The sequence below is a fragment of the Chelonia mydas genome, chromosome 8, assembly GCF_015237465.2.
Source record: "Chelonia mydas isolate rCheMyd1 chromosome 8, rCheMyd1.pri.v2, whole genome shotgun sequence".
Lineage (NCBI taxonomy): Eukaryota > Metazoa > Chordata > Testudines > Cheloniidae > Chelonia > Chelonia mydas.
The window spans coordinates 76,756,018-76,828,106 of NC_057854.1; the positions used below are offsets into that span (position 1 = coordinate 76,756,018).

General features: G+C 42.3%; 2 protein-coding genes across 2 annotated transcripts; both read right to left on the reverse strand.

The window, feature by feature from the left end:
• Positions 1-256: 256 nt before the first annotated feature.
• On the reverse strand, positions 257-33,988 carry LOC102946491 (calcium-activated chloride channel regulator 1). The gene is made up of 14 exons (XM_037907940.2): positions 33,839-33,988; positions 32,491-32,631; positions 31,925-32,075; positions 28,412-28,529; positions 26,354-26,513; positions 24,714-24,941; positions 21,101-21,325; positions 18,376-18,553; positions 14,301-14,407; positions 8,410-8,640; positions 6,638-6,908; positions 4,787-4,951; positions 2,770-3,006; positions 257-663 (listed from the first exon to the last, which is right to left on the reverse strand). Exons 1-14 carry the CDS (start codon positions 33,986-33,988, stop codon positions 257-259), a joined length of 2,769 nt encoding a protein of 922 aa, XP_037763868.2.
• An 8,295-nt stretch (positions 33,989-42,283) lies between these two features.
• Positions 42,284-70,074, reverse strand: LOC102934730 (calcium-activated chloride channel regulator 2). The gene is made up of 14 exons (XM_007068778.4): positions 69,616-70,074; positions 68,147-68,284; positions 66,525-66,675; positions 64,094-64,202; positions 62,815-62,983; positions 61,736-61,963; positions 57,702-57,929; positions 56,486-56,663; positions 54,745-54,851; positions 51,288-51,512; positions 49,115-49,385; positions 46,605-46,775; positions 45,435-45,674; positions 42,284-44,458 (listed from the first exon to the last, which is right to left on the reverse strand). The coding sequence occupies exons 1-14, from the start codon at positions 69,784-69,786 to the stop codon at positions 44,046-44,048; spliced, it is 2,799 nt and encodes a 932-aa protein (XP_007068840.2). The 5' UTR covers positions 69,787-70,074; the 3' UTR covers positions 42,284-44,045.
• Positions 70,075-72,089: the final 2,015 nt, after the last annotated feature.

Below are 72,089 nucleotides of genomic sequence, written 5' to 3' on the forward strand. Positions count from 1 at the left end.
GAGTACATGCTTTTAAAATCAGTATTTTGTCTATATACATGTACTGTAACATAGCATAAACTCATTGAAAGCAGAACAGAAATACACATAAATGCACATCTATTTTAAAGTCAATTCACTTAATTTTCAAATGTATTAACAAATTATTTAAGTCTTCGCTTATGTATTTTAAAAATCACAAACAGAACAAATTAGGATAGATTCCTACTGAGCTTTCATCTTACAATTAGTTCTATTACATTCTGATCTCAGGGCCTCACTTTCTATTTTTCTTGTGCAAAATGCAAACAGCTGTACTTACAGCTATTAATACAGCTGCTACACACCCAGCTACTATTAACACTATGGTTAAAACATTAATACCTTCATTGATACCATCATCACCAGGAACACTAGAAGGCGAGGATTCCTTTGGAGGAAGAAACAGAGCTGCTTGTGCTATATTAGACACCTCTGAGGTCTGGGAAGCATTATCAATGGCACATATTGCAAAGTATATTATGGTGCCATTTTCTATTGTGAAATTTTCTGGTTTAAACTGAAATGATTCTTTGGTGCCTGCAGGGTTAGGTACCAGACTAGAGGTATTCACAGAAGTAGCATTCTCAAAGGTGTTTCTTAGGTCCAGAAGACTTTCACTCATTTTTATTATGTATCTTTCAGCTGGAAAAAGAAACATATTCAGGTAAGAATGTGTTAGTATGTGTATTACCCTATCTGTAAATGCAAGGATAGCACAGGATTTGTAGAACAATTTTGCATTTTTATTAAATACTCCTTGGGGGAATTCTGCACCAAAAAATTAAAAATTCTGCACTCAATATTTGAAAAGTCTGCAAAATTCTGCATATTTTATTTGTCAAAATAACACAATATAATCATGCCAGTTTCAATTATTTTGGTAATTTATTTTAAAATGTCTGTCAGCAAGTATGTCTGTAACAATACAGACCAAAAAAGAAAGATTCTGATAATTTTTTTTTGACAAATAGATTCCTTACTCAACATATTAATACAGAACGGTGTGTAATTCATTTAAATTACAATACAGAACTGTATTTCCTGCACCTGGCAGAAGCAGTGTAAAGGCTTGGGGGAGTCAGGGGCAACAGAGGAGCTGAGGGAAAGGGAAGACGCCTAGGAGTGAACGTGGAGGGAGTTGGGTGGGAGAAGTTTTTTTGGGGGGGTGGGGTCGGGGGGAGTAGGATTGCTAGAAAGTTGGAAAGCCTCCTCCATATAGTCCCTGGCTGACCCCAAGCCTCTCCCATTCAGTCAGGCTCATCTACCCCATTTCCGCACCCCCTCGCCCCATCCCCATGGGTCTCTGCAGCCCCCTTTCCCCCGCTGCAGTCCCAGCACTGTCACCCCACTAGCTCCTGAGCCCATGCCCAGGTCTGTCCCCCCCCACTAGCCATTCTGAACCCGTCTCTGACCCCCCACCCCCCAGCAGCCCTGTATGCCCCACTCTGTCCTAACCTGCCTCCATGGGCAGGGTGCTGTGATGAACTTCTACACCTGGGGGAATTCTGCAGCACTGGGCATAGAATTTTGTGTTTTCCTGCATAAAATACATTTTGCCTAAGAAGTGCTGCATTTCTTCCTTGTGCCCACTAGAGGCTGCTGTGGTGCCAGAACAGCCAGCATAAATGCAGCAGGCCGTTTTGGTGCCACAGTGGCCTCTAGTGGGCATAACATGGAACTGCAGCACTTCTTAGGCAAAATGACAGGTTTCAGAGTAGCAGCCATGTTAGTCTGTATCTGCAAAAAGAACAGGAGTACTTGTGGCACCTTAGAGACTAAGAGACTAAGCTTATGCTCTAATAAATTTGTTAGTCTCTAAGGTGCCACAAGTACTCCTGTTCTTCTTAGGCAAAATGTTTTTTATGTGGGAAAATACAAAAGTATGTGAGACAGAGGAATTCCATGCGTTCGCAGATGCACAGAATTCTCCCAGGAGTAATCCTTCTAACTGAGGTTATTCTTCCATTGCTGGCTACTCTAGCTATAAGGCTGTTTTGAGCCAGATGAGTAGTGCAAAGTAGCCACATATCAGAACCTAGGCCAGTGCTTTGGGGGTTTAATGGAGTTTTTGGTTTGTTCCCTGATGAGCTGGTTGTCAAAAGCTGTAGGCATATGTAAAAATGTTAATCTGAAGCTGCTCTCTGTGTGACTGTAGGTTGTCTATCTTAACCTCTCTATGGCTTGTGCTGATGTGCACACTGTAACATAACAGAATCACGGGACCTGGTTACAACATACTTAAAATGTGTATTATAGAGGAGACCTAGCTGTGTCCCATAAATGGACTAAAGCCTTGGACTGTCCATGGTATAACTGGGTCCCCTGATTTATGTATAGTGCAGTATAGACAGGGGCGAAGCCTTGGAAGAGTCGCTGGTGAGTGTGTTTTTTATTTAATTTGTTTGCCTTTTTAAGCTAGCATTGGCTGGTTGGTATAAAAGTTTTGCATTTCTGCTGTAAATGTCTCAGGGTTAGGGAATATTACATGTTTCTCAAATAGTTTTTGAAGGATTAAGGGGGACTAACGTGAAAAGCATATTGACCAGGTAATCTATTGGTTACCCTGAGGCCTGGTCTACACTAGGAAATCTAGAGAGAAAATCTAGTGGAGGCCAGGCCATAGTGATGGTGAAATTTTGCAGATGGCAAAGACGTAACTTTTGCCCTCTGCTTGGCATAGTATGTAATTTCAGATAACTGATAACAATGCATCACTTCCAGCTGACTAAAACAAAACTTCCAATTTACCTTGTCCCACATCAAAGTCATTCCCGGGAGCTGTCCAAGACAAGTGAATTTTATTTTCTTCATACTGAGCCTCCAGGTCAATAATTTTACAGGGTGGGAACACATCAGTAGTTCCTCCAAGAGGAACATCCTCCACTACAAAAGAACCTCCTGATGCAACTCTGTTGAAACTTCCTAGCTTCGCTTGAATTTCATCATCACTAACTTCAGGTCTCGGGGCATTCATTTTGATTTCACCTGCCCCAAAAGAAAAAAATTGCTAATGTTATTTGAACATTACAAAACTCTAAATCATAACACACTTTCTTTTTATCTAGCATTCCTTCTCTTATTCTTAATCTTAATCTCATTTTTAATCTACTTTTTTCTTTGTCTTATTCAAACATAGTGCAAATATTAGTGCAGCTCAGACAGAAAACAAAGTGAACGTCAGGAACCTGCATCCTTGCACAAAACTAAGGCAGACCCCAAAAGCAAAACAGATTTCAAGGGCAGTTGAAAGTAGAAACAGTGCCTATTATCAGGTAGGGTGTTTAAGGTATTGAGCAGGTGTCAGTGGGAAGTGATTGTGATAAGGTAGCTTCCACCCATCTCTTCCTACGCATTGCAGGCAGCTGCAGAATTACAACCTTGTAGGCATTTCCTTACTTGTCTGGGTCTAAGTTGGACACATTTTTATGCAGACTTTTTAAATTCAGTATATTCTAAGTTTCTAGAAATACAGAAAATTCTGTCTGTGTGTGTGTATGCAAGAAAGAGAGAGAGAGAGAGAGAAAGAGGATATGAAATGCAAAAACTAATATTAATCCACCATTAAGGTTGAGAAGTCAGGCACTCAAAAGTCAAGAAATTCCAAACCTGAAGTTTTCTATTACCACATTTTTTACAGTCATGTTGCACAATTTGTCTGAGTCTTTTTGGTACTGGCAAAATAACATGAAAGTTTATATTTAAAAAGGAAAACAGGAATAGGAAATACTACTTTGTGCAAGGTAGCCAAGTGAACAGTGAGGTACAAATCTTAACTGTTGGAACTTCCTGAGGTTTTTGGGTGCCTTACAGCTCAACCTTAGAGAGTGGTCCTTAAACAGTAGAGCTGCCACTCTATGTACCCAGAATCAGATTAAATGACAAAAAATCAGTTACTGTTTTCCCCCAAACCAAGTTCCATCTGCATGGCCAACTGTTTAACTATTCTCTTCAAAGTATGTCCCCAGTTACACCTGCACAATCCCACTGATGGCCACAGTGTTGTATAGATGTAAGTGAGCACGGCATTTGGCCTTCAGATTATGGGGACAATGCACAAACCAGAAAGAACACAACTTGATATTGATAGACTCACAACTAGGCTGAGTCTGCAGGGCCGGGAGTTAGAACAGCGTGTTGCCATCCTCTAACTAGCACAAATTTGTTCTGGAGTGATTGAGACAAAAGTGTAGAATTCGACAATACTAATTTTACAAAGACACTTCAGAATAAAGCTATATTTTAACGATGAATTAATTGTATTTTTTTCACTTAATTTCCCTGGGGATTTTAGGTCAAAACAGAAATGCAAAAATAAGGGAAAGAGGAAAAAATATACTAAGTCACACCACACTTGTAACAGACTCACTGTTAAAGTATCATTAACTGAGGCTTCATTGATTGATAAGGCTTAAGCAGTACAATCTTAATAGCAGCATTCATACCTTTGGTTTCTAGAACTGAGAAACTTTAGCACACACATGCCTAATGGAAAGAGTCCTGAACAATGTGTCCAGAAAACCCAACAGAAGAACAGAAAAAATGTGGATGCATTAAACTGATAACTTTAAACTTTCATAACTTTGAAACTGAAAGACGCATATAATAAATGTTATAGTTAAAAAAGCATTTTTGTGTAGCTAAATTATCTCCCGTTCACCTTTATTTTACACACACACAATCTCCCGTTCACCTTTATTTTACACACACACACACACACACACACACACACACACACGGTGTTTTCTACTTCATGAATGTTCCTTACCGTTTTCTATATAGCCTGGTATATACAAGGCTTGATTCTGCCTGCGGCCAAGTCTGACAGTCTTATCTTTCCCTTGGACATGCACTTTTAAGTTGTATCTACCATTTCCCTTGAAAGATGTAAAGTACTTTGAATAGATTCCATCATTCTTGGTAATATCAGCACCTTGACATACAAATATATCCAAACAAGGTATCTTTTGTTAAGCAAGGACATTTATTGCTGTCGAGCCTACTCTTGCTTCTGTTGAAGAGTTTTGATATGGACCTAGGTGAAAACAGGATCGGTCCCATTGTGATGACATAAGCTCATTAAATATTTAACTGGAGATAACAATGTAGCATTAAAACATGTAGCTGTGTATTTACTGTTATTTTCAATAATAGCCACTAGTGTACTAGTTCTAAACGACTTAGTAATTCTCTGTAGTTCTCTGGTCTGTGGAGCCCTTCTTGGTGATGGCAGACTAAAACTCTTTGAGATTGCAGCAATGGTGGAATGTAGGATTGTGGGGAGGAGAGAGCCTGCAGCCTGTACTACGTGGTTCAGAGAATGGAGAAGTTGGAGATTGATCACATCTCCTCTGTAGGCACAGTAGATTTGAAAAGGAGAATAATAATCTATGTAATTCATTCTTTTGAAGGAGAAGTTTTTAACAAAGCTCTACTGCCTATATAGCATGTGACAAGCTTTAGAAACAGACTCTCACTCTCCTGTTCTGCCTCCTGCATCCCCTCTGGAGGGCATACAAGTAAGTAAAATATACATAAGTTCAAACAGTGAGTATGGCTGAATCAGGCCCACAAGACCCCCTTCTGTCCCTGTGCTGGCTATTTGCATCAGGGGTAACAGCACAGGAAAGGAAGAAGGCTCTGCACAGCCACTACACACTCTCCTTCTTGGCACAGTTTCTCTCTCCTCCTTCCCAACACACCCAACAGTGTAGCTGTGCCAGCATGTCAGGGCACACATGCTGCACCACTTTAGACCCAGTGCAGTTTACTCCCATCCTGACCAGAGTCACAGTCTCCTCTCACTTGCTGCCCCTTAGTCTGTGCTCATGGCATAGCCATGTCTGAACCTTTAATGGTAAGCTTGGAAGTAGCATCCAGAGGCAGATTCTAAAACACATACCACAAAATGGGGATTGTAGAAATTTCTAGACAAAATGTAAGGAAACTGTGGTGAAGATGAGAAACCACCCAGCAGCATGGAAGGGTTAAAGAGAGCTCGCCCTGCCCTGTTTTACCTGCAGCCAATGTCAGGTCTGAAAGGGAGAGAAAAGGAGGGAGCCTGGCTCTGTTCGGGGCTGACTAGTGAAGAAACAGGAACTCACTGCCTCCTTACCTGAGGGAAGGGTCACTAGGCTGCCAGCTGAGGCAGCCACCAGGAGCCAAGTACTGTCTTCCTGGCCAAGGGAGCTGGAGAAAGAGGCCTAGGAGCACGGGGCCTAAGAGGAACTAAGGGGAACAAAGCTCAGACACCTTGTGGGGGTCCTGACCCCACTAAACTTATGTCTGCCCTGCCTAGAATGATCTGGGACTGCAGATCAGGGACTGCAGCAGGATGCTGCCCAGGGTCCACAAGAGGGTGCTACTAGAGACAAGCCACCACAGGAACTTGGACTAAAGGGGCCATGCCCCAAACTGAAGGGGGAGGAGAAGGAAGTAGCCCAGGGCTGTGGAGATAGACTTTGTGCTGGGATGTCCTCTACTCAGGGATTGACTTACAGAGGGCCGTGCCTTAAAGACTGAGGCACCTCAACCACAGAAGCAGGGGGCAGGAAGTCAAGTATTCCAACCAGCGCTCCAACCTCCAAACCCCTGGAACAGAAACCTGTAATAAGATTACCTGAACCATCATCAAGGAGTTTGAGCTCCACTGCAGATCCAGTCTGTGGTTCAACAGTGGCCATCACGGTTGCACCAAGAACAGGCAAAAATCCTTGACTAACTTCTGCATAAATCACCATTGGATGAGGGAAGTTGTTTGTATCCTTATTCATGTGGGCTTTCACAGTCACTGGAGGCACAGCCAAAGATGCTGCTCGAGACGTTACTATCATTGATATGACTTGAGAATGTGTGTGGTTATTTTGAATCGAGTAATACCAATCTCCCACCTGCAAATCAAATATATGAAGTATAAAAATATAAGACTTCATTAGTCTAAGGGCAGCTTTGTGTTTCCCTTAGCTAATTATTATCTTAGTTCAGGGGAGAGGCACAAAGGGCAGTTAGGGTATTGCTACAGGACCACAGCTAAGGTGATTTGGGTACCTTACTCATGATTCTTCGTGGTCTCAAATGTTTGGTTTCTTTTAAATTTAACCTATATCGGAATTTTCTCAGTTTTAGTGGTGGATGTTTGAGAATGATCACATTCTTGGAAGGATTTGAATCCTTATGTTGTTGATATGCACACTCTACTCCTGGGGGAATTCTGTGCCAAAAAAATAAAAATTCTGCACCCAATATTTGAAAATTCTGCAAAATTCTGAATATTTTTTCAAAATAACACAATAGAATCATGCCAGTTTCAATTATTTTGGTAATTTATTTTAAAATATCTGTCAGCAAGTATGCCTGTAACAATACAGACCAAAAAAGAAAGATTCTGGTAATTTTTTTTTTTTTTACAAATGGATTCCTTACTAGGCATATTAATACAGAACTTTGTGTAATTCATTTAAATTACAATACAGAACTGTATTTCCTGCACCTGTCAGAAGCAGTGCAAAGGCTTATGGCAGGGGCAACGGAGGAGCTAGCCTAGGAGTGAACGTGGAAGGAGTTGGGTCGGAGAAGTTTTTTTTGGGTGGGGTGGGGGGGGAATTGCTAGGTAATTGGGAAGCCACCCCCATGCAGACCCTGGCTGACCCCAAGCCTTTCCCATTCAGTCAGGCTCATCTGCCCCTGTTCCCGCACCCTCCCCCCCAATGGGTCTCTGCAGCCCCCTTCCCCCATCCTCAGGCTCAATGCTGTCACCCACTAGCTTGTGAGCCCATGCCCCAGTCTGTCCCCCCTCCCACTAGCCATTCTGATCCCCTGTCTGTGACCCCCAGCAGCCCTATATGCCCCACTCTGTCCTAACCTGGCTCCATGGGCAGGGTGCTGGGATGAACTTCTACTCCTGTGGGAATTCTGCAGCATTGGGCATAGAATTTTGTATTTTCCTGCATAAAATACATTTTGCCTAAGAAGTGCTGCCGTTCTTCCTTATGCCCACCAGAGGCCGCTGGTGGGAAAGAGGCAGAACTGCAGCTCATCTTAGGCAAAACGTTTTTTATGCAGAAAATTTCAGAAAATACAAAATTATGCAAGACAGAGGAATTCCGTGCATCCACAGATACACAGACTCCCCCCAGGAATAACCTTAACTTCACCTGAATTCAGTGTTTTGTTTGGGAATCTTGTATACTTGGGATGTGTATAGTGCATAATAATAAATTTGGAGGAGCACAAATGACAGTTTAGTTACCCAACTTCCATTGCAAGTCAATGAAGTTTCCCCAAGGATAATGGGTCCATTATGGAGTTGTGTTTAACTTCCAAAAAGAGAAGGTGTATTTTAATCTATGAAAGTGTTAACATGTTTGGATAATAAAAGAGTTTAGTCTTTACCTCTGCAGTGCCTGCTATATTCAGTCGAGCTGTTCGGAGGTTTAGAACACTAACTGTGAAGTCTGACGTTCTATATTCTTTTCCTTTGGGGTCTCTCAGTAAAATGTCTGGTGGAGATGTGATTCTATCCCATGTAACTACAAAGAAGGTATCATTTCCTACAGTGCTATCTACAGTCACTGTACCATGCATCCACTGCTTAACTGCGACACTCCGAGCTGTACTTTCAAGCTGTTAGACAAACAAAATATGTTTTATGGCTCGTTAGCAGATAAACACTTAAAATACCAGTAATTTCAGAGTGATTCATTTTCCTCTTAAAGGGAAGAACAAATCAATTTTTTGTCTATTCAGAGGGCACCTCGATTGGCTGGTGGACAACTGGCCCACTGCTGGAAGAGGGGATAGAGGAGCATTAATGCTGTCACAGGCCTGTTGGCACCCCCCTGAGCAGGTCTTTGCTATTCTGTGCAGAGCTGAGGGTTGTGCAAAGGAGACAGAAGCCTCCTGCCACTGTGCCTCCACACATGGGGAACTAGCAGGAGAGTGAGGGCCACGTGGATTAGCCATTGAAGGGAGTGGAATGATGAAGCCCTGAGCACATTTTCTTAATGCCCATTTGCAGAGTACAATTGCTTAAGAATGTGACAATATAGTAACCAAGCGTCTCCTTCCACTTCTATGTGTGGTCTATCCACCTCGCTATGAAATCACTTCTGTGCAGGAGATCAGTGCTACATTTCCTCTGCAGCTTGTCCGCCTGCTTCCAGAAAGACCGCACAATGAAAGAGCCATACAACCACAGGTAGAGACAACAGAAAAGCAATGAGAGAGACAGACAGAAATAATAAAACACAGCAAGGAGAGAAACAAGATTTCCTTTACCAACACTGATGTTGCACAGTGATTATGTGGGCCAGTAGAATTAACAGATGAGCTACCAATAGGAGTTTTATAGTGGCCCCCTGGAGTACCAGGCTGCAAGTAGATTTGCTCTCTCCTGTTTTATGAATTACAAAAACTACAATTAGAAAAGTACCTTTTAATAAAATATTTTTCTGTTTAGGATAAAAAATGGGAAACTAGATACTGGAATGCAATTGCAAAGGTCACTTGGGCAGACATTTGAGAGTCAGGTGCTAAGATGATACTATAGGGATGAGATTTGTATAAATGCTTAGGAAGTGTGGTAAAATCCCAGAAAATAAAGAAACATTTTGCTTTCTTTCTCTTGAATAGATGTGATAGTGGAGCTACAAAACAGAAAATCTAATAATAATGGGGATTTCAACTATCTCCATATGGACTGGAAACATGTCACCTCAGGATGGGATACAGATATAATTTCTAGACACCATTAATGACTGGTTTTTGGAGCACCTAGTCCAGGAACCCAGACGGGGAGATTCATTCCTTAATTTAGTCCTAACTGGCACACAGGATCTGGTCCAAGAGGTGAATACAGGTGAACCGCATGGTAATAGCACTAATAATGTAATTAAATTTAATATCCTAGTAGGGAGAAAGTACCAAAGAAACCCATCACAGCATCATTTAACTTCAAAAAGGGGAACTACAAAAAATGAGGAGGTTAGTTAAACGTAAATTAAAAGGAACAGTCACAAGAGTGAAATGCCTTCAAACCACATGGAAACTTTTAAAAAACACATAACAGAGGCTCAAACTATTTGTATACCCCCCCAATAAGAAAACAAAACAGGAAGAGGACCAAAACAATGCCACCATCATTAAACAGTAAAGCAGAGTAAATAGATGTGATTAGAGTCAAAAAGACAAGTTTTAAAAATTGGAAGTCAAATCCCACTAAGGAAAATAGAAAGGAACAAACTCTGGCAACTCAAGTATAAAAGTTTAATTAGGCCACGAAAGAATTTAAAGAACAACTAGCAAAAGAGACAAAAGATCCACTGGATGATCAAGGTGCTAAAGGAGCACTCAAGGATGACAAGGCTGTTGTGGTGAAGCTAAATGAATTCTTAGCATTGGTCTTCACTCACCGCAGTGGATGTGGGGGAGATTCCCACACCTGACTAATGCTTTTTAAGTGACAAATCTGAGGAACTGTCCCATATTGAGATGCCAATGGAGGAGGTTTTGGAACAAATAGATAAATTAAACAGTAATAACTCACCAGGACTAGATGGTATTCACCCAGGAATTCTGAAGTAACTCATACATAAAATTGCAGGACTACTAAGGGCATGTCTACACTTACCTCTGGAGAGATCGATCCAGTGGGGGTTGATTTATCGCATCTAGTGAAGACGCGATAAATCAACCGCTGAGCACTCTCCCGTCGACTCCAGTACTCCACTGGAGCAAGAAGTGTAGGCAGAGTCGACGGGGGAGCATCAGCAGTTGACCTACCGCAGTGAAGACACCATGGTAAGTAGATCTAAGTACGTCAACTTCAGCTACGTTATGCACGTAGCTGAAGTTGTGTAACTTAGCTCAATCCCTCCCCCCTCCCACCCCAAGTGTAGACCAGGCCTAACTGTGGTATGTAACTTATTGCTTAAATCAGTCTCTGTATCAGATGACTGGAGGATAGCTAATGTAAAGCCAATTTTTTTAAAAAGGCTCCAGAGGTGATCCTGGCAATTACAGGCCAGTAAGCCTAACTTCAGAACCAGGGAAACTGATTGAAACAATAATAAAGAACAGAATTATCAGACATACGGATGAACATGATACGTTGAGGAAGAGCCAAAATGGTTTTTGGAAAGAGAAATCCTTGCCTCACACATCTATTAGAATTCTTTGAGGGTGTCAGTAAGCATGTGGACAAGGGTGATTCAGTGGATATAGTTGTGATGAAGCAGAGAAACTGCCTGCTATCATGGAAGGGGTTAAAGAGATCATTTTGGGCCCAGCTAGCCTCACCCAATTATACTGACAGACACTACCAGGCCTGGAGGAAAGATAAAAGGAGGGAGCCTGGCTCTGTTCCGGCTGACTGGTGAAGAGGCAGGATCTAGCTGTCTCCCTACCTGAGGGGAAGGATCACCAGTCTGCAAGCCAGGGCAGCCACTACAAAACAAGCACGGTCTCCCTGGCCAAAGGAGACTGTGGAAGAGGCTTAGGAACACCCGGCCTACAAAATAACAGGTACCTTGTGGGAGCCTGATCCCACCAAACTTATGGTTCCCCTGCCTGGAGGGACCAGGGCTGCAATAGGATGCTGCCCAGGGACCATGAAAGGGCACTAACAGAGACAAGACACCACAGGAACTTGGACTATAGGGGTCACACCCCAAACTGAAGGGGAAGCGGTAGGAAGTAGCCCAGGGCAGTGGATGTAGACTCCTTGCTGGGAGATCCCCTTCTCAGGGGTTGACATACACAGAGCCCTGAACTGGGATCCCATGGAGTGGGAGAGCTTGGGTCTCCCTACCCCTCCCTCCCTGTTTTAAAGACTGAGGCACCTCAACCAAGCAGGGACCAGAAGTCAAGCACTCCAATCATTAGGCTGCTTGGCCCTCCAAGCCCCCTGTTACAATAGTGTACATGGACTTTTAGAAAGCCTTTGACAACAGGTGGTTCTGAAACACTTTTTATAGTAGGGGTGCTGAAAGCCAGCAAAACTGTAAAGCAGTGCCCCCCAAACTTTTTACCTCGTCTGGCACCCCGCCCCCCTCAATCCTAGAGCTGGGGCCGGGAGCAGGGCCGTGGCTCTGGGAGGGAGGGACTTGCACAGGGTAAGGGGGCCAAGGCTGGGGCCACAGCTTGGGGCAGGTGTGGAGCTCCAGGTGTGGGGCTGGCAGCTGGGACCCTGGGTGCAGGTCTGGGAGCTGAGCCCCATGTAAAACCTGTGGGTGCTGTAGCACCCCCCGCACCCTTAATTCCTGTGCCTATGTTTGACAAGGTTCCTCACCAAAGGCTCTTAAGCAAAGTAAACAGTCAAGAGATAAGAGGGAAGCTCGGCTGCACAGGATCAGGAGGGGCCTGTACAAAGCCCAGTAGCTGAGAGCAATGGGGGGAAGTGGCTGCAGAGAAGTAGTCTGCAGTCACTCCCTGGGTGAAGGGAGGTGTGTTTGGGACTATAGAGTGTAATCTACAGTTACTCCCTGGGAGGAGGGAGCTTGAGCTGGCAAACCCAGAGAACAGGAGGTGGAGCCAGAAAGGTAAGAAAGGCTCAGGGGAAAAGCAACAAGGTATAGGATAGAGCAGACCTCGGCTGCTGACCAGAGGGTCTCTGAGTTGGAACCAGGAGTAGCGGATGGGACTGAGGAACCCCTACCAGCCACTGGGGAAGTGACACAGACCCAGCAGTGGATAGCAGAGTGCCTGGGACGGTTTGCCCTGAAAGACTTTGATACCCTGGAAAAGGAGCATAGTGACCTGGCTGGAGGGCCAACTCACAAAGAGGAATCTGCAGCTCCTGGAGTGAAAGGGGCCTCAGGGTGAGAGAGGATGATGGGTGGAGAGATGGCCAGAGGAGGGCACAGCACCTGGAAGGAGCTAATCCCCAGAATGGCCAGGAGGAGGTGTCCCTTGTGGTAAGAGGACCCATCACAGTGCGTAGTAAGTGTATAAGGATGTGTTAGTTACCCCTTCAGATAACACAAGAACCAGGTGTCACCAAATGAAATTAATATTCAGCAGCATATTTAAAACAAACCTAAGGAAGTACTTCTTCACACAACATACAGTCAGCCTGTGGAACCTGTTGCCAGGGAATGTGGTGAAGGCCAAAATTATAAGTAGGTGCCAAAAAAAATTAGGGTTCAGAGTAACAGCCATGTTAGTCTGTATTCGCAAAAAGAAAAGGAGTACTAGTGGCACCTTAGAGACTAACCAATTTATTTGAGCATAAGCTGTCGTGAGCTACAGCTTCCGATGAAGTGAGCTGTAGCTCACGAAAGCTTATGCTCAAATAAATTGGTTAGTCTCTAAGGTGCCACAAGTACTCCTTTTCTTTTTGCAAAAAGAATTAGATAAATTCATGGAGAATAGGTCCATCAATGGCTACTTGCCAAGATTGGCAGGGATGCAACTCCATGCTGAGGATATCACTGATCCTCTGACTGCCAGAAGCTGGGCCTGGACAACAGGGGATGGATCAGTTCATAAATTGCCCTGTTGTATTCATTCCCTCTGAAGCATCTGGGGCTGGCCGCTGTTGGAAGACAGGATAGTGGGCTAGATGGACCATTGGTCTGACCCAGTATGGCCGTTCTTATGTTCTTAACAAGACCAGTATACAATTGCAGACAAGCTAAGTAGTCCATGACCAATTCTATGTTAGCTGCTGCGAATGATTCAGATAAAGTGCAAAACTGGGTCCATAGGTAAGTATTAACAAAGTGAAGGCTGAGTTGTTAAGTTATAAATAGCACAACCCAAGAGCTCTGGTAGAAATAGGAGGAGGAGAAAACTCAGTACTACTAGCCGCAATTATTTTGAAGAAATTGTTGCTGAGTTGAGATAGATCATGAAAAGTGCCAGAAAAGCTGGGAATCAAAATGCTATCTATTGTTTAGAAGAGAAGTAATTGGGGTATTTTCCTCTTTATTGATAATAGTATTAAGTAAGATGCTCTGGAAGACAAAAATGACTTGTTTACAGCATTCCATTCAGGAGTGGCTAAATGTTCTGCAGTATTTCTGCCTACCTCTGTCTATAAGTCCTTTTGCATTAGCTAATCGTGAGAAATTTTAGTTTTCTTTGTTTCACTGGCTGTTTCATTTCATTGCAAATAAAACAGACCATAGAAATTCCCACAGCCATTTCCAAATATCAGTTTATACTTCAATTTTAAGATCAGTCACTGGCAGTGCAATAGTTAAGATTACTGACTACTAAAATTACTCTAATTGATCAGTAACTGATTAATAATGTGAAAAAAACCAAAGGTTTGAATCTCAGACCTGAATAGACTGTTCAGAAATATTTCCACTTCCTGATGAAATTCCACTGAATGCATCAATTAGGCCATTGGAATCAACGGTATCTGTGGCATAAAACTTTAAGCCTCCTGAAATGTGATGGTTAAAATAATCAGAATAGTCATTTACTGTAAAACAGTAGGTCTTTGTTATGTGCCTTATGGTAGTTGGCTGTTGCTATAAGCACAGTGTTCGTTTGATAAATTAAATCTTGTTCCTTTATTATCCTTTATTCATGGGGAAGTGCAGGGAGGAACCACTGGGTGATGGGGAATCAATTAATACAAACACCTAAAACAGTTCCTGCAAAAAGCTAGTCTGACCTGGGAAATGATCCCATCTGTTCACATTTTAACTCCACCTAGCTTGGTCACATCTAGCACTTCATCCAGCACACCGTGCTGACTCACTTAAAGACTGTTCTTGGTAAGTCTGGACTTTGAGCCATGCAGTACCTGTAAAGTGTAATTCCATTTTGAAAGACGCCTCTGTAAAAATAACACTGTAGCATTCCATAATTATTGCTTCTCAATGACTCAGATCAAATCTGCTTAGTTTACCAGTATAACGTTTGGGCCTCTTTCATATGTGCTGAGCACCCATAACTCCAATGGGAATTTCTGGTGCTCAGTGTCTTTGGAAATCTGGCATTTGTTTCAAACAGGTGAGCCCTGCCTGCTGAGATTGGGCTCTGAAAGACTATCTGGGTTCTTTCTGGCTCACACATCAATCACTAGCACTGAAGATTCTGTGAAAAGCTTGTTCTCTCACAGCCATGTTGGCTGTACAGTGCTAACAAGAGTAAAAAGCAGTACAATCTTATTTAAGTCCCTGAAGCAAGCAGATGTGATTCTGAATACACAAAAGGAGCATCTCTGACTAAGAAGGTGCAATTTATACATAGTCACTATTTTGAGTAAACTTACACTGTAAATCAACACATGGAATTCCCATTGGTAGGTGCCCTGTACTGCAGCATCACCCAGCGCTCATCTGGCTTTCCTTAAAATGGCTGAAGTTAAAAGTAACAGTGCAGCTTCCACTCAAAGCAGAGCTGACTGAGTCTCCTGATCACTAGTGTAGTGACAGTGGTTACAGACTCTTCAGCTAGAGCCCTCCAGCTGTGATGATTTGTGAGGGGGTAATTATTTCACTATTAAGTTTACACCACTGCCAAATAAACATCAGAAATACAATGTTAATCATTTCAACACTGAGCTTATCTTTTTATTTAGAAAAACATCCTGCAGTAATATCATTATCAAACCTTGCTATGCCACTAATGATAACCTATAAGTAATGTAGACTAGACAACTAGTAGTGTACTAGACAGCCTGGACCCAACCTTCTTGGGCCCACTATAGTGGGAAGTCTGGAACACTAATTGGAATAGGTGTGGTATGCCTGTACAAGAGAAGGTGCAGGGCACTATACCACACAAGGGGCAGTGGGACAGATGGATCATCGACACCTTCCACCTTGATGCCTGGCCCTATCAGGAAGTGTCGCCATATGTCCTATGCTTTTCCAGGGATACCTGGGCAGGAGGATTCCCAAAAGAAAAAGAAAGGGGTGGAGTGTTAGAATATAGATATTCAGGCCTGTCTGCAAAGGCCTATACTTTAAGAACTTAGGTGTATTTTTATCACTTAGCTAGTTATAGAGGTACAAAATCAAAGAATCAAAATCACAAGTCCGCCTGTGTATGGGCCTTCTCTCACTAGGATAGTCTGAGGCCTGGTTCTTAAGCTAAGGCCTTTGTCTAAGCAGCAGGGGCAGCCATAAACTGGGACGCGAACGGTCACATCCTCACATCCCAAACCAGTCACGCTGAAATAAGGTGGTATTGGGTTGTTAGGAAGACTATCCTGACCTGATAGTTCCCATCACCACCAGATAGAGAAACAGATCTTAAGATGGTTAAAGAAAACTTAGTTTGCTAGCATCCTGTCTGGCAATAAATCACTTATTAATGGTTGTGGTTGTGAAACCCTCATTTCTGTATTGTTTTATCTTGATGGCCCCCACTTTTTTTTATTGTTAATCTGTCTGGTTCTCTAATTGTTTCTGTCTGTATAATGAATTTTGCTAGGTGTAAGTTAAAGAGGGTAGTGGGATATAATTGGTGAGACAGTTATGTTACAATATGTTAGGATTGGTTAGTTAAATTTCAGTAAAATGATTGGTTAAGGTATAGCTGTGAATATTCCTATATAAACTGGGGTCAAACAGGAAGTGGAAGGGAAATTGTAATCATGCTTGCTAAGGCAAGGGGAATGGGAACAGGGAATGGGGAACAGGGACACAGGCAAGGCTCTGTGGCATCAGAACTGGGAAGGGGGACACTGGGGAACAGACTCTATTGACATGTAAGCAGTGTTAGGATGAGCTCCACCCTGACATCTGGTGGTGAGGTGTGGCAAGTTGTGGAAAAAAACTTCAGGGGCTGATCTCATTTGCATAGGCACACCCACCCCGCCTAGACTGAGGCCATAGTTGCCCAAATGGTCACTTTGGCTGCTGTGGGATCCCCAGTGTCTCTGTTACTGGGGCAGGAAGAATAAATTGTTATTACCCTGATTATGGGAACTGTGCTTGGAACTGTACTTGGCCTTTTGTTATGATGGAGGGACTCACCATCAACTAAGTAGCACTCGCTAGGTAAGGGTCATGGGTTCCAAAACTCTGTGAATTGAGAGAGGTTGGGGACAAGTATTGACATTTGGTGGTATGGGCCCCTTGGTGAGGGCCTTACATGCTAATTGCACTTCCTTCTCTCTCCACTGTGGAATATCAGAGCTAATTTTGATTTCATTAGGAGTCTAGTTACAAGCTGCTGGACTCACTTTGGGCTAATGGTGCACCAGCACTGAGGCTCCCCTACTACAAGCTGAAATCACTGAGCGTTGTGTTAAGTAGTGGGGGAGCCTGAAGATATATTGTGGAGCAGTTTGCGGGACGGCTGGAGTGCCTTGTGGACAGGCTGGTGGAGCAGTTCATAGGACGGCGGGAGCTGCTGGTGGGACGCGGAGCAGTTTGTGGACCGGCTGGTGGAGCAGTTCGTGGGACGGTGGGAGCTGCTGGCGGGCCGCTGAGCTGAGTGAAGGAGTTCGTGGGGTGGCTGGCGGAGCGGAGCGGAGCTGTGGGGCGGTCAGCTTCAGATCATGTAAGGTGCCTCTTACCCCTGTCCCATCTCCACCCAGGTTGGGAGGTAAAGCTCTGCAGATAAACTTTCGAACTCTGGGGCTGCCATGACCAGGGACAGAGACTTTTGGGTCATTGGACTTTTGGTGATTTGGGATTGCTGGACTCAAGAACCAAAGGGAAAGGGGCATGCCCCAATTTGCTTGGGGTGGGGGTTTTTTTTTGCTCATGGGTTGTGTTATGAATCCTGTTGGTGGTGTTTCCCCAACATAATGCCACATTGTTTCTCTCTGTTGTTAAAAGGCTTTGCTACACTCAGACTATGTGCTTGCGAGAGGGGAAGTATTGCCTCTTGGAGGCGCCCAGCGGGGGTGGTATATATTTGTCCCAGGTCACTGGGTGGGGGCTCGAGCCGGTTTGCATTGTGTTATTGGAATGGATCCCCTAGCTATTGAACCCGGCCCTTGTTGCTGCCAACTCTGACAGGCAGAAGGGTTACAGGCATATAGAGATAAGCCTGACTGGTGTGAAGGGCTTCAAAATATGCTTGCTTGTAAACTAACCCCAATAAACATCACATTGTCTGCACTTCAGACTTCTGGTCTTTTGCTGCTTGCTGTCTGTGTGACAAGAACCAGGGAAGTGGGAGGGAGAAGGGAAAGCACGCTAACACTATTTAGCAGGGTGTTACCAGGTTACAGTTTTTTTTAAAGCAAGGACAGGTAAACATGAACAATTGCTCCCAATATTGTTGTGTTTACTTAGGTGAAAATAAGCATTCTGTAAATACGACTGGAATTAGGTGACTAAGTTTACTTTCTTTTCATATTACAAGTTGTAAACCACTCTATTTTTACATTTCATGCTTCATGTATGCAAGCCAAAAAAAGGGTTAGTTTACAAAGTTACTCACCTGTCACGTCTGAAAATTGTTCTAGTTCTGGAGCAGCATTTGGTCCCAAAGCAATGGTGTGAATGATTGAGCCACTGTTTTCTACCTCCGTAAGGCAATTGCTCATACATGTATCCTCTCCATCTGTCAGCAGTACAATTTCAGAACCATAGAGATTAGCGTATTTTTGTTTAATCACCTGAATTGAAAAGAGAATTTCAGGTGTTAGCAATAGGACTTTGTTGTAAATCAGAGGTGGGCAAACTACAGCCCGCGGGCCCGTCCTGCCCGGCTCCTGAGCTCCCAGCCGGGGAGGCTAGCCCCGGCCCCTCCCCTGCTATCCCCTCTCCCCCGCAGCGCTCTGGGTGGCGGGGCTGTGCGCTGATGCAGGGCAGCACAGCAGTGTGTCTGGCTCTGGCCGGGCGACGCGGCTGCCAGACATGCTGCTCTGAGGGGCATGGTAAGGGGGCCGGGACGGGATGTTCCAGGGATCAGTCAGGGGACAGGGAACAGGGGGCGGCTGGATAGGTGTGGGAGTCCTGGGGGGCCCGTCAGGGGGCAGTTGAATGGGGCAGAGGTTCTGTGGGGGGGGGGTGGTCAGGGGACGGGGAACAAGGGTATTGGAAAGGTGTGGGAGTCCCAGGGGGCCAGTCATGGGGCAGGGGTGTGGATAGGGGTCGGGGCAGTCAGGGGACAGGGAGCAGGGGGGTTGGATGGGTGGGGAGCTCTGAGGGGACAGAAAGTGGGAGGGGGCGGATAGGGGACAGGCTGTTTGGGGAGGCATAGCCTTCCCTACCCAGCCCTCCATACAGTTTTGCAACCCCGATGTGGCCCTTGGGCCAAAAAGTTTGCCCACCCCTGTTGTAAATGTTAGCTGCCCTAGCACATCTAGTGTCTACGTCAAGGGAAATGGTTATCAGTTGTAAGGCAAAATCCTTTCCTTACAAGTGTGAATTGTGCTGCAAGTGGAGATTGTGTTATGTGGCAATGGCTGAATTGAAAGTGTCTGAATTATCCTGCCTGTACAGAGCAGGATGGTTTGTTCAGGGGAGAGGTGTCTAAGGGTAGCATATTCCTTACATCTCTTCCAAGAAGTTGTAATGTGTGCCCTCACTCCAGGTCCTGCTGCTAATGACAGCATATCCACAGTGCATTTTCCAGAAGCCCTGAACATGTCCCTTAAGGCTATGGAAAGCTACCTTGAACACAGTTCTGTTCTGGTTAGTGACTTGAGAAATCACAGCATAAGATGGTTCCATTTTTATTTAACCACATTTCAGAATGAAACCATGCTGAAACCATAGAATGATAGAAGATTAGGGTTGGAAGAGACCTCATGAAGTCATCTAGTCCAATCCCCTGCTCAAAGCTGGACCAACTCAAACTAAATCATCCCAGTCAGGGCTTTGTCAAGCTGGGTCTTAAAAACCTATAAGGATGGAGATTCTACCACCTCTCTAGGTAACCCATTCCAGTGTTTCACCACTCTCCTAGTGAAATAGTTTTTCCTAATATCCAGCCTAGAATTCCCCCACTGCAACTTGAGACCATTGCTTCTTGTTCTGTCATCTGCCACCACTGAGAACAGCCTAGCTCCATCCTCTTTGGAACCCCCCTTCCGGTAGTTGAAGGCTGCTATCAAATCTCCCCTCACTCTTGTCTTCTGCAGACTAAATAAGCCCAGTTCCCTCAGCCTCTCCTCGTAAGTGATGTGTCCCAGCCCCCTAATCATTTTCATTGCACTCCGCTGCACTCTCTCCAATTTGTCCACAACCCTTCTGTAGTGGTGGGACCAAAATTGGACGCAATACTCCAGGTGTGGCCTCACCAGTGCCGAATAGAGGGGAATAATCACATCCCTCGATCTGCTGGCAATGCTCCTACTAACACAGGCCAATATGCCATTGGCCTTCTTGGCAACAAGGGCACACTGCTGACTCATATCCAGCTTCTCGTCCACTATAATCTCCAGGTCCTTTTCTGCAGAACTGCTGGTAAGCCAGTCGGTCCCCAGCCTGTAGCAGTTCAAAGGATTCTTCCTTCCTAAGTGCAGGACTCTGCACTTGTCCTTGGTGAACCTCATCAGATTTCTTTTGGCCCAATCCTCCAATTTGCCTAGGTCACTCTGGGCCCTATCCCTACCCTCCACTGTATCTACCTCTTTCCCCCCAGCTTAGTGTCATCCGTGAACTAACCAATGCTAAAATAAACAAAATGTGGAATTTCTTGTAAGACTTTATATGATTTTGATCTTCTGCAAGATGCCTTGAGATTCCTGCAAAGCACTCTTGTAAGATTGTTTCAATGCAGTCTTAATGTTTTTGTAGTATAAACATGGCAGGGCCTTGTTAATTTCTTAGGCCCTGATGTTGCTTTTGTTGAACTGAATAGATTGAGCTTCCTAAGTCTCTCACTATAAAGCACATTTTCTAAACCTTTAGTTGTTCTTGTGGCTCCCTTCTGAACCCCTTCCAGTTTCCCTACATCCTTTCTGAAGTGTGGACACCAGAACCAGTCCCAGTATTCCAGTAATGGTGTCAGTACTGCTGTACACAGAGGTGAAATCACCTCCCTACTTCTACTCACTATTCTCCTCCTTATACATCCTAGGAATGGGTCACATTAGCTCTCTTGGCTATATCACTGCACTCAAAGCTTATGTTCAGCTGGATATCCACCATGATCCCTAATTCCATTTCAGTGTCACTGCATTCCAGGACACATTCCCCCTAATGTTCTCCTTCACCTCAAATCCTTTGCGTACTCCTTCGCAGATGTTAGTTCCTCCATCAGCTGATGTAGGCAGGTATTTGATAAGATTCTGGCGTACATTCTCACTAACTATTTGTTGTAGATTAATTTTAATTTGTGCTGTGGACTGGAATGTGATCATTCCAACCCAGGAACCCATTTCAACAATCTGTAGCAGGAATATCTCCGCAGATTGGTAGAGACGATTAATGCGGTTATTCTGCAGGTGAAGAAAGGACGTTCTTAGAATGGTCAAGGCTTTTCAGAAGAGACAGCAAAAAGCAAGAATACAGCAATTACTAATATTGTTCAGTTTGTACAAATAAATTGAAATGAACCTGACATGGAGTAGATGAGAGATTTGGATGGAAAATATGGGTAGTTTTCTAATTTTCCAATATCTGAGTACCCCAAAGTACCCCATATATCACCCCGGCATATTCTTTCCAAACCAATGGAGATGTGTGCCATGTCTGGCTATCATGAAAGAGTATCTGCATACTGAAAAGGAGTACTTGTGGCACCTTAGAGACTAACCAATTTATTTGAGCATAGGCTTTCGTGAGCTACAGCTCACTTCATCAGATGTAGCTCACCAAAGTTTATGCTCAAATAAATTGGTTAGTCTCTAAGGTGCCACAAGGACTCCTTTTCTTTTTGCGAATACAGACTAACACGGCTGTTACTCTGAAACCTATCTGCATACTGAAACCTCCAGGAGATATATAACAGTGTGAGCCAAACAGCTTTCTAATAATGTGATCGCATGGTCACAAATCAGATTGTGTCACATAATTTGTTTAGGTAAAATGGCTGCAGCCTCAGAGAACAGCACTCAACCTACCTATGCATTAGGATAGCCCCTCTATTTCACAGGCACCTGGCACTTGGAAAATTTGTTAATTTTAGTGAAAGAATTTATTTTAAATGTAAATATTTGAACAGATTGCTGAAAACCAGCTGAGAAAGTTTACCCTTGGAAGATTTTCTTTCTCTATTAAAACTAGCTGTCATTATTCTTGATCTTTTTAAGGATTCTCATCCTTTCCTATATTAAGGTTAGGAGATGGACAATTGCTGTATTTTTATCTCCGGAAATCTAGGTGCACATCTTAGTTAACGAGTTTGCCTCTTAATAGCTTTGGGGTGAATTTGATGCTAATGAGAGTAAAATACTCATAGCGCCAGTTTACAAAAGCTTTTCCAGACTGCTCCTTTACTGCACCTCCACAGCTGCTATTCCAATCTGAAATCTCTCCAGAGGAAGGAATGCCAGCTGTGTCAAAAATATTGATTGTGTGATGAGGACGGGTAATCATTAGAGAACACCACACTCATTTCACTTGTGATCCAGATTTTGCAGTATTATCTCTAGGTTGGTACATTTACATCCTGGGCCTCTCAGTCCCCAGTTGGGTGATTTCATAGCATGTGTCATGCATGACAGACATTTATTACATCATAACATCACTAGATAATTTGTGGAAACTGTCAATCTTTGCTAAAGATCAGTCCCAGAAATAGAATTGTACTGGTATGGCATGTTAGGAAGAGCAATATAGGGGAAGCGTACACAGGGTATATCTGCACTGTACATGTTTTCAGCCAGTGTTTAGTGCTTTACTTTCAAGAGCACTGAATTCCATGCTGCTCAACTGTAGTTCATCACAAGATGCACCACTTACTTGCTATCCATATCTTTCTTTGTCATAAATTAAATGAAGTCCTTATCTGATATTGACAAATACTGAACCACAAAACTTAAATCATATAAAACATTATATAGTACCCTGTAGGCCAAAGAAGTAGCCAGATGCTATTTTAATCACCCTTCTGTACAATTTGGTTGAATTCATTATTATAGATCTTCATCAAATATATTAAGAGACCTTTTCAATCTGCGTTAGCTTCATAAATTATCTTTCTGAGAGAGAATATAAATCCCATGCACCATCCTTGGCAAATTCCATACCATATGCCAAGGATTTTTCTAATAGACTTTATCAAAACATCATCATTTGACTCCTCAGTGGAGTTGTGTTGATTGTTGAACTGAAGACCCAAAAAATTTTTTTAAATAAAGCTATATTAATACACTTATACTTTATAATAATATATGTGGAATTCATGTTAGTATAGTACAGTTTTAACCTGCATGAGTTGGGAGTACTAATGTTATTCCTTTTTGGTGAAATTTTGAGTGACTAGGCAGGTCATTCCAAAGAAGCGTTGATAAAACCTTTCTACCACATGAAAATATATTCAGTATAACAGGAAAAAGTATTCTTGAATGTTTTAGAGAGGTTTCATTTTTTTTTATATTGAGACTATTTTTTACCCCTGCACCTGTAAAGCCAGGTGCCTTTGTTATCATTATTCAATCCATACAGGGCTCATAAAGACTTCTAAAAATTACATTTTTTCCAGATATAAATATACTACAATTTTAAAGCAAGATATCTGGGGCCTCCCTAGGGCATAAAAGGGTGTTGTGCTCCCCACAGGGATGCTGAGGACCTTCTCTTCCCAGAGATATACTGGTGGGAAGATCCTATTTCCAGCCCTGAAAGTCTGTGAGATAACACACTTCAAAGTTGTAACGTTTTTGAGAATAGACGTTGTCACTGGCTCAGGATTCAATGTTTGAAACTAACAAATTAGGGATGAAGAAATTCTGTATATTGGGGAAAGAATACAACATAGGTTGATATAAAAATAGCTCTTGGAAGCTGGGGAGTGGTTTGGAATGTAAGAATAAAACCTGGGGAGATGGATTTATGGGCAGAAGACAGCTGAAGCTTGTAAAGGTACAGGATAAATAAACTGCAAAAATGTGACAAACTTATCACATGACTCTCACTTCTACTGTTATATGATATTTATACATATGAACACATAGCTTATTCAGGGAGGTTATATTGGATTTACTGTAAGAATGATAAATTTGAGGCCCAAAACAGATTAAGAGTCTCTTTAAGGGCTCATGTCACCTACAGGGACCCCTCCAAGATGATAATTAGGCTAAATAGCACAAGTTTTAATTAAAAAAAAAAGTCTCACTCTGGTTAATCCAGCATCACCTTATGACAACCCAAATTCTTGACTCATTAGGATGAATGATTGAGGGAAAGTATTTCATTTTTATTTTGCTATACACAGTGACTTTCATATTTATTTTGAAAATAATTTGTGAGTCACATAGCACAAAACTTCCATGTCTGATATATTTTCTGTTTTGGGGAACTACAGTAGTTCTGACATTCTGGAGCTGAAGTTAAAAAAAGAGCAGTAGTTATATTTTGTAAGGAAAGAGAGACCAAGTCTGGCATATCATTTTTAGCAATTTGAGTTTCCTTTTAGCAATCCCTAAATATGTATAATGGAAAAATAATGGCATCAAATTTTCTAAAATAATAAACATGCTTTCTGAAATATTGACTAAAGAAAATATTTGTGTGGGGGTGTGTGTGTGTGTGTGTGTATATATATATATATATATATATATATATAAACACATACATACACACACCACATTGTTTTATAATTGCCTAACTGTTTCTAAGCAGTTCTGCTAAAAAAGAAAGAAACTTATATATGTTTGTTCTTACTTGAGCCATACTCCCAGAAACATCCAGTACAAGACAGATTACTCTGTCTTTGGTCTGCAGCAATGTGAAGGAGGTCTCATATGGAGGGCTTGTGCTATTTATTGGAGAGGTGTTACTGAAGTCAGGAGAGTTCTTAATTATTTCCCAGGTGCTGTGGTAGTTACACATTTTGTTCTGCATATTTGTAGCCTTTTCATTATGAGTACTTTGATCACAGAACTCAACCACCTTAAAATAAAGCCAAGTGGAAGAGAAGAAAAATTATTGAAAAAAGCAAGTATACACATGTAGTAGCAAATCCCAGTATACTATTGTTCCATTGCTCATGACAACCACAAATACAGAAATTCTCTGCCCACTCTAAAGGCTACAGAGAATATAATCTTTCTATGTCCTGTACCCTGGACGAAGTCAAAGAAGCATGTTCCCAAAGAACCTGTCTCAGGGTTTACACTGTCCATAGAACTGCAGCTCAAGTGGACATACCCACATTAGCTTTAGTCCAGCTAGTGCGGCTACAGATAGCAGGGAAGATTTGGCTGCATGGGCTTCAGCATGTCTGTACAAGCTCACCCAGAACCCTGGATATATACTCAGATTGCTAGCCTGCAGGGTGTCCATGCCATTATGTCTTCGCTGCTATTTTTAGCCGCACAAGCTATATTAAAGTTAGCACAGAGATGCCTACCTGAGCTTCAGTCATACTTCCGATTGCGGTGTAGACACACGGTGTGTCTACTTACCCAGTGTTGTGAGGATGCCCAGGCAGTGCAAACCTCATCAATAAAGTTCACAGATATGTAGTTACTATGGTGTCCCAGTACTTTGATACATAAGGATCTCAACTCATCTGGGACACAACACACTCTGCTAATGGAAAATCATGCAGGAATGGAAAAGTTTTTTCAAAACAAAAACTCTCTGATCTTCTTGACTGTCAGGAGTACTTTTAAAGAGGATGAACAGCTCACTGCCCCCTTACTAGTCTTAGCAGAGCAAAATTTATGTCACATAATATTTTCAAAGCTCCAGAAGTAAGGTGCTGACTGCTTCTAGCAAGTTGCTGAGCACACTCAGTTTCCATTTATTTTAGTGGCGTTGAAAATGCTTAGCCCTTCGCAGGAGGCTTGTCACAATGTTATAACAGAAAATGCCTCCTGTCTGGGTAACTTTTTATTTTTACCTGATCCAAAAAGGAGCAAAATTAGCTACAATCTCTGGGTATTTCCATATACCTGTGATGGGACAGATAAGTCCCACGCTGGCAATGAAAGGGTTAGTGAGAGCCTGTGGACCCAGTTGGCCCCACCCCACTACACCAACCGTAAATATCAGGCAAGGAGAGGGAAGCTAAAATAAACTTAGGTAAACTCAGGGCTCCCCAGGAAGGAAAGCAGAGGGGAAGTTTTTTGGACAGAGTGATACGTGGAAAGAGGCTTGGATCTGTGAGTAAAGAAAATACCCCTTATTTGATTCCTGCTATCTTCAGAGTAACAGGACATTGTGTATATTGTTTGTAAAGAAACAGGAAACATCAAAGAAATACTTTATTACATATCAGCTTCTCCTAATGGAAACAACATACAAGACCCCAAATATTGGCTACCCAACTGGGTCAAAAAAGCAGTAACAATACTTACAGAAGGGAGGCTTTGCATGTACATTATAGATGCTGGGGCATTTTGTATTTTATTTGGTACAAATTTACATCCAGCTTCATACAGCTTTGTCTGCTCATCATATTTGCATTCTTTTGTCGTGCTTTGGACTATGTATTTACCTGTGACACTAGCTGAACACCTAAAGGGGAGGTAAGATAGTAAGAGACTTCGCTAACAAGCCACATATAATCAAAATAATAATCTAAATAATAATCTGTTATTTATTATTTGAATCATGTAAGGCCCAAAGCCTCCAGTCATCATTGGGATTGTATTGTACTAGCCATTGCTCAAACACAAATTTAGACACTATCTCTGCTCCCAAAGAGTTTACAATCTAATTTAGAAATGGTCAGAATAATAAAATACTGGTAGACTTTTTTTTCCAGAGGCATCCTCAAGTAACTATGTATAGGTTGTGAATCAAACACCATCTACGTGAGGAGAAACAATATGAGTGATGAGTGCCTCCACTATTCCATCAATATACCTCAATCCAGACTTGAAGAACGTGCTCCAGAGGTGAACTGCTACTACATTCTCCATGCCCATTCAATCATTGTCTCTGTGACAGAGATCTAGGAGCCTAGAGCTAACCCAACACTGGTCACTAAGTTACTAGCTATTCCCCGCCTGGAGTGGACTTAACTGAGGGCAAGTCTACACTACAGCACTATACTGGAGCAGCTGCACCACTGTAGCTGCACTGCTGTGGCACGTCTGGTGAAGATGGGCTATGCTAAGGGAGAGCGCTCTCCCATCAGTATAATTACTCTCACCTCAGTGAGAAGTGGAAGGTATGTAAGCAGGAGAGCATCTCCTGTCAACATAGCACCAGTGAGGAGAGCACGAGGCTTGCATCGCTTGTTGGGAGGGGGGCTTTCTTGACTTAGGCTGTAGTGTAGACCTGTCCTGAGAGATGGGTGCTTAATGTTCTAATTAGGCATGGGGCTGATGTGCTAATGAGAGCAATCAACCCATCAGCTGGGAGCAGTTAAGAGGCAGGAAGGAAGTGCAAGAGGTAAGATGCCAGGAGATACAGGGGCACATGATGAGGAGATCTTTCCCTCTGCCACCCCAGCGAGTGGGCTGTGGGGAAGTTTACGTACACTGGTATGTTACTGCCCAAGGCTGTACTGATGAACTGGTGGAGGGACCTAATAAATAACACTCTCATGCTTATAAACCTGGAAAGTGTCCAGCCAGTTTGTGGTGGTCCAAAGGTCGGAGCAGGGAACCCTGTTGCAGTCTCCTTCAGTGGTAACTGCCAATTAGAGTGCTAATTGCAGCAGAGGAGTTTTGTGATGTTGATACTTGTCCATTAGGAATTGGACAGAAAACACTAATTCATTTCACAATGGCCAACAAGTGACTAGCAAACGGTAATGAGTTTTAGGCCCTACCAAACTGGATCAAGTTCAGACCAGAGCCATTCCAACCCTCTGAGATATCCAGTCTCACTCTGTTTTTTGTTTTTCATTGACAGAGTTCTACGCTTTAAAAAAACCCCTTAGATATGAAGACTCTAGAGAACATTATCATAAGAGAGTAACCGCTTTAAAGCAGATCAATAATGGGGTGTGTACCTTGACCATGTCCCTTTTTAATATTAAAAAAACCCCTAAACATGAAGTGGTAAGAATGGTTTGGAACTTTAAGGATCACGCCCCAGGGGAACTTAAGAAACCATTCTTATTTAATACATGCTAACCGCTATTTGATAAAGCTATTGTAAATCAAAAAGTAGAAAACAGTAACTCAAATCTGCAATTGCACCCAAATTAAAAGCTCATTTAGTATAAAAAATGTGTTGGATTATAAAATTATAGTGACTGCAATTCAATGAGACTGCTCTGTGGGCAGTAATATTGTTAAACATTGTCCTATCGTTTCTTTTTTAATCCTATGAACAACAACTCGCCAAGACTCTTTGCATGGGGCTCAAAGTACAGACTGAAAACAGACAAGTATGTGCCAAATGTCATTGAACTATTTAAAATGTCATCAGCTGAATTCAAAATATAAAAACACTGGTACCTTGTTGCTTCAACACTTGCTTTTCCGGAGTTTATGGACACATAGAAAGGTGCATCATTATTGTATTCATCAAACACCCCCCAACGAAGATGGGCCCATTCATGGACAAAAACCTTGGCTACAGAAGAGCAGGAGCATGTGTGAATTCTAAATGCAACACTTTAAAGTTGATTTTATATTTCAGTATGTCGTTTAAACAAATTTAGGGTCCAATCCTGCAATGAGCTCTGCTTGGATGGACCCCTGTACTCACACAGGACTCATTGCGGGATCCAGGCCTTAAACCCAAACAGATCACTGTGTTCAGATTAACCCTTCCAGAGTATTAACAGACCTGGGTAAAGATCTGACACCTCTGTTTGCAGACAGTAGCTTCTGTCTATTCCTGGCATCAAGCAAGGTGTTTCATGTTACCCATGTCTTCTAAAATAATTCTTGGCTCTTATATAACACAAAGGAAAAGGTGTACTGTACATTAGAAAACCATAGAGAAGTTAGTTTAATTTCAGTTTAAGGTAAAACTAAGGATTACTTAAATAGTTGAAGGCAGATAAAGTGTAAAAGGTTAGACAACCAGAATACTTTCCCAGAAAACCATAATATCACATCAAGACAAACTAACCCCTTTCTTGCAGGTGTTGGTAAAGCCATTGACATGGAGAATGTATATAATGTTGTCTAACTAAAGCTTTTAACTAGAGATGGGCCAAGGAAGCAGAGCTCATATCTGGTTAAATTTAAGTCAGAATTCAAGGTTTGAGTTCAATGCTTCACCCAGGTTAGTATTTGACTTTACTGGATTCCAATGAATTGTTTTAAGGAGATTTTTGTCCCAAAATGCCAGAAATCTGATGAGACCACAAACCTATACATTTTTATCTAATCGAATGCAGGTTTGTCTTGGATTTGAATCCAAATAACTTTGCACATTTACCAGGGTTCAGACTCAAGGGACTGCTTTTGACCTAGTTCTATTTTAAAAGAAACACATCAATTATTGATTCTAATTTGTGTATGGAAACGGATTAATAAATTGGACACTATATTGGTTAAATGGGCATAGGAGAAAGTCATTTTAATGACAGCAGATTACACTGCACAAAACTGAGGGGTTTTTATTGGGGCTTATTTATTTGCTTGTTAATGGCCTCACATGGGCAATGTGAAATCAAAATGGGAATATTGTTCATTCCTTGTGAATGTACACTTACAAGAAGGGTAGTTGGGCAAATGTGACTTTCAGAAGTTCCAATAAAAACCTTCAAGTCCCCAGATCAGGATCCGCTCAGGAGGGTTTGTTCTATTCTAGGATCCACTGGGACTGGTTTTACCTGCATGTTCACCAGGTTACACCCACTGCAACTCTCAGACTAGCTTACTGCACTGTAACGTTAGGATATAGATTATTTCCAAGTCAAAGCAATGATTTAAGAGGAAAAACAACCCACATTTACTGTAAAAATATTAGCCAGAATTTTCTAAAGAGATTGGTCATTTTAGGTTCCCCCTTTTCTGAGTGTCCAACTTAGGACTCCTTAAAGGAGCCTGTTAGGGGGCTCATTCCTTCACCCACTTACTTCCCTGGTCCTTCTCACATGAACAGAGAGCAACAATACCCAAAGTCCAAAGGTGCAAACAATTCGATGTTTATTGGGGTGAACTTCCAGCAAGCATGATTCCAGTTTCCTTCCTTAGTGTCCCCCTTCCCAGCTCTGACACCACAGAGCCTTACACCCGTGTCCCTGTTCCCATTCCTGCCCTTAGCCAAACATGATTCCAGTTTCCCCACCCCCATTCCCTGTTCCCATTTCCGCCTTTAGCAAAACATGATTCCAATTTCCCCACCCATGCACTTCCTGACTGACTGCAGACTATATAGTAAAACTTGAGTTCTGCTTAGCTATACCTTAACCAATCATTTTACTGAAATTTAACTAACCAATCCTAACATATTGTAACATGATTATGTAACCAATTATATCCCACCACCTTGATTAGTTTACACCCAGCAAAATTAATTATACAGCAGACAGGAACAATCACAGAACCAGACAGAGATTATACAGATAAACAATGGGGAAATGGGGACTACAGTGATAGAACAAACACAGAAATGAGGATTTCACAACCCAGCTATTGATAAGTGAGTTCTTGCCAGACAGGATGCTATCAAACTAAGTTTCCTTTTACATCTTCTAGGCACTTCCCTTTCTCTGGAGGCGATAGGCATTATCAGAACAGGATAGTATTCCTAACAGCCCAATAGCACCTTATTTCAATGTGACTAGTTTGGAATGTGAGGATGTGACCAGTTGCTTCCCAGCTTATGGCTGTGTCATAAATATAAAGGAAAGGGTAAACACCTTTAAAATTCCTCCTGGCCAGAGGAAAAATCCTTTCACCTGTAAAGGGTTAAGAAGCTAGGATAACCTCGCTGGCACCTGACCAAAATGACCAATGAGGAGACAAGATGCTTTCAAAAGCTGGGGGGGAGGGAGAAAACAAAGCTCTCTCTCTGTCTGTCTGTGTGATGCTTTTGCCAGGGACAGAACAGGAATGGAGTCTTAGAACTTAGTAAGTAATCTAGCTAGATATGTGTTAGATTATGATTTCTTTAAATGGCTGAGAAAATAAGCTGTGCTGAATAGAATGGATATTCCTGTCTGTGTGTCTGTTTGTAACTTAAGGTTTTGCCTAGAGGGATTCTCTGTGTTTTGAATCTAATTACCCTGTAAGGTATTTACCATCCTGATTTTACAGAGGTGATTCTTTTTATTGTTACTTCTATTAAAATTCCTCTTTTCAAGAACTGAATGCTTTTTTTCCATTGTTCTTAAGATCCAAGAGTTTGGGTCTGTGGTCACCTATGCAAATTGGTGAGGATTTTTATCAAACCTTCCCCAGGAAGTGGGGTGTAAGGGTTGGGAGGCTTTTGGGGGGAAAGACGTTTCCAAACGGGCTCTTTCCTAATAAAATAAATCCGGTCAGACGTTTGGTGATGGCAGTGGAAGTCGTAGGGCAAAGGGTAAAATAGTTTGTACCTTGGGGAAGTTTTAACTTCAGCTGGTAAAAGTAAGCTTCGGAGGTATTCATGCAGGTCCCCACATCTGTACCCTAGAGTTCAGCGTGGAGAAGGAACCTTGACAGGCTGCCTCTGTTGCTTAGCCAAAGATCTTCGCCTAAGCACAGGGCCTCAGACTGTCACAGTAAGAGAAGGACCTTACACTGGCAGACAGTGATTTTGATTCTTTCTTTTATACCTCTATCACTAGCTAAGTGATAAGAATACACCTAAATTCTTAGAGTATAGGCCTTTACAGACAGGCCTGAATATCTATATCCTAACAGAGCCTGATGTTCAACACTTTGTGAAAACCAGGTTCTTTTAACGTGTCGCAGGTTGGGCAACCAAAAACTGAGGCACCCCAAATCACGAGTCACTTTGGAAAATCTTGGCCATTGCATATTTATAACAACAAAAGCAGAAAATTAAGGTCCAATAGATGGTGCTACCTCGTGATCCATAGATGTTATACAAATTGTCATTTAACAGGAAGTCGGGAGTGAAATGAATGTATCGTCCCTTTTCCCCACATCTTCCATATTGCAGAGTGTAGGGATCGTCTCCGTACTTCAAGAAAGGATTAGCCACGATAACATCTGCCTAAAAATAAAATGGTCCTTGTTTAAAGAGCAGCAGAAAAGGGACGGTGACGAATGATTTTACTCACTCCCATTGATTGTTCCCTTGGGTAATGACTGCAGGACTGGGAACTAGAGGGCAATACAAATTCTAAAAAGAGCAATTTATGTTTCCACATTATTGAAAAACTTAGGGCTTGTCTATACAGTGGGGTAACATGCACTACAGGGGGGTGATTTCAAAAGTGCAGGACTACGTTAAAGTGCATCAGGGAACATTTAATACACAAGGATCAATTAATGAGCAATACGTTAGTGTGTTTTAGAAATCACACCCCCATAGTGTGAATTATTCCACCTAATATACAAGACCCTATGTCTTATGCTTATGAACAGAACAAATACTTTTCATTTGTGAAAAGCGCTCTAAGTCTTACCTTATCATATGACTCTGTCTTTATGCTTAAATACTCAGGTTTTGGCAGCCAATGCAGAGGAATTATAATTTTTACAGCTTTGAAGAAAAATCTCTGTTTTGTAGCATTGAACAAATAAGAAGAAGCCTCTTTGACCATGTCCTGGTAGGGAAAGAAAATAAAAGATTTATGAATTAAAAATTGAACAGGAGCAATTTAGACTTGCTAGGAAAGAAGAGTACATAAAGTAACACTAAATGTCTGAAGGCATAGAAAGAAACCAACCTTGGCCAAGAGAAGGGCTGGGACAGATTATTTCCCTCATGGAGCAAGGAGAGACCAAATTGTAACTCTGAAAGACTCTGGATTGCTCCTAGGGCAGTACAACTATATACTGCCCCTTACTCAGGGATTATGATAAAAAACACAATCTAGCCCATAAAATAAAACCTGACAGAGATCCTTCCAAACATGAAATTTCCTCAAAAAAGTTACATGGACCTGAGGTGAAGGATAGGCGTGGTTCGGTTCTGGTCTTTTTCATTGATCTGTAAAATGTACAGTACTTTGATGAATAAAATAAAATGATAAATAGTAAGTAAGTAATAACCTTTTTCTTGTCTCTGGGATTCCTCATTTCTCTGCTCCACTTCTATAGAGTTGTACTTTTTTCCTGCCTCTACAGTGGGCACTACTTTGTCATTATTTTCCTGTTTCCCTCCTCCTTGCTCCTTCCCCACCTCTCCTCAGTAGTTTGGAGGTCACTAGTTAATGGCTATGCCCTCCTCTGTTTATTGTTCTCTTTACAGCAACTGAATGCTGCAATGACCAAATCATTATGAACATGGAGAAAAGATCTACACGGTGACACTGAGAAACGAAAGAATAAAAACAGAAATCACTATATATATACTAAGGGTTTTTAAGAACACAGTGAATATCTGCAAGGCCAGGGAGAAAGGAGGGATAAAAGCAAATGGAAAACATTGTAATGGAGGTACAGTAAATGGTAATTAAATATCCATGTTCTAGAGATTCTCTAGTCTAAGGTAGACATATTTTGGAAAGAAGAAATAAAAAGGTGATACATAGAATCAGCCTGCCCCTGAGCCATGGTATTCCTGTTAAACTTCAAGAGATGAGTACATTCATTTCATTAACAGCAACACTTGAATAAAAATTCAAGCTAAGAACAAATTTAGTAATCATAGAATTGATCTAGCTCCCATGAAAATCAAAAGAGAAAACCTCACATTGACATTAATGGGGGCTGGAACTGGTCTTTTTAAGATTACGGCTAATTTAGAGGTAGAACTAACCAAGACGTCTGAATGTCACAGAAGGACATTACATATACCAAAGTTCTTACCTTTATGTTTCTAATGATATTGTCATTTTCTGGTAATCCAGGGTTAATTGCTATAACAATATCCTCATAGCCACCATTTTTCAGCTGTACCATAGAACCTCTCACTACAGGTAGCAGAAATAAAAGAACCAAGCTCTTGAACACCCTCATTGTCCTTTCTCCACAACTTTTGTTATAAATATGGAGGCACAGCAGTGCTATTTATACAGTTGTATATGAGCAGTTTGTTTGTACATTTTGTATATTTTATGGCAAATATATATGGATCTGCTGTGTAAATTAAGTTTGCATAACTGTGCTCAATGTGATGATGTAGGTTACATATTAATACACTGGGGAAATTCCTAAAGACTGTAATAAGCTAAGTCTGAGCTGTATTTCCTTATCCGTGCACATATTCAGTGCAAAATACAGTGAACAGTTATCACGAGGCAGATATTGCTCAGCAGCCTCCAGCTTCATCACTGGCCATCTCCATCTCCCTTTCAGCCTTCACATACATATTGCACTGGCGTTCTGTAGCTACTCAGCGTATCCATAGTGGTCTGGGAGCAAAATTTCCCTTTTTCATTGTAGAAAAGAGGCCTTACTTTCCAAAGAGTCTGGCATCATGTACCTTTCCAGACCACCCTTCATCAATATTGATGCTTCTGCTGCAGTGATCAACAAATCTTTGGAGGACTTCTGATGATGAACTCTGAGGCCTGGTGTGGTGGGCAAAGCATACATTGGTCCCATCAGTGGCCCCAATACAGTCTGGGAACCCCAGCCATGCAAAACCATTGGTAATCTTCTGTGCAGTGCCCTAGCCTTTATGACCCGTGGCAGCAGCATCCTGTTAATAGCTGCTCACACCTCCATGACAACAGCCTTGACAGTTGACCTATAAACATCAAACTGGTTATCTAGTGAGAGAGAGCAATCCAGGGGGGTGAGCTGTCAGATAACGATGTACATATGCTTCTGCAGGCTGAGGGGAACTCTTGGTTGGTTGCTGCAGCTCCAAGGTGAGCTCCGCTCTGTTTGGCTTAAATGACCTTTTGAACTTTACCATGTACTCTCATACTAGTTTACTTCTAGCCCTCCTGGATTTCCTTCTGAGCAGAGGTTTGCATGCCTCTGAGACTCCACTGATTCCCCAAGTAGCATCCATGCACAGCCTACACCTATGTTCCACAGTTTTACTTCCGCCCTTTATACAGTTCACCAAGTAGCATTCCAACCATGGGCATGCCCCCACCCACAAATAGATTAAAGCTCTACCCTAAACTTAAGAACATCATCCAGCCCTAGGTAGAAAGTAATTTTATTGCAGCATAGCACATAAAGCCAACTGTACAATTTTACAATACAATTCTATTTTCCATTACAGTGGAAGAAGGAAATATGGCTCTGCACAGATTTCAATTGTGAATGCCTGCACGCAAAAAGGCTTATATTGCTCTTATAAAAACAGATTTAGCTACATCTTATCAGTAATGTAACTGCACTATAGAAAGAACGTAAATGCTTTTACAAAGCCATTTTAGAGACAAACTGAAATAAACAGGGCCAACCATAAGCATGCATGTGACTTTAGCAAATATGGTAAAAAAATAAAAGATTTCTAAGCTTAAAATGGTGTGGCTTTCTTTTCCATTCCCCACTTTTCATCTTCCATTCTTTCACCCCACCTCCCCCTTAATTGTTCCATTCTTTCACCTCACCTCCTCCCTTATAATCAATTCTGTGTTTTTGTATCTTTCCCTTCTTTCCTCTGGAACCCATCTTCTGGTGTCTCTAGTATTCCCCCCATCTCTCCCCTACCCAACAGAATCAGACTGGCTCACAGCAATAGTATGAAATCATATGGGAGGCACTTGACCCCAGCCTGGCAAAGCTATTAAAATAATTCTCCTTATTGTGTTTAACGGCGCTTGTCTCTTTAAATCATGCACACAAAAGCTTCAGCCCTCCCAGGTGTTCATTGGAGATGCCTTTCTGTCTGGAAACCAGCAGCTACTGTCTCCATGATGGTGTTTGCACCAAGAAAAGAAGGAAGCTTAGCACAACTAGTCCCACCTCCACCCCAGTGTGGTGGAGGCAGGTTGACTTAGGTGCAGGAAGGAAAAGCTGTGTGGAAGCACTGCTTAACCAAGCCATGGAGTGAAAGGGAAGTTTTCCTGGGTGTCCCATCCCAAAGCTGGGGAGCATGATGACTGGGGGAAAGTACCCAGTCTCTGTGGCTTGGTGTGTGTTGTAGGGGGATGTTGAAGGGTAGGTGCCAGGATGAAAACAGCTCCCTCAGGCCTTTGCATTTCTCTCTCTTCCGAGTCTCCCCTCATTTTGACCCCTCCCCATTTCTTTTCTTAACTGCTTTCTCTTTTCCCTCCTACCTATTTCCCGCTCCTCCTTCAGAGTTACCCAGAATCTCATTTTTTTCTCTTCTTCCCCACTCATCCTACCTGCAGGCACAGTAAAAGTTGGGCAATTCTTAAAGCCATCCTGAGCTAGGCTTGGATTCCCAGTTGTTCAAAGTGTCAGCCTTCTCTTGACCTACAATTCTATGGAGAACAGTTCTTCAGAGGCACCAGCCCCTCCTCTGGCTGCCCCATGTCCTTCATGCTCCTGAGTTTCTTTCTCCCCATTACAGCTGAACTCTTTTATTCCAGACTCCTCCTCTGCCCTTGTCCATTTAATTTTTTTCCACTCATTTCTCCACTCGTTTTCTTTCCTTCCCATCACCTCCTTTCAGGTCCCTTTTCCACCCCTGCTGCTCCTCTGCCCCTCTTCCCATCTGCATTAGCCCAAAAGTGTTCAAAGCACCAAATGAAACTCCCTCTTTTAGACTCATAGAGTGCAAAGCCAGAAGAGACCATTGCCTTACCATGAGGCGAACTGAGGCGGCCGCCTCAGGTACCACACTGTGGTGAGGGCGCCACTAGGACCCAGAGTGTAGAAAATTGTGTCTGCTGCTGGTGCATATATATTCTCTCTGCTCTAGATGCACAGAGATGGTGGAGTGCGGTGCTGGAGGAAGGAGGGCACAAGAGACATAACAGGCAGGCAGGAGAAAAGGTGAGGGGGAATAACAGAAAACAGCAGGAGCTCCAGGGAGAGAGAGGAGGAGGAGCCTGGACTAATTAACACCAGCTTCTCAGGGAGCTTCCTGTTTCCTGCTGCTTCCCTGAACCCACTTGAGGAGAACAGGCAGTCAACTGAAGTAGTAGGAGCCAGTTAGGCCCTTAAGACGCTGATATCTTCCCTCATTCAGGCCCTGCTACCAGCCTGCTTATTTGTCCCCTTCAATTGAGTGTTGAGAGCCACTATAGCTGGCACAGAACAGCAGTCATGAGTGAAAGAAGAAAATGCCCCTCTGGGGCAGCATTCAGAAAAAGAAAGAAAGCAAAGGAAGCTTTTCTATATAAGCAGGAAGGAGGTCTCCTGAGACACACAGACAGAAATTTTAGAGTGGTAGCTGTGTTAGTCTGTATCACAGAAAGAACGAGGAGTACTTGTGGCACCTTAGAGACTAACAAATGTATCTGAGCATAAGCTTTCGTGGGCTAAAGCCCACTTCATCAGATGCATGTAGTGGAAAATACAGTAGGAAGATTATATATATATATATATATATACACACACACACATACACATACATACATACAGAGAACATGAAAAAATGGGGGTTGCCATACCAGCTCTAACGAGACCAATCAATTAAGGTGGGCTATTATCAGCAGGAGAAAAAAAAACTTTTGTAGTGATAATTAGGATGGCCCATTTCAAATAGCTGACAAGAAGGTGTGAGTAACAATACGGGGAAAATTAGTATGGGGAAATAGTTTTTAGTTAGTGTAATGACTCATCCACTCCCAGTCTTTATTCAAGCCTAATTTAATGGTGTCCAGTTTGCAGATTAATTCCAGTTCTGCTGTTTCTCGTTGGAGTCTGTTTTTGAAGTTTTTTTGTTGAATAATTGCGAGTTTTAGGTCTGTAATTGAGTGTCCAGGGAGGTTGAAGTGTTCTCCAACTGGTTTTTGAATGTTATAATTCTTGACGTCAGATTTGTGTCCATTTATTCTTTTACGTAGAGACTGTCCGGTTTGGCCAGTGTACATGGCAGAGGGGCATTGCTGGCACATGACGGCATATATCACATTGGTAGATATGCAGGTGAACGAGCCTCTGATAGTGTGGTTGATGTGATGTGGTTTAGGTCCTATGATGGTGTCCCTTTGTTGGAGATCCCAGGGCATGGCCACTAGTTAAGTCGAGGGGATGGAAGGCCATAAGGGTCGAGGAGGTCTCCCTGCTGAAGGCCTAAGGGCTTCTTCTTAACCCCCCTTAATAGAATTCAGGCCTGGCTGGTTTGAGTAAGCTCTTTTGCTCTTAAAACAATGTTGCAGCAGCAGATAATGTCTTATAGTGTAAGGTTTGCTGACGCCAAGTTAAAGATAATAGGAGAGAAACAACTACAAGGCCAAACCGAATGTGCCAGGTTGTTTAAGTTGCTAGGAATACTTGTTAGAGGTTGCAGGAAATAAACATTGTTGTAACCCATATAAGGAAGGCAGAGTATTTGTGCAAAGTTTTAACTGGCTGATGTGTAGTGCAGTAGCATTAAGGAATATAAAAGTGTGTGTAATGACCTGCTCTGGTGTGCAGGATTTGAGATTCTATTCTCCCTGTACCTTGTTTGCAGCTGCAAATAAACTTTTCTGCTTCTCCACCCCGTTGTGATTATTGAGTGAAACACACTGGGTAACGAACCCCTGCTGTTGTTTTGCCTCTCGGCACTGGGTGCCGGCAACACCTTGAATAGATACGTGGACAGAGTTTGCAACGGGCTTTGTCGCAAGGATAGGTTCCTGGATTAGTGTTTTTGTTGTGTGGTGTGTGATTACTGGTGAGTATTTGCTTCAGGTTGGAGGGCTGTCTGTAAGCGAGGACTGGCCTGTCTTCCAAGATCTGAGTGAGAGTGAGGGACTGTCCTTCAGGATAGGTTGTAGATCCTTGATGATGCATTGGAGAGGTTTTAGTTGGGGGCTCAAGGTGACAGCTAGTGGCGTTCTGTTACTTTCTTTGTTGGGCCTGTCCTGTAGTAGGTGACTTCTGGGTACTCTTCTGGCTCTGTCAATTTGTTTCTTCACTTCAGCAGGTGGGTATTGTAGTTGTAAGAACGCTTGATAGAGATCTTGTAGCTGTAAATCTCTGTCTGAGGGTTTGGAGCAAATGCGGTTGTATCTTAAAGCTTGGCTGTAGACAATGGATCATGTGGTGTGGTCCCCAATGGTGACAAAGTGGAGAGGCCATGGCTTATGTACTCAAAAACCCAGAATGCTGCATACTGTTTTTGTTGCAAACTCTTCCAGTCTAATGTTCCAGCCAAATTGGGTTCTACAGGAACAAAGGACTGGAAAAATCTGGCTAGAAATCTGGCATGCCATGAGAAGGCAGCAAATCACCAGAGAGCATTCCATAGGTGGAAAGAGCTTGAGATGAGACTAAGGTTAAAGGCCACCACTGATGATCAGCATCAAGAGAAGATTGCATCAGAGTCTCTTTATTGGCAAAATGTTCTGAAAGGGCTCATTGCCATTGTGAGAGTGCTTGCTACCCAAAACCTAGCACTGCGTGGCACTTCAGATCCGCTGTATGTGCCAAACAGTGGAAACTTCCTTAAAATTGTGGAGCTGATGGCTGAGTTTGATGCTGTACTGCAGGAGCATCTCAGAAGAGTCACCACCCAAGAAATGTACACACACCACTACCTTGGAAAAAAATTCAAAATGAGATCATAGTTACTGACAACAAAAGTCAAACAGAAGACTGTGGCAGATCTGAAGTCAGCAAGATATTACTCTGTTATTCTGGACTGCACACCTGACATCAGCCATACGGAACAAATGACTATAAAACAAATGGTGCGTTTTGTAACAACAGAACCTAGTGAAAATGTGCCTGCAATGGTGACTGTCAGAGAGCATTTTCTAGAATTTATTGACATTGATGATACAACAGGAGCTGGTATGACAAATGTGCTTCTTAAAAAGCTGGAAGATACAGGAATTGCGATAGCTGACATGAGAGGTCAGGGGTACAATAATGGTGCCAACATGAGAGGAAAGAACAGAGTAGTGCAGACATGAATCTGAGAGTTAAACCTCGAGCTTTTTTTGTCCTGTGTAGTTCTCATTCATTGAACTTGGTGGTCAGTGATGCAGCATCAGCTTCTAGTGAGGCTGCTGAAGTTTGAAATGTAATTCAAAGCATCTATGTATTTTTCTCTGCATCAACTCATCGATAGCAAATTTTGAAGCAACATCTGGGAACATCCTCTCTGATACTGAAACCACTGAGTGCCACAGGATGGGAAAGTCAAGTGGAGGCGATAAAGCCTATCAAACACCAAACTGGGAAGATAGATGATGCTATTGATCATCAACATGATACATGTTAATGCTATGAGAGGAACTGTTCATGGGAGAACAGTGGCAGAGGGAAATGGAATCACCAGAAACGTACATAACTTCAAATTTCTGTGTGGCTTAGTGTTGTGGCAGACATACTGTTTGAAATAAATGTTGTAAGCAAGAGACTCCAAGGTGTTGACCTTGATATATCTGGAGCAATGGAACAACTGGACAAAGCAAAGTCATACCTACAGTCTTACCGGTCAGATGAGGGATTTCAAAACATTCTGAAGAGTACACAGAAGTTGGCAGAGGAACTTCACACTGAAGCTATTTTCCCACCCATTCAAGAATACAAAAGTCACCAAAGAAGAAGACATTTTGATTACGAGGCATGGGATGATCCCATAAGAGACCCCAAACAACAATTCAAAGTTGAATTCTTTAACCAGGTGCTAGATTGTGCAATGCAGGCAGCTGAAGAACGTTTCATGCAGCTCAAGGAACACAGCAGTATATTTGGGATGTTGTATCATATTCCAAAACACCTCACTATACCTGAAGAAGACCTACACCAGCAATGCAGGGCACTAGAGACAGTGTTGACACATGATGACATGCGCGATATTGATGCAAGTGATTTAGGTGAAGAACTGAAAGCCCTTTCAAGATACATTTCAGCAGGATCAATTCCAAAGGCTGTTCTGGAATATATGTGAACAAATAAGATGACCACCCTCTTTCCACCCTCCAGGAAGAAGGCAGAATTGAGACCTTTCAAAGTTTTGGACCAACTAAGGGGGCATGTGGGCGTCATTTGAGCTTCCCGCCTCAAGTACCAAAATGTTGTGGGCCGGCCCTGACCATCATGATCATCTAGTCTGATCTCCTGTACATTGTAGGCCACAGGACCTTACCCACCCACTCCTGTAATAGACCCATAACCTCTGGCTAAGTTACTGAAGTCCTCAAATCAAGGTTTAAAGACTTCAAGTTACAGAGAATTCACCATTTACACTAGTTTAGACCTGCCCATACCCCCTGCTGCAAAGGATGGCAGAGACCCTGTGGGGTGAGGGGGTTCATCTATCTGCCCTGAGGGGAAATTCCTTCCTGACCCCAATTATGGTGATCAGTTGGACTAGGGGTGATGGATTCTGCCTGGGGGGGCGGGGAGGGAATAAGGCCTGGCCCTCTTTGTGACCCACCCCTCCTCTTCCCCCTGAGGCACCACCCCTGGCCAAGATGGAGCCAGCGTGGACAAGCCCGAGAGCAGGCCCTAGCTTCTGTCCTTGCCCCCTGAGCTACCCACCCAGGGCAGGTGGAGGGTCTGTGGCTCCCCACAGCTGCCCATGCAGCTCTTACCCTGACACAGCTCCGGCTTTCAGCCTGGCAGTTGGGCCTTGGGGGACAAAGAGTCAGAACCGGGCCATGGTAAGAGCTGCCCAGGCAGCTATGGGAAGCTGTGGACCCTCCACCTGCCCTGGGTGGGGGGCCCAGGGACATGGGCTGGGGGCTGCTCTTAACCCCTGCCCCCAGGCCAGTGGAGGGTCCAAGGCTCCCCATAGCTGCCCGGGCTCAAGGGACCAGGGGCAAGAGGAGGGGCAAGGGGCTGAGCCCATGGCAAAAAGTGGATGGGCTATGGCCCCTTGGCCCCCGCTATTCCAGCGTCCCTGAGTTGGACCCTGAATATTTGGAAGACCTACCAACTAGACACCCCTGGGAAAGAATTCTCTGTAGTAATTCACAGCCCTCCCCATCTAGTGTCCCATCACCAGGGATAGTTACTGCTAGCAGTCACAGATCGGCTACCATCCCCTCCATAAACTTATCAAGCTCAGTTTTGAAGCCAATTAGGTTCCCCCCCCTTCCCATGAAAGGCTGTTCCAAAACTTCACTCCTCCGATGGTCAGAAATCTTTGTCTAATTTCAAACCTAAAACTTATTGGACAGTTTACATCCATTTGTTCCTTTACCCACATTGGTGCTTAACTTAAATAACTCCTCTCACGAACTGGTATTTATCCCTCTGATGTATTTATAGAGAGCAATCATATCTCCCCTCAGCCTTCTTCTGCTTCGGCTAAACGAGACAAGCATTTTTAGTGCTTTTCAATGCAGTTCAGACACGGCTTATCAGCAAAGAGCCAGTCTACTCCCATTTCAACAAAACAAGGAACAAAAGTAAAAACTCTGTGGGAGAACAGTATCTGCCACCTCTGATTTACATGCTGAATCAGTTCTGCCTCTGCAAACATCTGACTCTGAGGGTGGGTCTTCCCTGACAAAAAAAAAAGGGTATGGTTTAAAACAGGATAACTAATGTGTGTTAGCTAGTTAGTGGAAGCAAAGCTGTTTAGTTTTACTGTGGGGTAAACTAGGTGAGTTACTTTACTCACAGGTGGGATAAAGTGCTTACCTTGTGGTAAATACTATAGGATATGTCAGAGAGAGAACTCTCCCATATTTGTTATCTCCCCATAAAAACCAAAATTTTAAAGGTGCAGCAGCTAGAAAACAAAACCACATTAGTGGCATAGCAACATACACCAGGCTTTGGAGCCACTGAGTAATCAAATGGCTAACAACAATGGAGTTTCACTAGATTTGAATTTGGCCAATTGTTTTCAGTTGTAGTAGCATGAGAGGTAGATTTGGCTTAGTATGTGAAAGGCTACATTCTTTACATTTGTTTGATGTTTGAGGATGCCAAGAACAAGCAGACCAATATATTGTAACATTTACGTTTTTTGAAAACATTTTAAAATCTTCTCCAAATTGACACCCTCAAATTTTATGCATGCACAAAGCCCAGGTTTCTTTATGAACAGTGGGCAGAAAAAGGATTCACAAGCACATTCACTTTTTATACGTGCAACAGTTTCTATGAAAAATAATGGGCACAAATGTAGAGGCTGCCTTGAAATCTCTTTGACATTTTGGAAGCGGTATCATGGTAATGTACATGCAGTGATACAGTTAACAGCTCATTGTTTGCATTATAAACCTCGATTTCTAGTAGAAATGGGCAAAAGAGGTGGTGTGTGGACTAAGTTTAAGTTACCGTTTGAGTTCAGACTGACTCATGTCTAACTTTGAGGTGCAATGGTTCCAAACTCATGCAAGTATTTTTATGAGAGTTTGACTCCAAATGGTGAAAACAGATTTGCAGCTGCATTTTCTCAGTGAACAAGCTCATTGGGTTGCAGCATTCCTGGGAAACTTCTTTCACTCATGTGCTTTAGTCCCCACTAAACGTGGTACTTTGCTGTCAGTGAACCAGGAATCAGGCAAGGACCAGCATGAAGCTCCTTCCTGCCGCAGCACATCCTCCAAATGGGTGCACTTCTAAACAACTGTTCCCTCTGGATGCCATGACATGCTTGAGAGCTGAATTATAAAGAGGTTCACCATATAGGCAGCTGCAGGAAACCTCACTGAACGTCTTCCTTTGCATATAGATTTAAGACATTTAATGAGATAATTTAATTACAGATTTTTCATCATACTGTATACATAAAAATATGTAATCAAGTGGCATAAAGCTTTTAGTGGCATGAGTTTAGGGTGTATATATGCAGTACATATAATGTAGTTTTAATTGGACCAGACCATTCAGGCATGCGGTGTACATGCAGTATGATACTACTACTAAATCACAGCAGTTTCATACAGTTCTGCATTATGGGTTTACAATTATTTTTATACACCCTTTTCTGTACTAGAGCAATTATTTTTATGTAGCTTGTGAAAAAACAATCAAAACAGCTATTAGAAAAATAAGTAGACATCATCCAAACTTTCACCTTAAGTCACAGTAGAGTTGTTGCCGTTTCTGTGATAACCACTTTCTTCTTTTTCTTTAAAGCACATATGGTTGCACTTGTAATAAGGCAAACTGCTGTTAATAACCCAAATCCAAGCAACGCTATCCTTGAAACACTGTACTCAATATTATCAGTGAGATAATCCATTGGGAGAACAAACTTCGCTGCTTGTGCTATATTGGATACATCAGAGTGCAGGGAAGCTTTATCAATGGCACGTACAGCCACATAGATGATGGTGATATTTTCTGTTGCAAAAGCTTCTGGTTTAAATACAAATATTTCCTTGTATCCAGCATGCTGAGGTGTCAGATCAGAAGTATTCACCAGAATAGCTTTATCAAAGTTGTCTCTTAGTTCCAGAGGACTTTCACTTGTTCTTATTTCGTAACTTGCAGCTGAAAATGGAAATATGTCAATAGAAATTATACAGCATGTATTTAACCCTGTAATTAAAACTGTTGATCTGTTCCTTTAGAAGCAGTCAAATTGTTAGCAGCACAAGTGAGCACCTATTCCACTTACCCTATTCAACCATCTGAATAGTGAAGGTTGCATGCTGGACAGATCCCATAACAGAACACTTGCTCTGCTAACTTGAGGGAGACTTGAGGAAACATTTGTGAACTTGAAATCTCACTGAAGACAAAGATTCACAACATTGGAATTAATAACCAGAATGGGCTAATTCTGTCCTCACCCAAAGCCTCACAGCCCTACCAATTTCACTCAATTCAGCCTAGAATAAAGTAGTAAAATTATTGAGTCAAAGGCTTTCGCTCTTCACTTCACTCTCTCCCTTCACATTTGGAGACCACATGGCTCCCTTCTGTGGCTGCTCAAAAAGCAATACAACAATATTGTGAAGGTAAAGCCTTCCATCACAATTGCAAGCACCACTTTTGCAATTCTTTTAAAATGCACTGGCCTAATTAGTCCAAAATCACCCCAAAACCTGGAGTGAAATCCTGGCCCCATTGAAGTTAATGGCAAAACTCCTATTGACTTCAATAGAATCAAATTCCCAAAAATCTTTTGTGTGCTGTGTTTCATGCTGAGTGACAGGAATGGCACATATAGGTCATTTATAGGTAGCATACTGGTTCATAATGACCTTTTTTATTTTTTTTCATATCAACACCATAGAAATATTGGGTAAAAATTTCAGAAAGTTTCTTCACTTGCTCTCATGTTTCAGAAGCATATTGGTTTGCACAGGCAAAACCTATACGGACACTTGAAAAAAAAGATGTGTTTTCTCTGGTTGTGCTTGCAAGTTTTTGTGAGCAGAGTTAAGCAGAACCAACGAAAATTTGTTTCCATCACTGCAATTTCATTGCAATCAGATGACAAGCGACAAACCATCGAACATACCTTGCCCCTGGTCAAGATCATCCCCTGATGCTGTCCATGATAAAATAATCATATCGTTGGCTGTTCTGGCATGAAGATCAATAATTTTACATGGTGGAAACACATCATTATGGGGTCTAGTAGGAACTGCAGACATTATGAAGGAGCCTCCTGAGGCTGTTCTGCTGAAGCCACCGACTCTGGTTTGAATATCTTCATTACTGATAACGGAGGGTCTTGGTGGGTTCATCTGGATCTTACCTACAGCCACATACACAAAAAATACTAACATAAAACCTCACCCACAACTGGACTTGTCTCAATATTTTCACATTATTGAGGTCTGAAGATATAATGACCCCATTCTGATCTCACTTATATTGCTGTAAATCAGGAGTAACTCCATTGAACTCAAGTATCAGAGGGGTAGCCGTGTTAGTCTGTGTCCACAAAAACAACGAGGAGTCCGGTGGCACCTTAAAGACTAATAGATTTATTTGGGCATAAGCTTTCGTGGGTAAACCTCCCCCCCCAAATCTAGTCTTTAAGATGCCACCGGACTCCTTGTTGTTTCCATTGAACTCAGTGGAATTGAGAGACCAGAATCACTCCATAGTATGTGCTCTGTATCTTCAAGAATACTGAATTAATGAGAATGAAAATAATACCTAAGTGAAGTTGTTGGGACTCAGCATAAAATGATAAGTGTTTGACATTTGTTAAACCTTTATAACAATTCTGAATGTAAGATGATTGATTATGATTTTCCAGTGCCATTGGGGTACATGGCACTTTACAGATGTAGAGGCAGGACAACTTGCAACATCTGCTTTTTTCACAGGCAAAAACATAAATCCGTGTGGATTTATTCCTTCTAAGGTGCCATCTACTTTACGAAAGTAGTGTTCTAGGAAATAATGGTTTTAAACTTACTTTAAACTGGTTTTAGCTACCCCTTTTTTGCTTCTGTGTAGAAAAGGCAGAATTTAGTTAAAACAATTTCTGAAAAGCATCCAAAACTAATATCATCCAGCTGGGCAGATCCTTATACTTATGAAGATCTCTTACCAAGGATGCCAATGCTCTAATGCCCTTTAACAGTGTTTGAGAGAATGTGATGCAGTTATTTATTCCTGTGTATCCACAATGAAGTTTGTTTTACATGCCTCACACCGCATTACTCCATCTTACCATTTTCTATGTAACCGGGTATATACATAGAATGACTCCATGGCACTATGGGGTATGGTCTGACAGTCTTGCTAGCTCGTTGAACACATACTTTCAAGTTGTATCTGCCATTTTCAGAAAAAGAATAGATGTACCTGGAATAGACACCATCATTCTTGACAATGTCTGACCCTAGACAGAAAAAACAGAATTAGCACAAAGAAATTACTGCATTAGTTCGTTTTTCATTGTTAGAAGGAAACTAAAAGGCAGGGATGGAGGGAAATTCTGTTCTGACTTATAGCCCATGCAACTCCATTGACTTTGGTGCTGTACAAAATCAGAGAATAATTTTGCACAGGCTGTTTATAAAGTGACCAAAAGAATGCAGTCGGAAGCTAGAATGCTTGCTTATCACCCTGAGGGATGCTGACTGAGGGAACAGCTGATTTCTCAGCATGGAAGAGTTAAGGGATTTTCATCTCCTGGGCCTATTGCTTCCCAGCATGGATGATCATACAACTATATCATTAAAGCTAAGTGAGCCAAAGTCAGACCACTGTCAGAAAAAGGGCACACGATCAAACCACACTGCTCAGTTAAAAGACAATGATGCAGGTATTGTGCTTTCAACAGACAGGCACGGTTATGCAACCGGAGGGAGGTCCAGGGAGGTCTTTATTAAAATTCTGCCAAAGATTGAAGGGAGGTTGGGATGATTTTTCTGTTTATGATGGAGTTTATTCCCTTTTTGTATATGGCTAACCCATCGCTTTCGGAGAGAACAGATCCCTGGGCTGCACAAAGAACATACATTTTGCCTTGGAATGCACCACACAATAGATATTTTCAAGAAATTTCCCAGATTACCCCCATTTAAATCTTCATCCACAACCAACACTTCAAAAAACTCCTGTGCTACACTATCAGTTATAGGTAACACATTTTTCATTAAGTAAGTATACCCATTTCCATTAAAGCACAGGTAACTAAAGTTTGTGAGCCAATTGGTAGTGCCTTCTTTCTCACTGGTTATGAGAAAGAATTGGTTCCTAATTCCCTCACACTTCCTTCCTGTAAGCACATGGCTCGCAGTGTAAAATTTTTATGGGAACCCTTGTTAATTGTTGGTAGCACATCACCGTTGGCAGGTTATGACTTGATAAATAAATAAAACCCTAGTTACAGCCTGTTCTGGAAGGCCTTCTGTACCAGCAAAAAAGACAGCCCAGAGCACATTTGTTCCCCTGGCTATGCAACATTAAAATTGCTGAAGATGCCAAAAAGCCAAATGTGTGTACGATTCAGTAGCAAGTGTAGTCACGCAAATTGCATATAACAGAGGACAAGTCAAGAGCACCATTCACATTAAAATCTTTACTTTTCCTGCGTGCCTCTCACATATAATCTGTACTTTCAGAAATTGTTACAGCAGATTCAGTTGCCACACACTGCAGAAGCAAGAAGCTAAGTGTCATTTCTGAAGCAACAGCTAGCCACATTGAGGGACATTTGAGGAGGTTGGGGGCAGGGAAATAAATAAATAAATAAATAAATAAAAGTCCAGAGGAGAAGCTGCAAACACACACTTAGGTCTCAGTCCTACAAAGGGATTTTCAGGCATGGGCTCTTATTTCCACATAGAGTCCCAGTGACATCAACTGGATTTTGACTGGGGCCTTAGCTCGAAGGATGACAGCAATGAGTAAATTAAATAAGTGGTGATGTAACTGGGATTAGATTCATCATAGCAGTAAATGCTAGATAATTACACAAAAGAAAACAATGTATAAATCACCTTCCAATGTATAGAAATGTCAGTCAATAAAATTATGAAGTGATCATTACCAACTGTCTATAGAAAGCCTTTATAATAAGTATGGTGCAGCACAGAGATACATATCACTTCACAAAATACATAGACAAAGACTGATTTATCAGTGCCTTGCACCTCACATAGTCATTTAAAGTGGTGCAAAGCAAATGTATAATGGGTGTGAATGCTACTAAATCAAAATGGTGATGTTTTACATCCACTTCACATGGATGCAAACGATTGCACCAGGTGCAAGGCACTGGAGAATCAGGCTCAAGTTTCTTGCCCTGAGGAGCTAACAGTTTAAGGGCCTGATCCTGCAAATACTTATTACTGAGAAGTAATGTGTGTTTGGCGTTATTGGCTCTTAAAGGCTTGATACTACAAGTACAGATCAACATCCATGTCCCTCCATTTGAAGGGGAGTAGAGGACTGGGCCCTCAGTCAAATACAATATACACCAGAACTCTGTTAAGACTTCAATGGGACTATTCACATGCTTTTAATTGAGTGCATGCTGAAGTGCTTTGCAGAATAGGAACCTAAACTAGGAGTAATTCCACTAATGTCAGTGGCACTCATGTAAGTGAGATTGAAATCAGGGCCAATATCTCTCAGCACATTGTTTAAAAATCATACAATGCATTAGCGATTATGATAGCCCTTTGATTTTATTTTGTAAAATTGCAACATGTGTCACAACAGCCTCGTTACCTGCACCATTGTCTAAAAGTTCCAAGATAATTGGATCTCCAGTCCCTGGTTTGATAATGGCAGTTACATTTGCTCCAAGAATAGGTGAAAGTCCTTGACTGACTCGTGCATAAACAACCATCGATCTAGGGTATTCGTTTCTATCACTACTCATGTGGGCTTTCACAGTTATTGCAGGTATAGTAGAGTTTGCTGCTCGGGAAGTCACTGTCATAGTTAGAGCTTGAGGGGACAGGTGAGTATTCATGAGAGCGTAGGTCCACTCCCCAACCTGAAAAACAATATTTTAAAATTAAAGAACCCCCTGTTATACCAATAAAATAAAAACCAGCAGGATCTTATTAAAGGGGAAAAGGCAAAATACCACATTTATTGTGGATACAGAAAGAATCATAGTAAGCAGTTAGTTATAGCTATAACATTCCATTCAATCTCATATTTATTCACACATTCATTCATACAAACACACACACACAGGTTCTGCAAAGTTGTTATCATATAGTTACCAGCCTTAGAGTTGCTCATGCCAAGCCACTGGCCAGGTGGCCCGGACATGAGGAGGGAGCAGGGCCTTTTCAGATGCTCATCTGATGCTCCTGGAAGATGGTTTGCAGAATCAGACCCCCAAAGCTCTCACTTTCTAGAGTCCATTTTTATAGGAATTTCTTCCTATGCCAGTCTATGGGAATTGCTTCATCATGCTGTTGCTGAATCAATCAGCAGATGGCACATTCCTGACGGCTCCGTGCTGCTAGATGTTATCTTGTTCTTTGGTTCTCCCATTCTTGAGGCTGTTGGATGGATTCCAGTCTGCCCTCTGGGGGTCCTCTGGTTATTTCCACTTGACGCCTTCTTCAGCTGATGGACACTGGATTCTTAGGCTGGTACCTCCCTGATCATTCAGTTATTATCCACACCAAGCATCCATCCACATACATCCTCTATCTCTATTTTAATCACAATTGTTAATACAACAAAAGGGCGCGGAGTCTCTGGTGCTGTTTCTGTTGTTACAGAGTATTGCTTTGAGTCTCTCTCTGTGTGAATTGCTTTGAGAACAGACTCTGTCTTAGAATGTACTAATGCAATTAGCAGCTTGCAGGTTTCACACATAGAGCGAGAGAAACAAAAAACAAAACAAAAAACCAAGAGACCTCTTAATTAGTAATACCCTGGAATTTAAACTATGGGGAATCAAACTCATTTGTGATTTTAATACAGAACTTCTTTAATATGATCCAACACCCCCCAGTGATCAAAGATTTTAATTTTGGGCCTGATTCTGACATCCTTACTCGTGCTGAGTACCTTACCCTTCCAATTGCCTTGTTTAAATAATTGAGTAAATATTACTCTACATGACTAAGAGTGACAGAATTTGTCACAGAGTGTGATTTTAAAAAGCCTTTCACATGAGTAGTTTTTACTCATTGAAGTAGTCTCCTTTGACCTCAATGGATTATTCATATGCGTAAGGGCTACTCCTGTGAAGAAGGGTTTACAGATTCATGCCCTTCATTGTTATAAAATTCAGCACCTCTAGTCTCATGGAGTCTGAGTGCTCAGAAGAATAATTAGGAAATATATAAAATTTTAACAAAAATCTGATGCACTGGATGTCATTGTTTTAACAAATCTTGTTAGCAACTTTAACATGCACTAATTTTGTGAGTGTTTCAAAAGGAATTACACATGCTGGATTAGTTCAGTCTTCACATGTTCCTTTTCATCTCTAGAGATGTCTCTCTCCTTCTCCTTTGTTCTTGAGCCTTTTAACTTGATGTTTTTAAAGTACAGGTTCTTTTCAATTATGGCTTTGTAAATTTTAACAAATCATGTCAATCCTTTTGGTGCTACATATCAGACAGAGAAATAAAAAGGAAGAAAATGGACCCCCTGCATAGCAGTGAGGGGCTGGGGATGTGGAGGTGAATTCTACTGTAAAGGAAGTGAAAATAAAATGAGTATAAGCTTTAAAGTCTCTTTTAAATCTAAAGAGACCTATTTTTCAGCTCAGTGGGTAAAACAAAAGGTCATGAAATTGCAATGTGGCAGAGTCATCATATTGCATTCTGTTCAATTATTCCATATGTGAATGCAATTTAAATAATTCATGTTTCACATGAATTATTTGGTTTTGATCAAATGACAAAAGAGAGAAGTTAATTTCTACCTCTGCAATTCCTGGAATCTGGAGACGAGCTACCTGCAACACTGTATTAACCTCAAAGTCCTTATTGGTGTAGTTTTTTCCATTGGGATCAAGGAGAGTGATCTTTGGTGGTTCAGCGGTCTGCCACGTTACTACAAAGAAGGTATCCTTTCCTACTGTGCTATCAATCGTCACTGTCCTACTAAACAGCTTACAGCTCTCAGTCCTTTGACCAGCACTTTCAATCTACCAGAGAAAAAAAATAAAACCAGAATTACTAGATTAAAAAAAAGCCTTCCATTTTACCCTTAAAAATAAAATCTGATGCTTAAATAGGACAAAATACTTCGTAAGACATTTGTCTTCATAATTTTCCCTCTTGCTCTGAGCATATTTTAGCAGTAATTCCACTGAAATCTGAGAAGTTACACTGGTATAAATGAAAGGATATTCAGGCCCAATGGCTTTCTTTCCAAAATGGTGCACACAATTCCCTCTACTAGATGGAATTTCTGACAAGCTCAAATATATGTTGGGATGATCCAGTGGACATAGTGTACTTAGACTTTCAGAAAGCCTTTGGAAAAGGTCCCTCACTAAAGGCTCTTAAGCAAAGTAGGTAACCATGGGATAAGAGGGAAGGAAATAATGGTCAGTTTTTAAAGTGAAGTGAGGTAAATAGTGAGGTCCCCTATGGATCTGTACTGGACCGTGCTCCTCAACATATTCATAAATGATCTAGAAAAATTAGTAAAACAGTGAGGTGGCAAAGTTTGCAGATGATACAAAATTACTCAAGATAGGGGAATGCAAAAGTTACAAAGCTGACTGCAAAAAATTACAAAAGGATCTCACAAAACTGGGTGACTAGGCAACAAAATGACAGATGAAATTAAGTGTTGATAAATGCAAATTAATGCATATTGGAAAACAATCCCAACAAAACATATTAAAGGATGGGGTCTAAATTAGCTGTTACCCTCAAGAAAGATCTTGGCGCCACTGTTTAGCTCTCCAAAAACCATCTGCTCAATTTGCAGCAGCAGTCAAAAAAGCTACGAGAATGTTAGGTACTTTTAGGAAAGGGATTGATAAGAAGACAGAAAACATCACAATGCCGCTACATAAATCCATGCTATTCCCACACTGTGAACACTTCATGCAGTTCTGGTTGCCCCATCTCAAAAAAGATATATTAGAATTGGAAAAAGTACGGAGAAGGGCAACACAAATGATTACAGGTACAGAACAGCTTCCATATGAGGAGAGATTAAAAGGACCGGGAGTGTTCAGCTTAGAAAAGTGAGGATATGAGAGAGGTTTATAAAATCCTGAATGGTGTGGAGAAAGCGAATAAGGAAGTGTTATTTACTCCTTCACATAACACAAGAAGAGGGGTCACCCAGTTAAATTAATAATCAGTGGGTTTAAAACAAACATAAGGAAGTACTTCTTCTTTGCACAACACAGAGTCAACCTGTGGAACTTGTTGCCAGGTGATGTTGTGAAGGCCAAAAGCAGAACTGTGTTCAAAAAAGAATTCAATAAATTCATAGAGCATAGGTTCATCAACGGCTATTAACCAAGGTGGTCACGCATGCAATCCCTAAGCCTCTGACTGTCAGAAGCTGGGATTGGATGACAGGGGATGGATCACTCAATACATTGCCCTGTTCTGTTCATTCTTTCTGAAGCATCTGGCACTGGCCATTGTCAGAAGACAGGATACTGGGGTAGATGGACCAGGGGTTTGACCCAGCAGGGCCGTTCTTATGTTCTTAAAATACAGAGCTCCTAAAATGTAGCACTCCTTTGTGCAGTGTTATTTGTAATAGGACTTAAGAATACTGTTGCTCAGTCAATTGCAAAAAAACTTTCTTTGCCTGTCTAAATATGGAGGAGTTGGTGTACTCGTGTGATCTTTCACATAAGGCAAGTACTAGGGCTGGAAAAGGCCTCTTGTGTTATTAATTATTTGTTGAGTGCTGACAGAGAGCTCAGTGTGGAGTAAGGCATAAAAATAAAGACAGCTGGGAGGAGATAGGTGCCCATTCTTTGGGTGTGCCATGGTTCCTGGATGGTCTTTTTCCTTTCTGTTTACTGTGATGTCATTGTTTAGCTCTCATTAGCCTAATCTTGTGATAATTGGAAAGTGATCAAGGAACGGGGCATTTTTTCCATTTTGTCTCTGCTGCTGTAGCTGTTTATTAGCCTTATTAATTATAAATTACTATGGAACTGATCCTCGGTTGGTGTAAATCACTATCGCTCCATTTAAGGCCTGGTCTACACTTGAAAGTCAGGGGATGGGACATTTTACCAAAATAGTTATACCAGTACAATTGTAGTGTGGACTCAGTTAAGCTGGTATAAAGGTGTCTTATTCCTTTTCCAGTGTGGAAACAGCTGTATCAGTGCAAACACTTTTAAAGTGGTGTATCTTCATCCACACTGGGAGGGTAGTTAGAGCAGCACATGTTTTATCCGTACAGATGCCCATATTCAATGAAGCTAAACTTATTTACACCGGCTGAGGATTGGGCATAACTGTGTGTTCAGAATATCCTCCTTTTCTTATTGAGAGTCAATGTTCTAGTACATCCCACTCTTCTGACAGTATCTGCATATTTCCTCCTTTAAATCATTAGCACATTACCTTTAAAAAAGCTTCTTTGTTTTTCTGTATTACAAGTTCAGATTCCTTCATATCTATTTGTATGACAAATCCTTCAGTGTTCAGAGCTTTCTAGTTACACTTTGTTGACTCTTCTCTACAATATCTACTTTATACTGCAGAGTACCAAAGTTGTATTCAATATTCCAGATATGGGCACAGTCACGTTGTTCTACAGCAATGTTGTTAGTAGTAAGGATGACACTGGATATGATTAAAAAGTTTGATTCAGATGGAACTCTTGGCAATCTATTTCCACACCCTTCTCTGCACACCGACAAAAGAAGCTCATGGTGGAGACACTTCTCTCTCCTCTTGAGCCTCTGTTTGTACCACTAGGTGATGCATGGTGCCTAGCTGAACCTGCTGCAAACCGTTGCACACCTCCATATGAAGAAGTGCATGTGCTCTAGCATGGTGCAGAGCTTGTGGTAAAATGCTAAAGCACAGCACATTGTACAAGAACTCAAAGTGGACAGACCGGTGCCTAGCACAAACCCAGCTAGGCCCATCTGTTGTCCTGTAAAGGTGAGAGTGGTGGTCACAGCAAAGGGAGGGTTAGAGAAGTTTGCTGTGGGCTGACAGGTAGGAAAGATGCAAAGGGGAAAAAGAAGGGTTTGTGAATTGATCAAAACCTTACAGGAGGTTCAATTCTTATTTAGCCTGAACTGGTTTGCCTTAATTACTACGTCTGTGCCTCTTTCAAAATAAATGTATACAGTATCATACAAAAGTTTTACTAATGCTGCAGTGCTAGTCAATAAACTGGGAAACCAAAGCATTAAAACCGGTTACAAGACAGACCTGAATGGAATGACTGAAAGTATCTCCACTCCCTGATGAAATTGCGCTGAAACCATCAATTAGATCATTGGAGTCCAGTCTATCTGAGGCAAAAAACGTTAAGCCCCCTGAAATAGAGTATGGTTTTTATTTTGTAATAGAAACTCAATTTTAGCTATTGTAGAGTCTTTTGACATACTTGATATATGATCCCAGATTTAACTGATATACAATGAACTCACCACAAGAATCTTAGCCCAACATTTTCAAAGAAACATGAGAATTGCTACACAACATAAAAAGGGACTTTAACAGTCTTGTGACTAAAAGCTCTCCCATGGCTTTCAAAATAGATCTCATCAGAGTGACAATCTGAACGTATCATCTCTTAATGACTCTGTTTATTTTAAAAATCATAGTAGTCATTTTACATTATTTACAGGATGCATTCCAACTGCATTACAGACCCAATCCTCTTAGCCCTACTAAATGAGACAACTTGTGACGAAGGCTTTTTGCATGAATAAGGATTCCAGGATTGGACCCTGCTTAGACATTTAGGGCCAGGTTTCCAAAAGTGGCCTCATTTTTATGGACGTCACAATTTTTTTAGTGCCCAGTAGCTTTAGACATATTTGGCCTAATTGTCAAAGGTGTTCAGCCCCCAACGGTCCTACTGATTTAAAACAGAGGTATGGGTGATCAGCACTTTCAAAAGTGACTAATGATTTTGCATGCCTCCATTTGTGAGTGCCCAGTTTAAAACAAAGGGCCAGATGCTGGTGCCCTCACTCATGCTGGTGAGTTCTTACATAATTAGACCCTTTGGCTTTAATAAGGCTATTTGTGTGAGTAGGGATTAGACTATGCAACCCTAACCATGTAATGATGGCTACGCAAAAACTGAGGCACCAAAAATTAAATGTTCACTTTTGGAAACTTAGACCCTGGATCTGACCCTGTAACATACATTCACATGGAATAAAATTCACCTTTGTAAAGAGGCCCAACACAAGGTCTACATTAAGTCCCACTTCAATCCTTGGGTTGGCCCTCCACACAAGGGTTAATTTCACCTATGACAAATGGACCTTACTCATACAGTTTGTCTCACTGATCTCAGGCATCTAAGTGGTTGAGATGGAAAATGGAATTTTAAGCTTGAGGCTTCTCTATTCACTGAAATCCAATTTTCATTTTTATATTCTGCTAAAATACTCAGAGTCTAGCCATGTAAGTTAGTTAAATAAGCCATCCAATCAAGGAAAAGAAACATTACCACATGACTTATCTATCTTACCAATGCAACACAAAAATCAGTATGTTAAATATTTGGAACGAACTGTTAGTGAGCAATTGTATAGGAATAAGAAAATTGCAAATAATTTTGAATAATGTTTAAATGTGAGAGTCTTGAAGTCTGCTCATGGACGTTTCAAACAGAAAATAAAAAGGGAAAAATTGACATAAACTACTCATTATGAATTATCAGTTCAGCTCTGCAAAAGCAGTATTCTTCAGTGGTAGTTCCTTCAGAGTATGGCGAGACTACCTACATAGTTGCCCAGATTGTTTAAGAGAGACAGCTATAACAACACTGCAAACAACCATAGATTGTTTTAAACAAACACAAGAGGGACAGCACCACAGTCAAGCAAACATCTACATATTTACTTAACTTTACTCTGTTTACTTTACTACTTGAGCAAAGTGTTTACAGGACTGGGGACATAGTTTGTTTAAAAAAAAATTTTTTTTTTACCTGTCTCATGGGCTAATTGTTCAACTTCTTTAGCAGCAGATGGGCCAAGAACAATGGTGTGAATGATCGATCCACTGTTAATTACGTTAGAAAAGCATTCAATTATCCCACTGTCTTCTCCAGCTGTCAGTAATATAATTTCAGAACCATATATATTTCCTTCTTGGTTTTTAATCACCTGATAATAGAGCACTAAGTATTAATATGAAAAAATGTACATTATATGCTCTGCACATTCAGGTACAGGAAAATGGCATTGTAAGAGAAAGTATATCAAAGCAAACATAATGCAACTGCCCTTATATTCATCAATTTATCTGCATTTGGTATCCATTATGTTATGAAGTGAAGCAATAATATGGCCTAAATTAAGAATGTCCTGTATAGGTAAACTTCAGAAGGAATGAGCACAGGGAACCCCTTCAACTTTACCCCCTTCCCAGTGTACTTGTGCAGGACACAAATACCATTAAATAGCATCCAGGGGTTCTAGGCTTGTTTTCTTTCAAAGGATTTCCATATCAAATGTGCTCAGCTGTTTTTTATTGTATTTATTTTTATCCATCAACACTGCTGACTCTGAATGTCAAGCTGAATTCTTTCCTTTTAATTCACCTCCACCAGTAATAAAGATTTTGCTGGCCAAATTATGTTCTTGGCTAAACCCATGCAACCTTCCGTGTGTTTGTATAGGTGCAACTGATTGGAGCTGTTGATGCACCAGAAATAATGGAATTAAATGTATTTTAGTCATTAGTGTTGGCAGATATGACTCTGAGTACATACAGGGAGCAGGTCTGCTGAGCAAGTAGTACCATTGCTGTTTAATCACTTATCAAAGCAGAACTGCACTTTCAACAGTAGATGAAAGAGTTTTGGAGAGTTCAGAAACTTTTCATTTGGGTGATTTCTAGTTCTAAAATTGCATGTTAAAATACAGATCATTAAGCCTATGAATGACTGTGCAATGTAAACTAATTAAAGGAAAAAGTTATTTTTAAAAAAACCTAATACCCTGACTTGAAATATCCAATTTTTATTAATTATGATAGTAGGCTGTAAATGTATGGTATGTATAGTGGAAAACCAATAAAAGTTATTTAAAAACATTATAAATCAACAGACTCCATTTGATATAGCAACAAAAACCCAGAAATGTTCATAATTAGTGACTTCACAAGTGATGCAAACAGAAACAGTGCTTGCACTACTTCACCTCAAATCCCAGCTGCAGACCCACACAAATGTTTGTTCCTCCACTAGGTGCAGCAGTAGGTAGGTAAGAAGCAAGCTCTTTCCGTATGTCCTTGTTGACTATTTGACGCAACTGACTTCTGATTTCTCCTTCGTTATTGAAGGTGACAATACCAACATAGGAATTGTCTTCAACAACTTGCAGTAGATACAATTCTGCTGCCTGACGCAGTCGATTGATCCGATCATCCTATATATAAAACATTCAAAGCAAACAGTGCTATTAATAATTCACAATAATGAAACCAGGCACCTCTAAATTATCTCCTGAAAAGGACAGCATCTTAGAGAAAAACAGCATAAAATACTGCATATTCAAAAACTAGTTTCAATTTAGAATAAAAGGTGCGCAGGGACAGGCTCTGCATGCCATACCAATTATTTAAAATTACAAAACCAAAATTTGCAGATCAATCAGCTTTACCTAGCAGCAGGATAGTCAAATGCTAAAACCCCCTATGTCAGCCTATACCCCAAAGGCGGGATGAAACAAATGAGCCCTGCAGTACGAAGTCTGGTACAGGATCAGCTACACAGGCAATCCCTGTTCCGCTTACGTTAACGGAGTCAATGGAAATCACAGAGCTGTAACAGACCTGGTTCGGCTGGAACAGTCCTAGGTATTTACAGATGGTCCCAGCTGCCTGCTGTCATGTTCAGTGAAGAAAAGGGAGTTAGATTAGATATTGCCTTAGCAGGTTTCTTATTCACTCAGTAGAAGGGCAGCCATGGTAGAGTCGTGAGAGGCTGGCCGGTGGGCTGATTGCAGGAAAGCAGCTCAGGATTCCTGCCTGTAGTAGTCCAGTTAAACAATGAGAGGGAATCAGTTGAGATGGGAAGGAATTCCTTTCTTGATTGGAAGCAAAAAAATGGGACCCTAAGGGATTAAAAGTACCCCCATACTTCTTCGTACTCCAACGGGCATATCTTCTATCAACATGGCAGCTGACCCTTCTCCCTCACACACAAAACACCAGGGGGAATAGATTCCAGGGCAAGGTTTTCTGGGATTTGTAGTTCTACTTTATTAAAATTAGCAGTGGTAGGAGTATTGTGGCAGTGCCTATAAGCCCCAGTCAGAAAGCAGGGCCCTGTGCTAGTAGGCACCCTATATGCATAACAAAAATACAGTTCCTGCCCCCAACAGAATTTACAATCTAAGCATATTATGAGAAACAAGAGATGTATAGAACAGACAGACAGTGGGGACACAAGGTAATGGTGAGATGAGTGTGGGTAGTGCTAGCAGTCAGGAGTGCCAGGCTGCTACAGTTCTCAGGGTATATTTACAGTGCAGCTGGCATCATGTTTCCCAGCTCCAGTAGACAGACTGGCTGAGATAGCACACTAAAAATAGCAATGTAGCCATGGGTAGCTAGGGTTGCCAGGTGTCCATTTTTTGACCGGAACACCCTGTTGAAAAGGGACCCTGGTGGTTCTGGTCATCATAGCTGACTAGGCTGCTAAAAGTCTGGTCAGTGGGACAGCAGGGCTAAGGCAGACTCCCTGCTGGTCCTGGCTCCAAGCAGCTCCCGGAAGTGGCCGACATGTCGGTTCCTTGGTGCAGGGAGTGGCCAGGGAGGCTCTGCATGCAAACCCTGCTTCGAGCGTCACCCCCGCAGCTCCCATTGGCCAGGAACCATGGCCAATGGGAGTTGCGGGGGGTGGCTCCTGCAAGGACAGGCAGCACACAGAGCCATCTCGCCACCCCTGCACCTAGGAGCCGGACATGCCGGCCACTTCCGGGAGCTGCCTCAGGTAAGTGCTGCCTGGCCGGAGCCTGCAACCCTAACCCCCTCCCACACCCAAACTCCTTCCTGGACCCCACACTCCCTAATCTCCTGCCCCAGGTCGGAATCACCTCCTACACCCAAACGCCCTCCTGAAGCCTGCACCCCCGCCCGCACCCCAGCCTGGAGCCCCCCCTCGCACCCCAAACCCTTCATCTCTGGCCCCAACCCAGTGCCCACACCCTCAGCCAGAGCCCTCATCTCCTCCCAGACCCCAACACCCTGTCCCAGCCCAGGGATCCCCACCGCACTCTGAACCCCTCATTTCTGGCCCCATCAAGGAGCCCTCACCCCCAACCAGGGTTTTCCCCGCTTCCAGACCCCAATCCCGTGTCACTTTCATTGGGCTGGGGGTGAGGGTGGGGGAGAGTGAGTGATGGAGGGAGTGGGGATGGAGTGAGCAGGGGCGGGGCCTCGGAAAAGGAGCACAGCAGTGGTGTTTGGTTTTGTGCGATCAGAAAGTTGGCAACCCTAGGGGTAGCACAGATCAGGCTAACCACCCAAGTAGGCACCCAGACAGTCTGGGCAGGTTTGTACTCAAGTCACATGTGCTACTTCCAGCTACACTGCTCTGTTTATTATGCTGTTTGGAGCAGAGCTTGCACGTGTCTCTCTACCTAAGATGGGAAGCACACTTCCTGTGTAGACATACTCTTGGAAGAAATGGTAGCCTGTTCCAGCAACCCCCCACTGGCAGGAGAGAACCCAAGAGAATGGCAGCAACCATAAGTGGGAGCCTGAAAGAATAGCATGTATTATAAGAGTTCTTCTTAAAAGCCATGTATATCTGTCTATATGTCAGTGGTTCTCAATCTGCGGCCCAATGAGCACACAGCTGCACCCCATGTGACTTCCCCAGGGCTATACAGGGAGTATCACTTGTGGCCCACATAATACTTTGAGGGCCACCCACAGGGGTAAATAGGTTGAGAACCACTGCTATATGCAGATAGCTTATATATAAAGGGCTTCTTAGCTGAGCTCTTAACAGGGGGAGCCACCTCAGGGCTACGAGTGGGACTTAATTTCTGCTTCAGAAATCTTTTGAAGCAGAATATTTTTCCACCTTTTGGATCCAATTGCATCCATAACCTGGAAAATGGGGCAACGGGTCACGCATTCTAAATCCAAATATAGCCAACATTTGAACGGGTTGGGGTCAGGGAGTACTGGTTTGGGTTCCTGTTTATTTGGGGGAGTAAAGAGAAAAGGAAACATTTTTAAAAGTGACCTTAGATCTTAGGTGTCTCTTGAGTGCCTGGTTGTGACACCTTGGCCCTGGTTTTCGTAGATGGTAAGCACCCATTAAAATCCAAGAGAACTTGTGACTTCTCACCACGACTAACAATATCTTGCCTAAAGTTGGACACCCAAACACTGAGGCTAATCAGAGGCTAATTTTGACATTTTTATCACAGTTTTCAGTCTTTGAATTTCATTCTCCCATCTAGGACTGTGCACCCCTGCCCTGGAAGCAGCCCCCACCCTGCGGCTTGGGGCGGGAAACGCTGCAGCTGGGCTGTGAGTCCCTGTCCAGGAGCTGCGACCAGCTCGAGAGCAGGAGCTGTGCACTCCCCATGGCTGCGCCCCCCACTGTGTCCCAGCCCCGCGGCTTCCACCAGGGGCTGCAGCGGGGACCGTGCACCCCCCTTGCTGAGTCCCAGGGCCGTGTGCCCTCCCCCACCCCACCCCACCACAGTTGGGTCTTGCCAGGAGCTGCAGCCCCAGCCGCGCACCCCCAGCTGACAACTGCAGCCAGCTCCAGAGTGGGGGCTGTGTGCTCCCCATGGCTGCACCTCCCGCTGCAGCCACTGGAACTGGAGCTGTGCCCCCTGCCATGGCGTGGAGGAGGGGCTCGGCCTGTGGGTCCCCCCCAGACTCTATTCCTCCCCCCTACTTAGCCCTGATCCCGGTTATTTTTAGTAAAGTCACAGACAGGTCAGGGACTCCATGAATTTTTGTTTATTGCCAGTGACCTGTCCCTCACTTTTACTAAAAATAACCGTGACTAAATCTTAGCCATAATAATCACTACCATACACGTTTTTTTGTTGTTTTTTAAACACGCGTGGGCACGCGTAACAGGATTGAAAATTTCTTCAGCAAAAATAGTCCCAAGTTAGTATAAAGTGTTTCAATGCACAATGTAAACAAGTCAAATGTGTTTACAATAAACAGATAGAAATATTTCTGAGGGACAGTTTACCCCATTCATGCTGTGGGAAACATCAAGAACTAAACAGATCACTTGGTCTCTCTTCTGTAGCAATGAGAAGGTAGGAGGAGGTGGTAGGCTGATGTTGGTCCTTAGAAGGGTGTTATTAAAGTCCATAGAGCTTATTATTACATCCCATGTGCTTCGATAGTTGCACATTCTGTTTTGCAGATTGGGAGCTTCTCTATTATGGTTACTTTCATTACAAAATTCAATCACCTAGAAGTGGGAAACAAATAAATAAAGCCAGCAACACAAGAATACAAATACTGATGTAAGAAAAATAATAATTTGGACTTATATAGTGCCTTTTACTACAGGAGCCAGGAGCACTTTCAGTTAACTTTATTATATCTGTTTTACCAACGCAATAACTGAGGCACTGACACTGGTTAAATGAGCTACCCAAATTAGCAGCAGAGTGCAGCACAGAACCTAGAAATTCTCTCGCACAGTCACGTGCCAAATCCACTAGACCATTGCAGCCCCACAGAAAGGCCTCTGATCTAATATTACTGCTTAGGCAGTGTCTTTCCCTCTCATGTCCAGCATGCCAGTGCCATGTAAGAAGCATTATTTAAGATATCATGAGTAAACGGAAAATCTGAGCCCAGTCCTTATTTATGCAAAACTCCAATGAAAATCACTGGAGCTTTTGCCTGAGTAAGGATTACAGAGCTGTAGCTCACTAAAGCTTATGCTCAAATAAATTGGTTAGTCTCTAAGGTACTCCTTTTCTTTTAATATTACTTATATAATCCTAGTTTAGTGACATCCACAAATGCATACAACATACATTTCTATAATAGTTTGAAAAGTAGAGTCTGATTTGTGAAACATACCAGGGGTCCAAAAGATATTCTAGATTTTTATTATGGACTGTCATATATAATTGAGACATCAGTAGATAGAAAACAGTTCAGGATTCATTGGTAGCAATGTTTTTAATGATTTGTTTACGGAGATAAAGGTTTAAACAAACTTAGCATTTCTAAAAGAAGGATAAAGTCTAATGTTTGCAACTGTAGAGTGGATTGTAGAAAAATCTGTTTTTATGTGATTATACTTACAGATGATAAGCTTTGCATGTACATTATTGATGACTTTGCAGTTTGAGTTCTCTCAGGAATAAATGCACATCCTTCCTTAAAAAGTCCCGTCAGCTCATTAATGACACAATTTCCTTCGGTGCAGGATTTTTTTTCACAGACATAGATCCCTGTAAGGTCAGCTGCACATCTGGAAATGAAAGAATATTTATAATTTAGAACTTCCTGACTGGAGTTAGGCCCCAATTATCGGTATGAGGCCGACTTTAAAGATACAGTTGTCCACTGGGCAGAGCCTAATTGCAGGATCATGGCCTTAATGAGTTACACACAATTAATGTGTTTGAAGAGGTGTTTTTTGCAGAAATGTATTCCATAGCATAGCATGGAATACACAAGGAAGAACCAGTTCTACTATTTTTGATTCCTCAGTCACTCTAATTCATTGAGTGAATCAAAAATATTAATCTTGCAGAATTTATTCTTGCTTTTCACGCATTTCATGGTTAAGACTTCATTCTGAAAAGTGACTGTCTTAAAATGGCTTCATGTGGATTTATGGTTATAGTCTCTCAATGACTTCCAGATAAAATGTGCTAGTTTTAACAAGTAAAAACATGTTGCTGTTTTTTCTAATCCAGCCCTGGCATATGGGAAGAGAGGCAGCATGGAGAAAAAAGATGAAACAGAGACAATCCCACTGGGTGAGAGCAGGTCACGTAGCAGTGATGGTACCAGTTCTGAGGCAGGAATGAAAGAAAAGGTGAGGAAAAACTAGCCCAGCACAAGAAGCTCTGGAAGAAAGAATGGGGCCTGCAGAATATTGGGAGGGATTAGAGAGAAGACAACTAGGAAAACGGAAAGAGAAAAAGTGGGAAGAGAGAAAAGGAGGCAGCAGAGAAAAGGAACAGGCAGCGGACAGACAGTCAAATAGCTGGGGGTGGGGGGTGTGACAGGAAAGGGAATTGCTAAACCTCTGCTTCTCCAAACTGAGAGTAATTCTGAGTCTTACAGGAACAATGCAGTAGAAAATCAGGCTCAGTGTCCTTGACAAACCACGAACCACAACAGTGTTAAGAGAGGAAAATGCAACGTGGAGCAAGGAAAGGAGAATAATTAACACAATTCATATGCACTAATTAGTGTAGGTAGGATATTTTTATGTGGGGTGAAATGGGCACGAAGAGAAAAAGAGACACTTGAGAAGTTTACAGAAACAAAACAGATTGGTACCCTACTGAAACCCATATTTCTAAAGCCGATCAGAACTGGAATTTAAAAGAGTAAAATGATCGATTACCTTGTAACTTTAACTTGATTTTGTCCCGTTATATAGAAAGGCTTTTCATTATTATACTCATCAAATACCCCCCATCGAAGGTGGGCCCATTCATGGACAAAAACTCTACCTGTGGGAATAGTACATGGAAAATGAAGGGGTACTATAAGATGTATTCTAGTTGTTTGTCATTGCAGATCACTGTACATAAAACCAACCAGCAAAGATGTATAGTAACGGTCAGAATTGTTGAGTACCCAGCAAATCCCACTGTAGAACAGTGAGAGAGTGGGTGCTCAATATTTTTCAAAAAAAATCAAGCCACTTATATTGGTGCTTAAATGTGGCTAGCTTTAGACACTCTCATTTGAAAATCTTGGCTTTCATTTCTTTGAAAATCACCTTCTAACTTTATTATATATCTGGGCTTGCACTAAACCTATAGTGACACAGATGTGCAATGAGAGGTTTTTTTTTAAATATGCATTGAAATTGTAAGAAGGTGCACAATAAACAGTAATTAAAGACTTAAGGTTCCTGGTGCATCCAAGCACCAGTACTGGATTTTCTGTTAGGTGAACTGAGTTCTTTAGGTGCCAAGGGAATGGGGCAAAAGCAAATCCCTATACAATTTTAACATAGGGTTTGCAAGTAGTTCTTCCTAGAGAGACACCTAGTGAAACATTTGCAGCAAAGGGTTCAACTATGCAATTTTCCATTTTTTTCATTTTATTACGAATTCAGACATGGTACTTATGTGTAAAATTTGCAGGCATTTTCTTCTGAAAATAGGCCCATTGCAGAGCTAATTTGGCTTTGAATTTTCCCATCTATTTGATGGAAAAAAGTCACTGAACTGAAACTCACAGAAAAGTTAAATCTCTCAGTCAATCTCTCTGCAATGGGCACTCGCTCATCATGTGAGTTCTGTGTTTGGGGAGCAGTCTTACCCAAAGTGAAACGGAAAAAAGTTTTCAATAATTTCCACAGTTTTCACACACCATTATTCGACTGACAGACCTTCTTCAGAAGAGAATTGCTCAAAAAAACCCCAACCAACCAAAACAATCCAAGTTCAGCTTGGGCTCTAATTTTCCATGCTTGAAAGAAACAGAGAGGTTAATGGCCAGATCCAACTCCCATTGAAGTGACCCCAAGTTAGTTGCCTCCTCTGAGTCAAAGGCAGACAGTATCACACCCTACCTTGTGCTCATGATAAAATTAACTTGTCTTCAATTACACATATATGATATTTTAGATTACTAAAGCTACTAAAAGTTAAGCTTTTTCATGTATGCTTGAATACATAATGTGATGCAAATGAATTAATATTACTATGACAACCTTAACTTCAGCATTCCTTGACTTTTTAACTTTCATGGACTCAGTCTTGCAAACCCTTACTCAGGCACTCACATAAGTGATTGCAAAGATGATCACCTGGAAGCTCACAAGTGGCACAACCATGAATCATGAAAGTCAATTATTAGGAGGAGAAAGAGGTAACATTGTCATAGCCAGCCCAGTAAGTACTTCTCCAAACCCGACTTGCATTAATCACATAAGTAGTCCCAATGAAGTCAGTGGGACTACTCAGCATTTTTAGCCTTATGAATACTTATCTATGTCATTGATATCATTGCATTCAATGTGTGCTTTTGCATTTAACAAAATTAACTTCATGTCCCATGTAATGAGTGGATAATCTTGATAAAGATAATTTTTGGAATACTATCAGTTTTCCATATTTATAATTGGTTGGACGTCACAAGTGGTTGCTGTGTTATTGTAGTCATGTTGGTCTCAGGATATGAGAAAGACAAAGTGAGTAAGGTAACTTTTACTGGACTAACTTCTGTTGGTGAAAGAGATAAGCTTCTCAGAACTCTTCTTCAGACCTGAGCTTAAAAGTTTGTCTCTTTATCAACAGAAGTTGGTCCAGTAAAAGAAATTTCCTCACCCACCTCATCTCTGGATTTCATCATGTCTATCATTTTAAATAGGGATGATATAGGTATATTTAAGCATGCCCTGGCGCAGAGAGAATCGACTAGATATATGACCGCACGTACATTTCTATGATTTTTTGGCCACACATTTGAGGAGAGGCAAACCTGGACTATTGTTTAGCTACTCTACATAAAGTGTATTTTTGGGCGGGGAGAGGGGGAGAAATATTATTTCAGTCCTGCAAAGTGCTGAGATCCTAATAACCTACTTCACAGTGGTGTGAGGCATTATTAATGTTTGCAAAGCAATCTGAGATCTGCAAATGGAAGGAGCAATACAAGTACCGAGTATTATTACGACTCTTGGCATACTTAGTAATTGCACTTCAACACGCGTGAAAGTGACAGCACCTATTGTATAGAGAATCCTCACAGATACACCTCTTTTGCTGAACACAACTGAGAATAAAAACAGAAAATTAAGAATAATTTAGTTAATTTACCCCGTGATCCATAGACATCAATCAAATAATCATTTACTAGGAAGTTAGGTGTGAAATGTATATATTTTCCCATGCTTCCACATTCTCCATATTGTAGGGTATATGGCTCATCTCCATGTTTCCAATAAGGAGCAGCAACTATGACCTCTGCCTAAATTACAAAAACATCATATTTAATGAATTAAGTGTAATAATATTTTGTTCTCTGTAAGTACAGCGTCTAGCACAAAGGGGTCCTGGTCCGTGACTGGGACCCTTAAGTGCTATTACAATACAAATCATAAACAAAAACATTCGGAGTCTTACTTTCATTTACACTAAGGCCACATTACACTTTTCTGGGAGAATAAAGGGGCCTTAAAGTGGGAGAAAATTACATTTATACTCATACTCAGGCCTCCTTACATGACTACCATGTGTAAAATGGCCTTAAGGCAAATAAGAATCAGTCACTGTACATATAGCAATAACCAGAGACACCACAGTCCAGCAAATACTTCTATAACACGTGCAGTTTTCTTGATAATACTCTTTTCATACTTGTTTCCTTTCTATTATGTAGCCAGTTTCTTCCTTTCAAAAGTGCTGTTTTACACTTTCTATCTCTCTGTGACAGTAGAAACACATTAACTTATTTTGGAAATCATTTTAATATTATTTTTGCCTAGTATTGATAACATTCATTCAAATAATTAGCCAAACAAGTTTTTCTTTATTTTTCTCTAATATTTTTCCCCCAGTCAGAAAACATATGCCAAGAGTAATAAGCGAACCTTTTTCTTTGTGAGCCCCCCACTCACAGCCGCCAACCTGCTATTAAAACTCCATGGATCACCCGTGCCACAATAACTGGTTTTCTGCATAGAAAAGCCAGGGCCAGCATTAGGGGGTAGCAAGCAAGGCAACTGCCCGGGGCCCCATGCCACAGGTGGCCCTGTGAAGCTAGAGTTGCTCAGGCTTCAGCTTCAGCTCCGGCTTTCTGCCCTGGGTCACAGCAAGGGTAATGTTGGCCCTGCTTGGCAGTTCTCCCTGAAACCTACTCGCAGACCCCCAGGGGGCCTTGGACCCCTGGCTGAGAACCACTGCTGTATAACACTGGTAGGGAAGATTGAAGTTGCCCCAACTGTAGGTACAGGCAAACAAAAACATTCAGAGAATCTCTGGGTTTAATGCTATCAAGGGGCATGAAGGAATGTGCACAAACTACAAACTTAAGTGGGATTTACAGAACAGCAAGCCTGCCCACTGGGTGACTTTTTACTTGTGAACACTGATATAGTCCAGAGGTTTTGCAGGTGAGCAGCATCCTCAGCTGGAGACAGGACAGTCAAGGGGAAGTCAAATCCAGAAATGCCTTAATGAGCCTTCATTCTTGCCATCCAAATAGTCGAGAGTGAAAGAAGGGGGCAAGAAGAGGAGCAGACAGCAGGTCCTTGGTGCTGTGACATAGCTTTTGCACACTGTGGGCTGGGGGGCGGGGGGAGGGTGTGTATCTGGCATGGGGAGGGGACAGACTCAATGGTGGAAATGGATGTTTAGAGTCCTTGGGGTAAAAGGAACATTCACTTTTAAAACATGCTCATGACGGTACTTCAGTTTCTAAGACAGGCTTTAAATACTACCTTTTCATATGATTCATGTTTTGGTTTCCCATAATTGTTTGCTTTCCATGTAGCAGGTATTAAAATCTTTATATTCTGGAAATAGACTCTTCTTTGTGTAGCATTGAACAGATAAAAAGAAGCTTCAGTTATCATTTCCTAGTAATAAAATGAAATAAAAAAAAAACAGTAAACTTACTGGAGTCACTGGGGCATTAGGTCAGTGGTGTATGTTACTATGCACAGCAAGAGCTGTAGAAAAGTTACTGGACAATCAGAAGAAGAAAATATAATGAGGCTACTTCACATTTTTATAGTGTTTTCATCCAAGGATTGCAATTTTTCTTTCCAAACGTGAATGAAATCCCACACCACCTTTGTGAGGTTAAACTAAATGTTGTTATTGTCACTTTACAGACTGATAAGCTGAGCCACATAAGGGTCGTAACAAGACTACAGAGGGAATCAGTGTCAGAGCCAGAAACTGAGACCTGACTCCTGCTCCTCGGCTTCACCCACTAGTCACACCACCTTTTGGTGATAAGTACAACTACAGACAATAAAGCGTAACATTTGTGCAACTTGCTGGTATAAATTAAGCTTGAACAGTCTCACTTAAAGTCAGTTTTATTGAGACAGGTTATACATACATACTGCACTGGACTTGTCTGGACAATTATAATTGCCTTAACTTTCACAATATCAGTCAGGAGTGGAACTAGGAGAACAACTGGCTTTGGAGCTGTTACTGCAGATTCCCTTTCATGTTGAAACTCTGGGCCTGTTGAAGGCCACACCTTCTCAGATGAACACCTGGATATTAATATAGCAGCAACGCGCTGGCAAAATACTAAACGCATCATAGACTCACAGAGTCTAACGCAAGAAGGGACCGTTGTGATTATCTAGTCTGACCTCCACTATAACACAGGCCATAGAACTTCTTCACTATGATTCCGAGAGCAGATGTCTTTATCTAAAAAAATTGTGATACCCTATGTCCTGGGCTTCCGCAGGGCCACCCCACGTGCATTTTATTTGAATCTATACCTAGGCAATAACTTCATCAACAGAAACACAGTTACTGGTATATTACTGCACATGGCTTTTTTTAAAATACCCATCACCATTAATGTCAGGAGTTTGCTTCATTCCTGTGAGCTTGCGACAAGGAATTCCTTGCAGCTTTCAGTGAAAAATACTTTGTGAAAACCTAGGGAAGGGTCAGACTTTTTAAAAACAAAAACGCTCAGCTCTGACATTTCTGCAGCCCACAAGGGAAGGTGAAGGCCAAAGGGGGTGTAAGCAAAGTGAGCCTGTGTGCCAACAAACTGACTAGTCCAACCCAGCATTGCACTGGCTTGCTGCTGCCTTACTGAACTGGTGCCACTCTGGGGGGTGAGCTATAGGACTGTTCAAGCTGCAGGGAAGCCGGTTTGTACTGCAGGAGGAGCTCGAGCAGAACTGAGGCCTCACGTGGGACCTCTTACCTTGATGCTTGCGAGGAGCTTCTGGTCTTCTGGCACCTGCGGGTTAATCGCAACAAGCAGCCCATCGTAGCCATTGCCCCGCAGCAGCGCCGCAGCGCCCCGGGCCGCCGCCAGAGTGAGCAGCAGCGCCAGCAGCCAGCCTGCCGCAGCAGCCCCCTCTCCGCAGCTCATCCCGCAGGCAACGGGGGACTCACACCCCGCACACTGGCCCTCCTGCCTGCACGATGCCGAGCTCACGAGCTAGGAGTGGGGAGGAGCGCGGCCCCTCTGTGGAGCGGGGCAGGGCGGTTTAGGAACTGGCCCGGCTCACCGCACCCTAGGCTGGGCTCCTAACCTGCTCGCCCGTTTTTCTCCACTCCCTCCCGCAGTGGGAGCAGCAAGAGAGCATCTTGCTAACCACCCCCGCCCTGGCAGGCGGAGCAGAGATTAGTGCGCGCGAGAGAAATCCCCAGTCTTTCTGGTCTGGGGATCGTACCAGCCCCATCCCTGCAGCGCCAGCTTTACAACTGCCCTGAAGCCAATCACCTAGGGGAGAAAGCGGCAGCGTGAAAGTCGAGGATGGCAGAGCTGTCATGACCTGTACGTGCACCCTGCAGAATCAGCTGAAACAGGAAGGAGTGGGGAACACCATTAAAGGCGTGGGGCGTGTTTGTATCTGTTTGGAAGTGGGCTAAAGCCTGGAGGATGATCCAGATAGCCAGTAGAACAGCAGCTATCTACTTCCAAAATCATTACGTACAGGGGCAAATCTTGAGGTCCTTACTCCATGTAGGATGATATAAACGCTGATTAAAGAGTTCAGGATGTGGCTGAGTGAGAAAATGGGGTGAGGGACTTTAGATCTACATGAGACACTTTCTTCTGGCAACTTCATATTTTAAAACAACAACTACAAGGAGGAGTCATTGTGGCACCTTAGATATTAACAAATTTATTGGGCCATAAGCTTTCATGGGCTAGAACCCACTTCATCAGATGCATGGAGTGGAAAATACAGGAGCAGGTATAAATCCATGAAAAGATGTGAATTGCCTTACCAAGTGTGAGGGTAGTCTAATGAGACAATTCAATTGACAGCAGGATACCAAGGGAGGAAAAACAACTTTTGAAGTGGTTATGAGAGTGGCCCATTTCAGACAGTTGACAAGAAGGTGTGAGTAACAGTAGGGGGAAATTAGTATTGAGGAAATTAAGTTTAGGTTTTATAATGACCTAATCACTCCCAGTGTTTATTCAGGCCTAATCTGATGGTGTCCAGTTTGCAAATTAATTCCAGTTCTGCAGTTTCACGTTGGAGTCTGGTTTTGAAGTTTTTTGTTGAAGAATTGCCAATTTTAGGTCTGTTATTGAGTGACCAGGGAGATTGAAGTGTTCTCCTACTGGTTTTTGAATGTTATGATTCCTCTTGTTCATATTCCATCCTATTCATGATGACAAAGGAGGTGCTGTAGTCATCATGAATAGGTTGGAATCTGAACAAGACACTGCTAGACAACTCTCTCACCACATTCTATAGGCCATTACCCTCTGACTGCACTGAGGATTACCAAAAGAAACTACATCATCTGCTCAAGAAACTCCCTAAAGAAGGACAGGAACAAATCTATACTGACACACCCCTGGAGCCCCGACCAGGGGTATTCTATCTGCTACCCAAAATCCATGAACCTGGGAATCCTGGATGCCCCATCATCTCAGGCATTGGCACCCTGACAGCAGGACTGTCTGGCTATGTAGACTCTCTCCTTAGGCCCTACACTCCCAGCACTCCCAGCTATCTTCGAGACACCACTGACTTCCTGAGGAAACTACAATCCTTTGGTGATCTTCCAGAAAACACCATCCTGGCCACTATGGTTGTAGAAGCTCTCTACATGAACATTCCATACAAAGATGGACTACAAGCCATCAGGAATAGCATCCCCGATACCATCACGGCAAACCTGGTGGCTGAACTTTGTGACTCTGTCCTCACCCATAACTATTTCAGATTTGGAGACAATGTATACCTTCAAGTCAGCAGCACTGCTATGGGTACCAGCATGGCCCCACAGTATGCCAAAATTTTTATGGCTGATTTAGAACAACACTTCCTCAGCTCTCGTCCCCTTACACTCTTACTCTACTTGCGCTACATTGATGACATCTTCATCATCTGGACCCATGGGAAGGAGACCCTTGAGGAATTCCACCAAGATTTCAACAATTTCCACCCCACCATCAACCTCAGCCTTGACCAGTCCACACAAGAGGTCCACTTCCTAGATGCTACAGTGCTAATAAGCAATGGTCACATAAACACCACCCTATACTGGAAACCTACTGACCGCTATACCGGATTTGCCATGGCCCTGTCCAAAGGGGCCCTGGCCCGGCCCTCTCTTCTCTGCCACTGCCCCCCCCCTCCGGTGGGGGCAGAAGCTTGATGCTGTGGGTGCTGGGGCTCCTCCTGCATCGGGGCAGGCTCCACTGGC

Coding starts and splice junctions, on each gene's coding strand:
- LOC102946491 (XM_037907940.2), bottom strand. CDS start 33,988: ATGAGGGTGTTCAAGAGCTTGGTTCTTTTATTTCTGCTACCTGTAGTG. Junction 32,076..32,490: donor AGACAGAGTCATATGATAAG/GTAAGACTTAGA, acceptor TTTTATTTTTAG/GCAGATGTTATCGTGGCTAA. Junction 28,530..31,924: donor TAACATCTATGGATCACGAG/GTAGCACCATCT, acceptor GCTCTTCTGTAG/CCAAGGTTTTTGTCCATGAA.
- LOC102934730 (XM_007068778.4), bottom strand. CDS start 69,786: ATGAGCTGCGGAGAGGGGGCTGCTGCGGCAGGCTGGCTGCTGGCGCTG. Junction 54,852..56,485: donor ACAATTAGCCCATGAGACAG/GTAAAAAAAAAA, acceptor ACTCTATTTCAG/GGGGCTTAACGTTTTTTGCC. Junction 45,675..46,604: donor ACCCGGTTACATAGAAAATG/GTAAGATGGAGT, acceptor ATGTGGCTGTAG/GTAAGATCCAGATGAACCCA.